The 62,348-nt window shown below is 43.5% G+C and overlaps 6 protein-coding genes and 1 pseudogene across 7 annotated transcripts in view; 4 read left to right on the top strand and 3 right to left on the bottom strand.

Annotated features, from left to right (window-relative positions):
• Window positions 1-2,620: 2,620 nt before the first annotated feature.
• Window positions 2,621-8,456, top strand: LOC306913329 (uncharacterized protein; the record flags this gene model as incomplete). The annotated part of the gene is made up of 3 exons (XM_079489916.1): window positions 2,621-3,919; window positions 5,530-5,548; window positions 7,144-8,456. 3 exons carry the CDS (start codon window positions 2,621-2,623, stop codon window positions 8,454-8,456), a joined length of 2,631 nt encoding a protein of 876 aa, XP_079346042.1.
• Window positions 8,457-14,032: 5,576 nt separating this feature from the next.
• On the top strand, window positions 14,033-15,340 carry LOC306913045 (equilibrative nucleoside transporter 1-like; the record flags this gene model as incomplete). The annotated part of the gene is made up of 1 exon (XM_079489554.1): window positions 14,033-15,340. One exon carries the CDS (start codon window positions 14,033-14,035, stop codon window positions 15,338-15,340), a length of 1,308 nt encoding a protein of 435 aa, XP_079345680.1.
• Window positions 15,341-18,850: 3,510 nt separating this feature from the next.
• On the top strand, window positions 18,851-24,243 carry LOC306913328 (uncharacterized protein; the record flags this gene model as incomplete). The annotated part of the gene is made up of 2 exons (XM_079489915.1): window positions 18,851-20,149; window positions 22,909-24,243. 2 exons carry the CDS (start codon window positions 18,851-18,853, stop codon window positions 24,241-24,243), a joined length of 2,634 nt encoding a protein of 877 aa, XP_079346041.1.
• Window positions 24,244-26,998: 2,755 nt separating this feature from the next.
• LOC306913327 lies at window positions 26,999-31,972 on the top strand (annotated as a pseudogene). Its single transcript has 2 exons — window positions 26,999-28,301; window positions 30,635-31,972. The product of its transcript is annotated as an uncharacterized misc_RNA (transcript).
• A 4,958-nt stretch (window positions 31,973-36,930) lies between these two features.
• On the bottom strand, window positions 36,931-46,016 carry LOC306913326 (chemokine XC receptor 1-like; the record flags this gene model as incomplete). Its single annotated transcript, XM_079489914.1, has 6 exons — window positions 45,932-46,016; window positions 43,201-43,384; window positions 41,418-41,559; window positions 40,033-40,282; window positions 38,559-38,841; window positions 36,931-37,129 (listed from the first exon to the last, which is right to left on the bottom strand). Exons 2-6 carry the CDS (start codon window positions 43,380-43,382, stop codon window positions 36,931-36,933), a joined length of 1,056 nt encoding a protein of 351 aa, XP_079346040.1. The 5' UTR covers window positions 43,383-43,384; window positions 45,932-46,016.
• Window positions 46,017-49,669: 3,653 nt separating this feature from the next.
• Window positions 49,670-57,386, bottom strand: LOC306913325 (CCR4-NOT transcription complex subunit 7-like; the record flags this gene model as incomplete). Its single annotated transcript, XM_079489913.1, has 2 exons — window positions 49,670-50,598; window positions 57,347-57,386. The coding sequence occupies 2 exons, from the start codon at window positions 57,384-57,386 to the stop codon at window positions 49,670-49,672; spliced, it is 969 nt and encodes a 322-aa protein (XP_079346039.1).
• Window positions 57,387-58,242: 856 nt separating this feature from the next.
• LOC306913324 (uncharacterized protein) overlaps window positions 58,243-62,348 on the bottom strand; it is a gene marked incomplete at its 3' end in the record, with an annotated part of 7,455 nt that continues 3,349 nt past the window's right edge. Inside the window, exons 4-6 of the mRNA XM_079489912.1 lie at window positions 61,476-61,670; window positions 59,960-60,037; window positions 58,243-58,439 (exon numbers count right to left, since the gene is read on the bottom strand). Coding sequence (XP_079346038.1) covers window positions 58,243-58,439; window positions 59,960-60,037; window positions 61,476-61,670 — 470 coding nt within the window. The remainder of the gene's footprint in view (window positions 58,440-59,959; window positions 60,038-61,475; window positions 61,671-62,348) is intronic.

Genomic DNA, 62,348 nt, shown 5'->3' with positions numbered 1-62,348 from the left:
TCAAACCCTGTACACTCAAGACACGCTCCATATATGGCCAGAACAGAATTCATTCCAAATGTTGATCTGACCTCGTCGCTTCTCGCCCTCAGGGTGTCTTACTGGTATGTGTACTGTTCACTTTAAAAGTGTAATTTTGTTTACCCAGACAGCGCTGGTTGGCAGATATCAATACACTTTTAGACCAACATGTTTGTGCCAGCATGGATGATTACATTTATTTATTGATTGCCTGGTCTTGATTGTTTAAACATGACGTCATGGGCCGCTATGCCCGACAGCAGGCTTGATAAGCCCAAAACGTATTGATAATGAGTACTCAATATGCTTTTTTAAGGGTTTTTTCCGGGTATCGGTTATCAAGCTCCCTCCCTACATATTGGCCATTTTTACACTTTATTAATTTTACACTCAGTGTTAGGTAACTCAGTAGCGTCTGGAAGATCCATACGCACTATTACGCAGCTACAACAGCTTGGTATGGGGAAGTATCTCTCTCAGTCACAGGCAAGACAGAACTTGTCATCATTGAAGACAATCTCAATGCAGTGAGATATCGGGATGAGATTCTGGAACCCGTGGCGATCCCATATCGATCCCATATCTTCAGAATCTGGGACCAAAGAATACAGGGTGACAACGCTCGCCCCCACCGAGCCAGGATTATCAGAGTACCTCCAGAATTTGGGAGTCCAATAATTAAATGGCAGAGGTTGGACAAAATTGGATTATTTTGTTTCTCAACTGATTCTGACAGGACATTAGGGGCTCCATTTTATTCACCGCTAAATCCCTTACCCCTAAACTTCTTTGCCTTTTTTTTTTTTACTATTTTGCAAAACATTTTTGAATAGTTCAACTAGCCAATCTACATTGCCATGTTGTGAGCTTGTAGACTGACCATTTTAAGTATTAAAAAATGCAAATATGCAAAATAGTAAAAAAAAGGCAAAGAAGTTTAGGGATAGGCTAAGGGGTTTAGCGGTGACGAAAATGGAGCCCTAGGTCTACTAGCCAGGATAAAAAATCTACCCTAATCTGCTCACTGCTAATACCCTAAATTTGCCTTAATCCAAGATGGCCCTATTGATAACCTATTATAAGGCAATATTTTCTAAATGTCATTATGCTTTAAATATCATGTGACGTGTCAAACTAGGGAGTTTTCATGATTCTGTCATTTCTGAATCCATTCCAAGCATTAGTTTTGCACAAAAATCACTCCATGGGCTAAAAACGGCCACAGCCGTCATCACAAATGTGATGAGGTCAGCACATTTTGGGGACATTTAGGTAAGTGGCTATGGCCAAATTAAGTCCAAGGAGTGTTTTTCATGCCAAATGAATGCTTGGAATGGATTCAGAATCATGAAAAACCCCTAGTTTGACACGTCACATGCTACTTAAAGCATAATGAAATTTAGAAAATATTGCCTTAGGTTATCAATGGGGCCATCTTGGATTAAGGTAAATTTAGGGTATTAGCAGTGAGCAGTTTAGGGTAGATTTTCTATCCTGGCTAGTAGACCTAATGTCCTGTCAGAATCAGTTGTGAAACAAAATAATCCAACGGATGGAATGGAATGCCGTGAGTCCAGCCCCCTCCCAATTGAACACTTGTGGATCACCTTAGGTTGAGTACATGCTAGAGTGACAAACAGAACCACATTGGCTGACTTGCAACAACACCTGGTTGAGGAATGGCATGCCATCCCACAGCAAAATGTGGCTAGGTTGGTGACCAGCATGAGGAGGAGGTGCCAAGCTGTTGCGGCTGCGTTTGGACCTGCTACTGATGAGTTAGTTCCAATAAAGTGTGAAATTAATAAAGTGTTAAAATGGCCAATAGGCTATATGTTTTTTTGTTTTTGTAAACCACTCCTACAACTGGCTTTGTTAGTCTGTCTGTCTGTCTGTCTGTGCACAAAAAATGACCACGGTTGCTATGGTCACCCAGTTCACACGGGTGTGATTTCATTACGTCAGACATTACGTCAGACCACAGCTGATCAGTCTATACAAGACCTTACACCACTCAGTTCACACAGGTGTGATTTTTACCTTATTACTGTGTGAGAGTGCAATCATCCAATCCACTAAGCAACTCAAAGCAAGGGTGAATACCAAACATTAGCCATTTTGGTAAATTATTTGGAGGCGCTACCCACACGTTAAACTGTGTTGCTCATCCCACGAATGCACAATCCTTACAAGCTATACCTTGTGGTAAAAGTCATTAAAATGATATAAAATACAATACCAATTTGCATTATTAAAGTGGAGGAAACAATGGACCAAAGTTAAGTTTCCGAAATTTTGTTGCTGAGTTTTTATAGATTGTATGCACAGTTTCTCTACCTTTTCGCTTCCCTGCTCTTGGGTAAACATTACATGTTTACCCACGTGTGTGTGTGTGTGTGTGTGTGTGTGTGTGTGTGTGTGTGTGTGTGTGTGTGTGTGTGTGTGTGTGTGTGTGTGTGTGTGTGTGTGGGTGTGTGTGTGTGTGTGTGTGTGCGTGCGTGCGTGCGTGCGTGCGTGCGTGTCAAAATAGGTTAAACAAATAAGCGTTGGAAGTGATCGAGGCTCACATAGCACTCCTTGTTAACAACTTCCAGATGTCATGACGGCCACCGACACACCATGCGATAAATATCACGCAGTCTGGATCATTTTCTTCATCTTGGGCCTGGGAACTGTTTTGCCATGGAATTTTTTCGTGACAGCAACAATGTACTTCATCAGCCGGTTGAAGTACCCGGCCGTCGATGGCATCGGTGCAGTCAATGGGACCGCAGTGAGAGGGAACAACACACAGAACGCGCTGCAGTCCATCTTCAGCAACGCCATGACACTGACTGCCATGGTGCCCATGCTCATCTTCACCTGCCTCAACTCCTTCATCCACCAGAAGATTCCCCAGAAGCTGCGAATCTCGGGCAGTCTGTCGATCATCCTGGTGGTCTTGCTGTTGACCACAGTGCTGGTGAAGGTGGAGGTGGCGCCGGTGCCCTTCTTCTGCCTCACCCTCGTCGAAATTCTCTGCACCGAGTCCTCCTCTGCCATTTTCCAGGGCAGCCTGTTCGGACTGGCAGGGCTGTTTCCTGTGTCTTACACCACGCCCATGGTGAGTGGCCAAGGGCTGGCCGGCATCGTGGCTGCCGTCTCCATGATCTGTTCCCTGGCCACTGCCTCATCTCAGCGGGACAGTGCCTTTGGCTTCTTCCTGACAGGCTGCGTTGTCACCCTACTGGCCAACCTCTCCTACCTTGCACTGCCCAGCATGGCATTTTTCCAGTTCTACACAGAGAGCAACCGACCCAGGACCACCTCTGGTCAGGAGAACAAGTCAGTTGTCGCGTTCAGTCTGACCGAAGAGGAGGACAAGCCAGTTGTTTCTGTGGTTGCCGTCGTGAAACAGATCTGGGTGATCGCAGTGTCTGAGACTTTAAACTTCACCATTACCCTTGGAGTGTTCCCAGCCGTCACGGTGGGCGTCAAGTCCACGATAGCCGAGGAAGGAGGAGCCTGGAACACCTACTTCATCCCCGTCTCATGTTTCCTGCTCTTCAACGTGATGGACACCCTTGGGAGGAGCCTGCCGGCGGTCTGTATGTGGCCGGGTGCAGACCGTATCACCTGGCTGCCCATCCTGGTGGGCATGCGGGTGGTCTTCGTGCCTCTGTTCATGCTGTGTAACGTGCAGCCTCGTCACCACCTGCCCGTGTTGTTCAGCCACGACTCCTGGTACATCCTCTTCATGATCCTCTTCGCTCTCTCCAGTGGATACATGAATAGCCTGTGCTTGTGCTTTGGACCCAGGAAGGTTGCACGGCATGAGGCAGAGACAGCAGGCGCCATTATGGTCTTCTTCCTGGCCCTGGGACTGGTGCTGGGTGCAGCGATCTCCTTCGCCTTCAGAGCCATGATCTAGAACAGTGGTCTTCAACCTTTTTCATATCATTATTTATTCAGCATTTGAGCCACGCGGACCACCATTTGATGAGCCCAAAACTAACAGATATTTTGTTATCGTTGGATAATATTTTGTCTGTCTTCTCCTTCCAACATGATGTTAAATACTCTTACTCAGAATCCTAACTGTCAACTTTTATGCTGATTGATATCTCTCAGGCCCTGCCTTGCGGTCTTCCGCACTAAAAACACATATAGGTGTTAAGCCTCCCTTGATTTCACCTTAAGATTAACTCCAGTTTATTTCCCTCCCTGCATTCCTATATCTTGATTTAAAAGATCCAAACCAACACTGTGATGGTTGTTTTTTTATTTCCCTTCCCTTGTAATCATTTAACACCTTTAACATACTTATATAATGTCATCTGAAATGCCTTCCCTTTATTATTAAAGGACCACTTCACCACTTTTCAACCTACCTTCATATAATTGGTCCTCAGTAATGTTCATGATAAAATGCCACATTTTCTTCCTACTCTGTCTGTGTCTCATGGGAGGGCTGTTGGCAGTTCAGAAACCCGTCCACCAGTGACATCATCGATGGGGAATCCAAGCTAATAGAAACTGCAAGCTTTCTATTCCTGGAAAGTTGCAACGCGATAATGGAAGCCATCGTTCTCACGATAATAAAAATCTAAATATTTTTTTCAAAGAATCTTGTTCAAAACCAAATCTGCCTAATGATGATGTCACTGGTGGATGGGTTTCTGAACTGCCCACAGCCCTCCAATGAGACACACACTAAGTAGATTTTTTTGGGGGGTGTTTTATCATGAAGGACCAATTATATGAAGAGAAAATTAAAAGTGGTGAAGTGGTCCTTTAATTTAGGCCTGAGGCCTAAAAACGCCTCTAAATCCTGACCTAAGTTTTCTGAAAAACTTCAAATATTTATATAGCAGCAACAAAAATTTTACATTTTTGAATACTGCACTGTACAGAACCCCAAAATGGGTTCCCGGCCTGAGGGGGTAAAACACCAAAAGGGGTTCCCGCCCAAAATGGGTTAAGTCGACATACACACAGATACTACTCAAACACCTACTATTTACTTAGTCAAACGGGAGGTGAAAATAAACATCCCTTTTTAACACTATAACTTGTAAACCATTATGTGAAAAAGAAAATAATTTAATACTAACATTGTATCATTTCCAGAGGTGGACAGTAACTGAGTAAATGTACTTGAGTAGCCTACTGTACTTAATTACAAATTCTGAGGATTTGTACTTTACTTGTACTTTTTTCCCAAGTTTGTTGTACAAGTTTTTTATTTGTACTTTTACGTGTAGTTAAGTACATTTGTACAAGTTTGTTTGCACTTTTACTCAAATACTGGGACCTACTGGGACCCATACTATAGTACTCTGTCCACCTTTGAATCTCAGCTTAGACAAAACTGACTTTCCAATACAAGTTGTTCTCTTAATGAAATCAATTGAAGAAAATGAAACAGTAAACTGTAACCATAGTAAAATGAAACGTCAAGCTATAATAGCAGTGTTGTTCTGGCTATGGTGTGCAGGAGGCGGGTGAAATGATATGCCTCTCCTCCAGAGAGACTTTGAAGGGCCAGGTTGAGGTAAAAATAGGCCAGCCAGACAACTTTCTAATTTACTATTACTGAAAGAAAATGTGAGTTTGTTGATTCTATTCCCCCCCCCCCCCCCCCCCGTCATAGCTTGGTTCAATTCAAAACACAGTTTCTCATAGTAAATACACAAACAATGAATGGGTTTCCCCAAAAAAAACAACATAAAGGAAATTAACACAACATTAACACATCCAACAATGTCATTATCACCACTAAACCGCAGTCTTCTCCGTTTGGCATTTTCTTATCAGCACAAGTCTCAAGCTCTAGTGTCTAGAGCTGGTGGATTTATCCCCACACCATGGTTCTCTAGTGTCTAGAGCTCGTGGATTTATCCCCACATCATCGTTCTCTAGTGTCTAGAGCTCGTGGATTTATCCCCACATCATGGTTCTCTAGTGTCTAGAGCTCGTGGATTTATCCCCACACCATGGTTCTCTAGTGTCTAGAGCTCGTGGATTTATCCCCACACCATGGTTCTCTAGTGTCTAGAGCTCGTGGATTTATCCCCACACCATGGTTCTCTAGTGTCTAGAGCTCGTGGATTTATCCCCACACCATGGTTCTCTAGTGTCTAGAGCTCGTGGATTTATCCCCACACCATGGTTCTCTAGTGTCTAGAGCTCGTGGATTTATCCCCACACCATGGTCCTCTAGTGTCTAGAGCTCGTGGATTTATCCCCACACCATGGTTCTCTAGTGTCTAGAGCTCGTGGATTTATCCCCACACCATGGTCCTCTAGTGTCTAGAGCTCGTGGATTTATCCCCACACCATGGTTCTCTAGTGTCTAGAGCTCGTGGATTTATCCCCACACCATGGTCCTCTAGTGTCTAGAGCTCGTGGATTTATCCCCACACCATGGTTGGTTCTTGGCGCTTTCTTCCTCAAAACTCCCCTTGTCTGTGGTAGTGTCTCGCAGAGGGTCCACCTTGACCCCTAGCGTGACCTCGGGCCGAATCTTCCCGCTGACATGTTGTCGTCTGGTCTGTTAAATTCCCTCCTACCAGGCTGTTGTACTGGCCGCCTTATCATGAGGTCACATTCCCTATCCCTCCCCCCACTCTCCTTCGACCCCGATGGTGCAGTGTTGATTTTGTCGACTAAAACTAAGACGAAAAATGTTCATCGACTACCTTTTTTACTACCGAAAACTAAATGGAAACTAAATACCCCCCCCCCCCCCCCCCCACAGGCACACACACACACACACACACAGAAACACCCACACCCATTGCTGTAGGCCCAAGAAACTTCACTGGGCCGGCCTGTTCACAATTTTAGATTTCACTAGGTGTGTGTGTGCGTGTGTGTGTTTTTATAGATTGTATGCACAGTTTCTCTACCTTTTTGCTTCCATGCTCTTGGGTAAACATTACATGTTTACATTACATTACATAACATTACAGTACATGTTACATGTGTGTGTGTGTGTGTGTGTGTGTGTGTGTGTGTGTGTGTGTGTGTGTGTGTGTGTGTGTGTGTGTGTGTGTGTGTGTGTGTGTGTGTGTGTGTGTGTGTTTGTGCGTTGGAAGTGATCGAGGCTCACACACACACACAGGCTCATACAACTTGCAGATGTCATGACGGCCACCGACACACCGAGCGATAAATATCATGGAGTCTGGATCATTTTCTTCATCTTGGGCCTGGGAAATACTTTGCCAGTGCATTTTTTCTTTACAGCAACAACGTACTTCACCAGTCGCTTGAAGTACCCGGCCGTCGATGGCATCGGTGCAGTCAATGGGACCGTGGTGAGAAGGAACAACACACAGAACGCGCTGCAGTCCATCTTCAGCAACGCAATGACACTGACTGTCATGGTGCCCCAGCTCATCTTCACCTGCCTCAACTCCTTCATCCACCAGAGGATTCCCCAGAAGCTGCGAATGTCGGGAAGTCTGTCGATCATCCTGGTGTCCTTGCTGTTGAACGCCGTGCTGGTGAAGGTGGAGGTGGTGCCGGTGCCCTTCTTCTGCCTCACCCTCGTCATAATCTTCTGCGCGGGTTCCGCCGTTGGCATTTTCCAGGGCAGCCTGTTCGGACTGGCAGGGCTGTTTCCTGTGTCTTACACCACGCCCATGGTGAGTGGCCAAGGGCTGGCCGGCATCATGGCTGCCGTCTCCATGATCTGTTCCCTGGCCACTGCCTCATCTCAGCGGGACAGTGCCTTTGGCTTCTTTCTCACAGGCTGCGTTGTCATCCTACTGGCCAACCTCTCTTACCTTGCGCTGCCCAGCATGGAATTTTTCCATTTCTACACAGAGAGCGACCAACCCAGGACCTCCTCTTGTCAGGACAAGAAGTCAGTTGTCGTGTTCAGTCTGACCAAAGAGGACAAGCCAGTTGTTAATGTGGTTACTGTCGTGAAACAGATCTGGGTGATCGCCATCTCTGCGACTTTAAACTACACTATTACCATTGGAATGTTCCCAGCCGTCACGGTGGGCGGCAAGTCCACGATAGCCGAGGAAGGAGGATCCTGGAACACCTACTTCATCCCCGTCTCATGTTTCCTGCTCTTCAACGTGATGGACACCGCTGGGAAGAGCCTGCCGGCGGTCTGTATGTGGCCGGGTGCAGACCGTATCACCTGGCTGCCCATCCTGGTGGGCATGCGGGTGGTCTTCGTGCCTCTGTTCATGCTGTGTAACGTGCAGCCTCGTCACCACCTGCCCGTGTTGTTCAGCCACGACTCCTGGTACATCCTCTTCATGATCCTCTTCGCTCTCTCCAGTGGATACATGGAGAGCCTTTGCTTGTGCCTTGCACCAAGGAAGGTTGCACGGTACGAGGCAGAGACAGCAGGCGCCATTATGGTCTTCTTCCTGGCCCTGGGACTGGTGCTGGGTGCAGCGATCTCCTTTGCCTTCAGAGCCATGATCTAGAACAGTGGTTGTCAACCCTTTTCATATGGTCCATTATTTATTTTCCATTTGAGCCACGGACCACTATTTGATGAGCCCAATTGTTATCGTTGGATAAGATTTTGTTCACAATTGCATGCTGTATTGATGTGGTATTTGTATTTGTATTTATTTGTATTTATTTATTCAGCACAGTATAAAAAAAAACACAGTGAACATATAAATATAAGAAGGGTAAAGTGCTAGGCTGAGGCAAAAAAGCCCAAGGGGCTTATACGAGGCCTCTACCTATGTAAATGAAACATTGTACAAGAGATATAGAATATCCAGAAAACATGATTGCAGTATATAAAACAAGAACAAAACAAAAAAAACAACAAGAACATGATTAGAATTCTTGGTTATCTTCTACATGATTAGAGAAAAGAAGAGATGATACAAAAAAATATATATATAATTAAGTGATCTGGTCAATTAAGTGGGTCCTAAACTTACGTTTGAATTTATTTAATGAAGTAGAATTTGATGAGATTGCTGTATAGGTGTTCCATAGCTGGGCCCCCATGTATCTGATGGAGAACTGACACAGACCAGTAAGGAGCTTTGGGAGATGTAAATGATTTGCCCGTCTCGTATTGAAGTGGTGCACATCACTGTTGAACTGGAAAAAGTCTTTACATGGCAAAGGAAATTAAACTGGCTGGAACAATACTTATATATATAAATAAAGTTACAGGTTTGGTATGTATTTAAATTAAAGATTGGTAAAATATTGAGGGGCAGAATGAGCAGACCAATCACTGTATGTGGCAATCCTGCAGAATCTTTGGAGTTTGTGAAGATGAGTATTATAAGTAGGGGTGATATTGATATTGCAATATATAAGATATGGATAAATTAAGCTATAATAAAGAGTTGGGAGACAGTTTTGATTAACCAGACTACGGATTTTTTTTATGTTCAGTGATAATTTGTTTAATTTAAACCATTTTGAAATATTTTCAAGATCGTGATTAGCCTTTGCCATTAGAGCTGAGAAATCAGTATGTGAAATAAATAAATTAGTATCATCTGCAAAAAGTACAGGAAATGGTCGTGGTACCATAGGAGAGATAACAGGCAAACGTTCAATTCTTCTACATTCTCTAATTGTGTGTAGACTTCTTGTAAATTAGGTAACGCAGATGTTAAACAATAATTTAACTCTTGAGAGCGTAAAACTTAAATCAAATGGACCCGTAAGTAGGGATCATTGATAACCTTATCGTAACCTTATTGCACAAGAAAGGGAGTAAATTAGACCCCGGCAACTACCGCCCTATTTCTATTCTTAGTTCCATCTCGAAAGTGATGGAAAAAATAGTCTATGAACAGGTTGAAAAGTATCTTGCCACTAATAAATTATTGTACGAGTTCCAATCTGGCTTCAGAACATCCCACTCCACTGACACATGCCTTCTCTATTTGAGCGACCACATCAAACAAGAGGTGGACGCTGGCAAATACTGCGGCATGGTCATGCTGGACCTCCAAAAGGCTTTTGACACCGTGAACCACTCCATACTGGTTAACAAGCTAAAAGCAATTGGTTTCGATAGCACATCAGTGAGCTGGATGCAATCCTACCTGGAGGGGAGAGAACAGATGGTGGAAGTGAACGGAACACTGTCCCCCCCCCTCCCAGTGAGCTGTGGCGTTCCACAAGGAAGCATACTAGGGCCTCTACTGTTCCTAATATATGTAAACGACATGACTTCAGCCTGTGACTGCAACCTGTTCATGTTCGCAGATGACTCAGCACTGCTGGTCTCGGACAGGGACAAACTGCAGGTTGAAAATGCCCTCAGCTCTGAACTCGGTAGAATCTGCACCTGGCTCGCTGATAACAAACTATCTTTACACCTGGGAAAAACTGAATCCATTCTCTTTGGCTCTATTAGTAATCTCAGCAAGGCAAATGGCTTCTTGGTTAGAGTGGGTGACAATGTTATCACACGTAAAGATGAAATTACCTACCTAGGTTCCATCCTGGAGGCTAATCTTTCCGGTGATAAAATGGCCACCAACGTAATCAAAAAAGTCAACCATAGAACAAGATTCCTCTACAGGATCTCCTCACTGGTCAACAAAAACACCTTGAAGACCTTAACAGGAGCCCTTGTACAGGGTTTCTTTGACTATGCATGCACCTCCTGGTACCACAGCACCTCAAAGGCCCTTAAAACCAGGCTCCAGACTTCCCAAAACAAACTGGTCAGGCTCCTACTTGATCTAGCCCCCGAACCCACCTCACCCCTGCCCACTTCGACAGGCTGGAATGGCTTAGGGTCGACGACAGAGTACAGCATCTTGCAATGGGTCTGGTCCACAAGATTCGATACACCACCAAGATACCCATGTACCTGTCTAGATACTTCCTTAATGTTAACGAAGTCCACACCCACAACACCTGAGGGAGTGCAACGAACCATGTACAACCCAGATTCGGCACAAACAAGGGACTAAATTATTTTCGCTCCTATGCCACCAAAATGTGGAACGCCCTACCAACTCTCATTAAGACATGCGAATCCCTTGACTCCTTCAAAACCGCTCTCAAAGGGCACCTACGGATGGCTGCAATTCGAAACTGGCCCCCGTAAAATCTGAATCCCCCCCCCCCGCCCCCCCCTTTTTTCCCCTCACTGTATATATTTCTTTTCCCTTTTTACCTCCTTTATGATGAATTCCTGTTCTGTCTATAGAAGTGTCTATTTGTACGTCTCTAAATGTTTTGATGATTTGAACATGGTGGACCCTATTGGAAACAAGTGTAATGCTTAATTGGGTCGTCCACTCACAGTTAACAGCCTTTGTATTGAGTTTGTGCTTGAAATGTACTGTAATTCTGCAAACTGTTAATAAATTCTTCAATCAATCAATCAATCAAGCTTATCGAGACGGGTTCTTATCGAGCCCACTATCAAGTATTTTCTATTATTTTGTGGAGACAATAACTTCTGAATAGGGTTGTCCTGATCGGATTGGGTGATCGGAAATCGACTCCGATCACATGATTTTCAAAATATCGGAATCGGGGAGAAACTATCGTATTTTTAATTGTCTAAATTATCTTTCTCAAAGAAAGATGTAAAGCAATGAGATTTTGTGAAAACTGTTGTGTTTATGCTAGTTGTTTTCCTTCTGGTCCCAGTCAGAGATCATCAAACAAAGACTAGTCACACTCAGAGGCGTGGAAGACACATATGATGAAAACAAAGGAAATGCAACCCCCGCTATGCATGATGGCATAGGTGTCTGTAGTACTCTCTCTGAATGAGAGAGATACTCTTTAAGAGTTTTAACTTGACTTCAGCTCTATAAGCTGTAGAACTGTATTCACTCTAATTAACCAATACATCATTCTTTTTATTCAAAAACACAATGTCATTCTAATAAAAGTATAGTCACATTTTGCCTTTCAATAATTGAAAGGCAACACAACAGACTAGACTAGAGTGAGATACATTAGGATGGCATAAGTGTTATATAAAAATCACACCCGTGTGAACTGAGTGGTGTAAGGTATTATATAGACTGATCAGCTGTGGTCTGACGTAATGTCTGACGTAATGAAATCACACCCATGTAAACTGGGTGACCATAGCAACCATGCTCATTTTTGAGTGGTGTAAACCACTCCTACGACTGGCTTTGTTAGTTTACGTGTCTGTCTGTCTGTCTGTCTGTCTGTTCGTAAAAAATGAGCATGGTTGCTACGGTCACCCAGTTCACCCGGGTGTGATTTCATTACGTCAGACATGACGTCGGATCAGAGCTGATCAGGCTATATAAGACCTTACACCACTCAGTTCATACGGGTGTGATTTTTTTTGGTACGGACAGACACGTAAACTAGCAAAGCCAGTTGTAGGAGTGGTTTACACCACTCAAAAATATAAAGATCGGATCGGGAAATATCGGTATCGGTATATGTCTCAAAATTAAATGCTCGGAATCGGATCGGGAGCAAAAAGATGTGATCGGGACATCCCTACTTGGCTACTTCTGAACAGAACCAGTATCTTCTACTAGGGCCTTCAAATACAGTAGCCTACTTTTCTAACAGACGGAAAGCAATTGACCTTTTAACCAATACAATAATATTAAAGAAACTGTTAATTGGTAAATTGCGACCGCAGGTCCCATTTACTATGAAAACCTGCATTGTCCGTCCGTCACCCACGCCTCCATATATGGTCACGCTTCATGACATCATGTCTCCATATATGGGTACGCCTCGTGACATCAAGTCTACGCCTTGTGACACGTCACGCCACCATATGGATAACGATACATGGAGAAGACTGGATCGTCACCTTAGGTCATTAAACCCTTAGATCTCCATATATGGAGCTGACCTGTTCTGACATTCCATATGTTGATCCTTCCCCACCCATCCTTCCTGTTCTGATATGTTGATCTGAGCTCATCAAACCCTGTACACTCAAGACACGCTCCATATATGGCCAGTACAGAAGTCATTCCAAATGTTCATCTGACCTCGTCGCTTCTCGCCCTCAGGGTGTCTTACTGGTATGTGTACTGTTCACTTTAAAAGTGTAATTTTGTTTACCCAGACAGCGCTGGTTGGCAGATATCAATACACTTTTAGACCAACATGTTTGTGCCAGCATGGATGATTACATTTATTTCTTGATTGCCTGGTCTTGATTGTTTAAACATGACGTCATGGGCCGCTATGCCCGACAGCAGGCTTGATAAGCCCAAAACGTATTGATAATGAGTACTCAATATGCTTTTTTAAGGGTTTTTTCCGGGTATCGGTTATCAAGCTCCCTCCCTACATATTGGCCATTTTTACACTTTATTCATTTTACACTCAGTGTTAGGTAACTCAGTAGCGTCTGGAAGATCCATACGCAGCTACAACAGCTTGGTATGGGGAAGTATCTCTCTCAGTCACAGGCAAGACAGAACTTGTCATCATTGAAGGCAATCTCAGTGCAGTGAGATGTCGGGATGAGATTCTGGAACCTGTGGCGATCCCATATCGATCCCATGTGTTAAAATGGCCAATATATGTGTTTTTGTTATTTTACCTTATTACTGTGTGAGAGTGCAATCATCCAATCCACTAAACAACTCAATGTAAAGGGTGAATACTAACCATTGGCTATTTTGGTAAATTATTTGGAGGCACTACAAACACGTTAAACTGTGTTGCTCATCCCACGAATGCACAATCCTTACAAGCTATACCTTGTGGTAAAAGTGACTAATCATTAAAATTATAAAAATACAATACCAATTGGCATTATTAAAGTGGAGGAAACAATGGACCAAAGTTAAGTTTCCAAAGTTTTGTTGCTGAGTTTTTATAGATTGTATGCACAGTTTCTCTACCTTTCCGCGTCCCTGCTCTTGGGTAAACGTTTACCCACGTGTGTGTGTGCAGGTGTGTGTGTGTGTGTGTGTGTGTGTGTGTGTGTGTGTGTGTGTGTGTGTGTGCGCGCGTGTCAAAATAGGTTAAACAAACAAGCGTTGGAAGTGATCGAGGCTCACATAGCACTCCTTGTTAACAACTTCCAGATGTCATGACGGCCACCGACACACCGAGCGATAAATATCATGGAGTCTGGATCATTTTCTTCATCTTGGGCCTGGGAAATACTTTGCCAGTGAATTTTTTCTTTACAGCAACAATGTACTTCACCAGTCGCTTGAAGTACCCGGCCGTCGATGGCATCGGTGCAGTCAATGGGACCGTGGTGAGAAGGAACAACACACAGAACGCGCTGCAGTCCATCTTCAGCAACGCAATGACACTGACTGCCATGGTGCCCCAGCTCATCTTCACCTGCCTCAACTCCTTCATCCACCAGAGGATTCCCCAGAAGCTGCGAATGTCGGGAAGTCTGTCGATCATCCTGGTGTCCTTGCTGTTGAACGCCGTGCTGGTGAAGGTGGAGGTGGTGCCGGTGCCCTTCTTCTGCCTCACCCTCGTCATAATCTTCTGCGCGGGTTCCGCCGTTGGCATTTTCCAGGGCAGCCTGTTCGGACTGGCAGGGCTGTTTCCTGTGTCTTACACCACGCCCATGGTGAGTGGCCAAGGGCTGGCCGGCATCGTGGCTGCCGTCTCCATGATCTGTTCCCTGGCCACTGCCTCATCTCAGCGGGACAGTGCCTTTGGCTTCTTTCTCACAGGCTGCGTTGTCATCCTACTGGCCAACCTCTCTTACCTTGCGCTGCCCAGCATGGAATTTTTCCATTTCTACACAGAGAGCGACCAACCCAGGACCTCCTCTTGTCAGGACAAGAAGTCAGTTGTCGTGTTCAGTCTGACCAAAGAGGACAAGCCAGTTGTTAATGTGGTTACTGTCGTGAAACAGATCTGGGTGATCGCCATCTCTGCGACTTTAAACTACACTATTACCATTGGAATGTTCCCAGCCGTCACGGTGGGCGGCAAGTCCACGATAGCCGAGGAAGGAGGATCCTGGAACACCTACTTCATCCCCGTCTCATGTTTCCTGCTCTTCAACGTGATGGACACCCTTGGGAGGAGCCTGCCGGCGGTCTGTATGTGGCCGGGTGCAGACCGTATCACCTGGCTGCCCATCCTGGTGGGCATGCGGGTGGTCTTCGTGCCTCTGTTCATGCTGTGTAACGTGCAGCCTCGTCACCACCTGCCCGTGTTGTTCAGCCACGACTCCTGGTACATCCTCTTCATGATCCTCTTCGCTCTCTCCAGTGGATACATGGAGAGCCTGTGCATGTGCCTTGCACCAAGGAAGGTTGCACGGTACGAGGCAGAGACAGCAGGCGCCATTATGGTCTTCTTCCTGGCCCTGGGACTGGTGCTGGGTGCAGCGATCTCCTTTGCCTTCAGAGCCATGATCTAGAACAGTGGTTGTCAACCCTTTTCATATGGTCCATTATTTATTTTCCATTTGAGCCACGGACCTAAACTAACATATATTCACACTCACACTCAGAGGAAGACACCTATGATGAAAACAAAGGAAATGCAACCCCCGCTATGCATGATGGCATAGGTGTCTGTAGTACTCTCTCTGAATGAAAGAGATACTCTTTAAGAGTTTTAACTTGACTTCGGTTCTATAATCTGTAGAACTGTATTCACTCTAATTAACCAATACATCATTATTTCTTTTCAAAAACACAATGTATAGTCACATTTTGCCTTTCAATAATTGAAAGGCAACACAACAGACTAGACTAGAGTGAGATACATTAGGATCATTGCTATTGTGATATGGCATAAGTGTTATATAAAAATATAAAGATCGGATCGGGAAAGATCGGTATCGGTATATGTCTCAAAATGAAATGCTCGGAATCGGATCGGGAGCAAAAAGATGTGATCGGGACATCCCTACTTGGCTACTTCTGAACAGAACCAGTATCTTCTACTAGGGCCTTCAAATACAGTAGCCTACTTTTCTAACAGACGGAAAGCAATTGACCTTTTAACCAATACAATAATTTTAAAGAAACTCTTAATTGGTAAATTGCGACCCCAGGTCCCATTTACTATGAAAACCTGCATCGTCCGTCCGTCCGTCACCCACGCCTCCATATATGGTCACGCTTCATGACATCACGTCTCCATATATGGGTACCCCTCGTGACATCAAGTCTACGCCTTGTGACACGTCACGCCACCATATGGATAACAATACATGGAGAAGACTGGATCATCACCTAGATATGCATATATGGAGCTGGTCAGCAACTCTACATCTGACCTCAAACCTTAAACCCTTAGATCTCCATATATGGAGCTGACCTGTTCTGACATTCCATATGTTGATCCTTCCCCACCCATCCTTCCTGTTCTGATATGTTGATCTGAGCTCATCAAACCCTGTACACTCAAGACACGCTCCATATATGGCCAGTACAGAAGTCATTCCAAATGTTCATCTGACCTCGTCGCTTCTCGCCCTCAGGGTGTCTTACTGGTATGTGTACTGTTCACTTTAAAAGTGTAATTTTGTTTACCCAGACAGCGCTGGTTGGCAGATATCAATACACTTTTAGACCAACATGTTTGTGCCAGCATGGATGATTACATTTATTTCTTGATTGCCTGGTCTTGATTGTTTAAACATGACGTCATGGGCCGCTATGCCCGACAGCAGGCTTGATAAGCCCAAAACGTATTGATAATGAGTACTCAATATGCTTTTTTAAGGGTTTTTTCCGGGTATCGGTTATCAAGCTCCCTCCCTACATATTGGCCATTTTTACACTTTATTCATTTTACACTCAGTGTTAGGTAACTCAGTAGCGTCTGGAAGATCCATACGCACTATTACGCAGCTACAACAGCTTGGTATGGGGAAGTATCTCTCTCAGTCACAGGCAAGACAGAACTTGTCATCATTGAAGACAATCTCAATGCAGTGAGATATCGGGATGAGATTCTGGAACCCGTGGCGATCCCATATCGATCCCATATCTTCAGAATCTGGGACCAAAGAATACAGGGTGACAACGCTCGCCCCCACCGAGCCAGGATTATCAGAGTACCTCCAGAATTTGGGAGTCCAATAATTAAATGGCAGAGGTTGGACAAAATTGGATTATTTTGTTTCTCAACTGATTCTGACAGGACATTAGGGGCTCCATTTTCGTCACCGCTAAATCCCTTACCCCTAAACTTCTTTGCCTTTTTTTTTACTATTTTGCAAAACATTTTTGAATAGTTCAACTAGCCAATCTACATTGCCATGTTGTGAGCTTGTAGACTGACCATTTTAAGTATATATTAAAAAATGCAAATATGCAAAATAGTAAAAAAAAGGCAAAGAAGTTTAGGGACAGGCTAAGGGGTTTAGCGGTGACGAAAATGGAGCCCTAGGTCTACTAGCCAGGATAAAAAATCTACCCTAATCTGCTCACTGCTAATACCCTAAATTTGCCTTAATCCAAGATGGCCCTATTGATAACCTATTATAAGGCAATATTTTCTAAATTTCATTATGCTTTAAATATCATGTGACGTGTCAAACTAGGGGGTTTTCATGATTCTGTCATTTCTGAATCCATTCCAAGCATTAGTTTTGCACAAAAATCACTCCTTGGGCTAAAAACGGCCACAGCCGTCATCACAAATGTGATGAGGTCAGCACATTTTGGGGACATTTAGGTAAGTGGCTATGGCCAAATTAAGTCCAAGGAGTGTTTTTCATGCCAAATGAATGCTTGGAATGGATTCAGAATCATGAAAAACCCCTAGTTTGACACGTCACATGCTACTTAAAGCATAATGAAATTTAGAAAATATTGCCTTAGGTTATCAATGGGGCCATCTTGGATTAAGGTAAATTTAGGGTATTAGCAGTGAGCAGCTTAGGGTAGATTTTCTATCCTGGCTAGTAGACCTAATGTCCTGTCAGAATCAGTTGAGAAACAAAATAATCCAACGGATGGAATGGAATGCCGTGAGTCCAGACCCCACCCAATTGAACACTTGTGGATCACCTTAGGGCTTAGGTTGAGTACGTGCTAGAGTGACAAACAGAACCACATTGGCTGACTTGCAACAACACCTGGTTGAGGAATGGCATGCCATCCCACAGCAAAATGTGGCTAGGTTGGTGACCAGCATGAGGAGGAGGTGCCAAGCTGTTGCGGCTGCGTTTGGACCTGCTACTGATGAGTTAGTTCCAATAAAGTGTGAAATTAATAAAGTGTTAAAATGGCCAATAGGCTATATGTTTTTTTGTTTTTGTAAACCACTCCTACAACTGGCTTTGTTAGTCTGTCTGTCTGTCTGTCTGTGCACAAAAAATTACCACGGTTGCTATGGTCACCCAGTTCACACGGGTGTGATTTCATTACGTCAGACATTACGTCAGACCACAGCTGATCAGTCTATATAAGACCTTACACCACTCAGTTCACACGGGTGTGATTTTTACCTTATTACTGTGTGAGAGTGCAATCATCCAATCCACTAAGCAACTCAAAGCAAGGGTGAATACCAAACATTAGCCATTAGCCACACGTTAAGCTGTGTTGCTCATCCCACGAATGCACAATCCTTACAAGCTATACCTTGTTGTAAAAGTCATTAAAATGATATAAAATACAATACCAATTTGCATTATTAAAGTGGAGGAAACAATGGACCAAAGTTAAGTTTCCGAAATTTTGTTGCTGAGTTTTTATAGATTGTATGCACAGTTTCTCTACCTTTTCGCTTCCCTGCTCTTGGGTAAACATTACATGTTTACCCACGTGTGTGTGTGTGTGTGTGTGTGTGTGTGTGTGTGTGTGTGTGTGCGTGCGTGCGTGCGTGCGTGTCAAAATAGGTTAAACAAATAAGCGTTGGAAGTGATCGAGGCTCACATAGCACTCCTTGTTAACAACTTCCAGATGTCATGACGGCCACCGACACACCATGCGATAAATATCACGCAGTCTGGATCATTTTCTTCATCTTGGGCCTGGGAACTGTTTTGCCATGGAATTTTTTCGTGACAGCAACAATGTACTTCATCAGCCGGTTGAAGTACCCGGCCGTCGATGGCATCGGTGCAGTCAATGGGACCGCAGTGAGAGGGAACAACACACAGAACGCGCTGCAGTCCATCTTCAGCAACGCCATGACACTGACTGCCATGGTGCCCATGCTCATCTTCACCTGCCTCAACTCCTTCATCCACCAGAAGATTCCCCAGAAGCTGCGAATCTCGGGCAGTCTGTCGATCATCCTGGTGGTCTTGCTGTTGACCACAGTGCTGGTGAAGGTGGAGGTGGCGCCGGTGCCCTTCTTCTGCCTCACCCTCGTCGAAATTCTCTGCACCGAGTCCTCCTCTGCCATTTTCCAGGGCAGCCTGTTCGGACTGGCAGGGCTGTTTCCTGTGTCTTACACCACGCCCATGGTGAGTGGCCAAGGGCTGGCCGGCATCGTGGCTGCCGTCTCCATGATCTGTTCCCTGGCCACTGCCTCATCTCAGCGGGACAGTGCCTTTGGCTTCTTCCTGACAGGCTGCGTTGTCACCCTACTGGCCAACCTCTCCTACCTTGCACTGCCCAGCATGGCATTTTTCCAGTTCTACACAGAGAGCAACCGACCCAGGACCACCTCTGGTCAGGAGAACAAGTCAGTTGTCGCGTTCAGTCTGACCGAAGAGGAGGACAAGCCAGTTGTTTCTGTGGTTGCCGTTGTGAAACAGATCTGGGTGATCGCAGTGTCTGAGACTTTAAACTTCACCATTACCCTTGGAGTGTTCCCAGCCGTCACGGTGGGCGTCAAGTCCACGATAGCCGAGGAAGGAGGAGCCTGGAACACCTACTTCATCCCCGTCTCATGTTTCCTGCTCTTCAACGTGATGGACACCCTTGGGAGGAGCCTGCCGGCGGTCTGTATGTGGCCGGGTGCAGACCGTATCACCTGGCTGCCCATCCTGGTGGGCATGCGGGTGGTCTTCGTGCCTCTGTTCATGCTGTGTAACGTGCAGCCTCGTCACCACCTGCCCGTGTTGTTCAGCCACGACTCCTGGTACATCCTCTTCATGATCCTCTTCGCTCTCTCCAGTGGATACATGAATAGCCTGTGCTTGTGCTTTGGACCCAGGAAGGTTGCACGGCATGAGGCAGAGACAGCAGGCGCCATTATGGTCTTCTTCCTGGCCCTGGGACTGGTGCTGGGTGCAGCGATCTCCTTCGCCTTCAGAGCCATGATCTAGAACAGTGGTCTTCAACCTTTTTCATATCGAGGTTCATTACTTATTCGGCATTTGAGCCACGGACCACCATTATGAGCCCAAAACTAACATATATTTTGTTATCGTTGGATAAGATTTTGTGTGTCTTCTCCTTCCAACATGCAAGCTTTCTATTCCTGGAAAGTTGAAACGCGATAATGGAAGCCATCGTTCTCACGATAATAAAAATCTTTTTTTTTTTTTCAAAGAATCTTGTTTAAAACAAAATCTGCCTAATGATGATGTCACTGGTGGATGGGTTTCTGAACTGCCCACAGCCCTCCAATGAGACACACACTAAGTAGAACATTAGTAAGGACCAATTATATGAAGAGAAAATGAAAAGTGGTGAAGTGGTCCTTTAATTTAGGCCTGAGGCCGATTCTAAAAATGCCTCTAAATCCTGACCTAAGTTTTCTGAAAAACTTCAAATATGTATATAGCAGCAGCAAAAATGTAACATTTTTCAATACTGTACAAACTGTACAGAACCCCAAAATGGGTTCCCGGCCTGAGGGGGTAAAACACCAAAAGGGGTTCCCGCCCAGAATGGGTTAAGACATACACACAGATACTACTCAAACACCTACTATTTACTTAGTCAAACGGGAGGTGAAAATAAACCTTTTTAACACTACATCTTGTAAACCATTATGTGAAAAAGAAAATAATTTAATACTAACATTGTATCATTTCCAGAGGTGGACAGTAACTGAGTAAATGTACTTGAGTAGCCTACTGTACTTAATTACTAATTCTGAGGATTTGTACTTTACTTGTACGTTTTGTTGTACAAGTTTTTTATTTGTACTTTTACGTGTAGTTAAGTCAATTTGCACAAGTTTGTTTGCACTTTTACTCAAATACTGGGACCTACTGGGACCCATACTATAGTACTCTGTCCACCTTTGAATCTCAGCTTAGACAAAACTGACTTTCCAATACAAGTTGTTCTGTTAATGAAATCAATTGAAGAAAATGAAACAGTAAACTGTAACCATAGTAAAATGAAACATCAAGCTATAATAGCAGTGTTGTTCTGGCTATGGTGTGCAGGAGGCGGGTGAAATGATATGCCTCTCCTCCAGAGAGACTTTGAAGGGCCAGGTTGAGGTAACAATAGGCCAGCCAGACAACTTTCTAATTTACTATTACTGAAAGAAAATGTGAGTTTGTTGATTCTATTTCCCCCCCCCCCCCCCCCCCCCCCCCCCCCCTCAGCACAAGTCTCAAGCTCTAGTGTCTAGAGCTCCCCACACCATGGTTCTCTAGTGTCTAGAGCTCGTGGATTTATCCCCACACCATGGTTCTCTAGTGTCTAGAGCTGGTGGATTTATCCCCACACCATGGTTCTCTAGTGTCTAGAGCTCGTGGATTTATCCCCACACCATGGTTCTCTAGTGTCTAGAGCTCGTGGATTTATCCCCACACCATGGTTCTCTAGTGTCTAGAGCTGGTGGATTTATCCCCACACCATGGTTCTCTAGTGTCTAGAGCTCGTGGATTTATCCCCACACCATGGTTCTCTAGTGTCTAGAGCTCGTGGATTTATCCCCACACCATGGTTCTCTAGTGTCTAGAGCTCGTGGATTTATCCCCACACCATGGTTCTCTAGTGTCTAGAGCTGGTGGATTTATCCCCACACCATGGTTCTCTAGTGTCTAGAGCAGGGGTTCTCAACGTTTTTGGCCGGGGACCCCCGGAAATGCTTTGGCAATGTCTCGGGACCCCCGCCCCGCCCCCTCCCGAACCCCAATATAAATTGACTGCTACAATAACCTTAAACCATTTTGGGCGGGAACCCCTTTTGGTGTTTTAAGCATTGTTATAATTTTGCTATTTAAAAATAGCAGATCTACAAGCTCATAGCCACCGAGTGGCGCGCTATGAGCTTGGTCTGCTATTTTTGAAAAATCGTGAAAAAAAAATATATATATATATATTTTTTGGAAAATAATTTGGGGACCCCCTAAAATAATTTGGCGACCCCCCGAGGGGTCGCGACCCACGGGTTGAGAACCCCTGGTCTAGAGCTCGTGGATTTATCCCCACACCATGGTTCTTGGCGCTTTCTTCCTCAAAACTCCCCTTGTCTGTGGTAGTGTCTCGCAGAGGGTCCACCTTGACCCCTAGCGTGACCTCGGGCCGAATCTTCCCGCTGACATGTTGTCGTCTGGTCTGTTAAATTCCCTCCTACCAGTCTGTTGTACACTGGCCGCCTTATCATGAGGTCACATTCCCTATCCCTCCCCCCACTCTCCTTCGACCCCTATGGTGCAGTGTTGATTTTGTCGACTAAAACTAAGACGAAAAATGTTCATCGACTACCTTTTTTACTACCGAAAACTAAATGGAAACTAAATACCCCCCCCCCCCCCCCCCCCCCACAGGCACACACACACACACACACACACACAGAAACACCCACACCCATTGCTGTAGGCCCAAGAAACTTCACTGGGCCGGCCTGTTCACAATTTTAGATTTCACTAGGTGTGTGTGTGCGTGTGTGTGTTTGTATAGATTGTATGCACAGTTTCTCTACCTTTTTGCTTCCATGCTCTTGGGTAAACATTACATGTTTACATTACATTACATAACATTACAGTACATGTTACATGTGTGTGTGTGTGTGTGTGTGTGTGTGTGTGTGTGTGTGTGTGTGTGTGTGTGTGTGTGTGTGTGTGTGTGTGTTTGTGCGTTGGAAGTGATCGAGGCTCACACACAGCACAGGCTCATACAACTTGCAGATGTCATGACGGCCACCGACACACCGAGCGATAAATATCATGGAGTCTGGATCATTTTCTTCATCTTGGGCCTGGGAAATACTTTGCCAGTGAATTTTTTCTTTACAGCAACAATGTACTTCACCAGTCGCTTGAAGTACCCGGCCGTCGATGGCATCGGTGCAGTCAATGGGACCGTGGTGAGAAGGAACAACACACAGAACGCGCTGCAGTCCATCTTCAGCAACGCAATGACACTGACTGTCATGGTGCCCCAGCTCATCTTCACCTGCCTCAACTCCTTCATCCACCAGAGGATTCCCCAGAAGCTGCGAATGTCGGGAAGTCTGTCGATCATCCTGGTGTCCTTGCTGTTGAACGCCGTGCTGGTGAAGGTGGAGGTGGTGCCGGTGCCCTTCTTCTGCCTCACCCTCGTCATAATCTTCTGCGCGGGTTCCGCCGTTGGCATTTTCCAGGGCAGCCTGTTCGGACTGGCAGGGCTGTTTCCTGTGTCTTACACCACGCCCATGGTGAGTGGCCAAGGGCTGGCCGGCATCATGGCTGCCGTCTCCATGATCTGTTCCCTGGCCACTGCCTCATCTCAGCGGGACAGTGCCTTTGGCTTCTTTCTCACAGGCTGCGTTGTCATCCTACTGGCCAACCTCTCTTACCTTGCGCTGCCCAGCATGGAATTTTTCCATTTCTACACAGAGAGCGACCAACCCAGGACCTCCTCTTGTCAGGACAAGAAGTCAGTTGTCGTGTTCAGTCTGACCAAAGAGGACAAGCCAGTTGTTAATGTGGTTACTGTCGTGAAACAGATCTGGGTGATCGCCATCTCTGCGACTTTAAACTACACTATTACCATTGGAATGTTCCCAGCCGTCACGGTGGGCGGCAAGTCCACGATAGCCAAGGAAGGAGGATCCTGGAACACCTACTTCATCCCCGTCTCATGTTTCCTGCTCTTCAACGTGATGGACACCGCTGGGAAGAGCCTGCCGGCGGTCTGTATGTGGCCGGGTGCAGACCGTATCACCTGGCTGCCCATCCTGGTGGGCATGCGGGTGGTCTTCGTGCCTCTGTTCATGCTGTGTAACGTGCAGCCTCGTCACCACCTGCCCGTGTTGTTCAGCCACGACTCCTGGTACATCCTCTTCATGATCCTCTTCGCTCTCTCCAGTGGATACATGGAGAGCCTGTGCTTGTGCCTTGCACCAAGGAAGGTTGCACGGCATGAGGCAGAGACAGCAGGCGTCATTATGGTCTTCTTCCTGGCCCTGGGACTGGTGCTGGGTGCAGCGATCTCCTTTGCCTTCAGAGCCATGATCTAGAACAGTGGTTGTCAACCCTTTTCATATGGTCCATTATTTATTTTCCATTTGAGCCACGGACCACTATTTGATGAGCCCAAAACTAAAGAATATTTTGTTATTGCTGGATAAGATTTGGTTCACAATTGCATGCTGTATTGATGTGGTACAGTGATGGTACCATAGGAGAGATAACAGGCAAACGTTCAATTCTTCTACATTCTCTAATTGTGTGTAGACTTCTTGTAAATTAGGTAACGCAGATGTTAAACAATAATTTAACTCTTGAGAGCGTAAAACTTAAATCAAATGGACCCGTAAGTAGGGATGGAGCTTGTACATTTTCATTGATAACCTTATCGTTCAGGCTTATCGAGACGGGTTCTTATCGAGCCCACTATCAAGTATTTTCTATTATTTTGTGGAGACAATAACTTCTGAATAGGGTTGTCCCGATCGGATCGGGTGATGGAAATCGACTCCGATCACATGATTTTCAAAATATCGGAATCGGGGAGCAAAGCTCGTATTTTTAATTGTCTAATGTAAATCTCAAAGAAAGATGTAAAGCAATGAGATTTTGTGAAAACTGTTGTGTGTATGCTAGTTGTTTTCCTTCTGGTCCCAGTCAGAGATCATCAAACAAAGACTCACACTCAGAGGAAGACACCTATGATGAAAACAAAGGAAATGCAACCCCCGCTATGCATGATGGCATAGGTGTCTGTAGTACTCTCTCTGAATGAAAGAGATACTCTTTAAGAGTTTTAACTTGACTTCGGTTCTATAAGCTGTAGAACTGTATTCACTCTAATTAACCAATACATCATTATTTCTTTTCAAAAACACAATGTATAGTCACATTTTGCCTTTCAATAATTGAAAGGCAACACAACAGACTAGACTAGAGTGAGATACATTAGGATCATTGCTATTGTGATATGGCATAAGTGTTATATAAAAATATAAAGATCGGATCGGGAAAGATCGGTATCGGTATATGTCTCAAAATGAAATGCATTTTAAGTATTAAAAAATGCAAATATGCAAAATAGTAAAAAAAAGGCAAAGAAGTTTAGGGATAGGCTAAGGGGTTTAGCGGTGACGAAAATGGAGCCCTAGGTCTACTAGCCAGGATAAAAAATCTACCCTAATCTGCTCACTGCTAATACCCTAAATTTGCCTTAATCCAAGATGGCCCTATTGATAACCTATTATAAGGCAATATTTTCTAAATTTCATTAAGCTTTAAATATCATGTGACGTGTCAAACTAGGGGGTTTTCATGATTCTGTCATTTCTGAATCCATTCCAAGCATTAATTTTGCACAAAAATCACTCCTTGGGCTAAAAACGGCCACAGCCGTCATCACAAATGTGACGAGGTCAGCACATTTTGGGGACATTTAGGTAAGTGGCAATGGCCAAATTAAGTCCAAGGAGTGTTTTTCATGCCAAATGAATGCTTGGAATGGATTCAGAATCATGAAAAACCCCTAGTTTGACACGTTACATGCTACTTAAAGCATAATGAAATTTAGAAAATATTGCCTTAATCATGAAGGTAAATTTAGGGTATTAGCAGTGAGCAGCTTAGGGTAGATTTTCTATCCTGGCTAGTAGACCTAATGTCCTGTCAGAATCAGTTGAGAAACAAAATAATCCAACGGATGGAATGGAATGCCGTGAGTCCAGACCCCACCCAATTGAACACTTGTGGATCACCTTAGGTTGAGTACGTGCTAGAGTGACAAACAGAACCACATTGGCTGACTTGCAACAACACCTGGTTGAGGAATGGCATGCCATCCCACAGCAAAATGTGGCTAGGTTGGTGACCAGCATGAGGAGGAGGTGCCAAGCTGTTGCGGCTGCGTTTGGATCTTCCACCCGCTACTGATGAGTTAGTTCCAAACACTGAATGTGAAATTAATAAAGTGTTAAAATGGCCAATATAATGTTGTTGTTTTTTTGAGTGGTGTAAACCACTCCTACAACTGGCTTTGTTAGTCTCTCTGTCTGTCTGTCTGTCTGTCTGTCTGTCTGTGCAAAAAAAATGAGCATGGTTGATGCTGATTAGTTGATGCTGATTTCATTACGTCAGACATTACGTCAGAACACAGCTGATCAGGCTATATAATAGCCACACGGGTGTGATTTTTTTTACCTTATTACTGTGTGAGAGTGCAATCATCCAATCCACTAAACAACTCAATGCAAAGGCTGAATACTAACCATTAGCTATTTTGGTAAATTATTTGGAGGCACTACCCACACGTTAAGCTGTGTTGCTCATCCCACGAACTTACAAGCTATACCTTGTGGTAAAAGTGACTAATCATTAAAATTATATAAAATACAATACCAATTTGGAATTGTTAAAGTGGAGGAAACAATGGACCAAAGTTAAGTTTCCGGAATTTTGTTGCTGAGTTTTTATAGATTGTATGCACAGTTTCTCTACCTTTTCGCTTCCCTGCTCTTGGGTAAACATTACATGTTAAACATTACATGTTTACCCACGTGTGTGTGTGTGTGTGTGTGTGTGTGTGTGTGTGTGTGTGTGTGTGTGTGTGTGTGTGTGTGTGTGTGTGTGTGTGTGTGTGTGTGTGTGTGTGTGTATGTGTGTGTGTGTGTGTGTGTGTGTGTGTGTGTGTGTGTGTGTGTGTGTGTGTGTGTGTGTGCGCGCACGTGCGTGCGTGTCAAAATAGGTTAAACAAACAAGCATTGGAAGTGATCGAGGCTCTCTCCTCCTTGTTAACAACTTCCAGATGTCATGACGGCCACCGACGCACCAAGCGATAAATATCACGCAGTCTGGATCATTTTCTTCATCTTGGGCCTGGGAACTGTTTTGCCATGGAATTTTTTCGTGACAGCAACAATGTACTTCATCAGCCGGTTGAAGTACCCGGCTGTCGATGGCATCGTTGCAGTCAATGGGACCGTGGTGAGAGGGAACAACACACAGAATGCGCTGCAGTCCATCTTCAGCAACGCCATGACACTGACTGCCATGGTGCCCATGCTCATCTTCACCTGCCTCAACTCCTTCATCCACCAGAAGATTCCCCAGAAGCTGCGAATCTCGGGCAGTCTGTCGATCATCCTGGTGGTCTTGCTGTTGACCACAGTGCTGGTGAAGGTGGAGGTGGCGCCGGTGCCCTTCTTCTGCCTCACCCTCGTCGAAATTCTCTGCACCGAGTCCTCCTCTGCCATTTTCCAGGGCAGCCTGTTCGGACTGGCAGGGCTGTTTCCTGTGTCTTACACCACGCCCATGGTGAGTGGCCAAGGGCTGGCCGGCATCGTGGCTGCCGTCTCCATGATCTGTTCCCTGGCCACTGCCTCATCTCAGCGGGACAGTGCCTTTGGCTTCTTCCTGACAGGCTGCGTTGTCACCCTACTGGCCAACCTCTCCTACCTTGCACTGCCCAGCATGGCATTTTTCCAGTTCTACACAGAGAGCAACCGACCCAGGACCACCTCTGGTCAGGAGAACAAGTCAGTTGTCGCGTTCAGTCTGACCGAAGAGGAGGACAAGCCAGTTGTTTCTGTGGTTGCCGTTGTGAAACAGATCTGGGTGATCGCAGTGTCTGAGACTTTAAACTTCACCATTACCCTTGGAGTGTTCCCAGCCGTCACGGTGGGCGTCAAGTCCACGATAGCCGAGGAAGGAGGAGCCTGGAACACCTACTACCTGGAACACCGTCTCATGTTTCCTGCTCTTCAACGTGATGGACACCCTTGGGAGGAGCCTGCCGGCGGTCTGTATGTGGCCGGGTGCAGACCGTATCACCTGGCTGCCCATCCTGGTGGGCATGCGGGTGGTCTTCGTGCCTCTGTTCATGCTGTGTAACGTGCAGCCTCGTCACCACCTGCCCGTGTTGTTCAGCCACGACTCCTGGTACATCCTCTTCATGATCCTCTTCGCTCTCTCCAGTGGATACATGAATAGCCTGTGCTTGTGCTTTGGACCCAGGAAGGTTGCACGGCATGAGGCAGAGACAGCAGGCGCCATTATGGTCTTCTTCCTGGCCCTGGGACTGGTGCTGGGTGCAGCGATCTCCTTCGCCTTCAGAGCCATGATCTAGAACAGTGGTCTTCAACCTTTTTCATATCGAGGTTCATTACTTTTTGGCATTTGAGCCACGGACCACCATTACTGAGCCCAAAACTAACATATATTTTGTTATCGTTGGATAAGATTTTGTGTGTCTTCTCCTTCCAACATGCAAGCTTTCTATTCCTGGAAAGTTGCAACGCGATAATGGAAGCCATCGTTCTCACGATAATAAAAATCTAAATATTTTTTTCAAAGAATCTTGTTTAAAACAAAATCTGCCTAATGATGATGTCACTGGTGGATGGGTTTCTGAACTGCCCACAGCCCTCCAATGAGACACACACTAAGTAGAACATTAGTAAGGACCAATTATATGAAGAGACAATGAAAAGTGGTGAAGTGGTCCTTTAATTTAGGCCTGAGGCCGATTCTAAAAATGCCTCTAAATCCTGACCTAAGTTTTCTGAAAAACTTCAAATATGTATATAGCAGCAGCAAAAATGTTACATTTTTCAATACTGTACAAACTGTACAGAACCCCAAAATGGGTTCCCGGCCTGAGGGGGTAAAACACCAAAAGGGGTTCCCGCCCAGAATGGGTTAAGACATACACACAGATACTACTCAAACACCTATACTATTTACTTAGTCAAACAGGAGGTGAAAATAAACATCTATTTTTTAACACTACAACTTGTAAACCATTATGTGAAAAAGATAATAATTTAATACTAACATTGTATCATTTCCAGAGGTGGACAGTAACTGAGTAAATGTACTTGAGTAGCCTACTGTACTTAATTACTAATTCTGAGGATTTGTACTTTACTTGTACGTTTTGTTGTACAAGTTTTTTATTTGTACTTTTACGTGTAGTTAAGTCAATTTGCACAAGTTTGTTTGCACTTTTACTCAAATACTGGGACCTACTGGGACCCATACTATAGTACTCTGTCCACCTTTGAATCTCAGCTTAGACAAAACTGACTTTCCAATACAAGTTGTTCTGTTAATGAAATCAATTGAAGAAAATGAAACAGTAAACTGTAACCATAGTAAAATGAAACATCAAGCTATAATAGCAGTGTTGTTCTGGCTATGGTGTGCAGGAGGCGGGTGAAATGATATGCCTCTCCTCCAGAGAGACTTTGAAGGGCCAGGTTGAGGTAACAATAGGCCAGCCAGACAACTTTCTAATTTACTATTACTGAAAGAAAATGTGAGTTTGTTGATTCTATTTCCTTCACACCATGGTTCTCTAGTGTCTAGAGCTCGTGGATTTATCCCCACACCATGGTTCTCTAGTGTCTAGAGCTCGTGGATTTATCCCCACACCATGGTTCTCTAGTGTCTAGAGCTCGTGGATTTATCCCCACACCATGGCTCTCTAGTGTCTAGAGCTCGTGGATTTATCCCCACACCATGGTTCTCTAGTGTCTAGAGCTCGTGGATTTATCCCCACACCATGGTTCTCTAGTGTCTAGAGCTCGTGGATTTATCCCCACACCATGGTCCTCTGGTGTCTAGAGCTCGTGGATTTATCCCCACACCATGGTTCTCTAGTGTCTAGAGCTTGTGGATTTATCCCCACACCATGGTTCTCTAGTGTCTAGAGCTCGTGGATTTATCCCCACACCATGGTTCTCTAGTGTCTAGAGCTCGTGGATTTATCCCCACACCATGGTTGGTTCTTGGCGCTTTCTTCCTCAAAACTCCCCTTGTCTGTGGTAGTGTCTCGCAGAGGGTCCACCTTGACCCCTAGCGTGACCTCGGGCCGAATCTTCCCCCTGACATGTTGTCGTCTGGTCTGTTAAATTCCCTCCTACCAGGCTGTTGTACTGGCCGCCTTATCATGAGGTCACATTCCCTATCCCTCCCCCCACTCTCCTTCGACCCCTATGGTCCCCCCACAGACCATATACAGATATTTTGTTATCGTTGGATAAGATTTTGTCTGTTAAATACTCTTACTCAGAATCCTAACTGTCAACTTTTATGCTGATTGATATCTCTCAGGCCCTGCCTTGCGGTCTTCCGCACTAAAAACACATAGAAATCCCTTGATTTCACATTAAGATTAACTCCAGTTTATTTTCCTCCCTGCATTCCTCTATCTTGATTTAAAAGGTCCAAACCAACACTATGATGGTTGTTCTTTTATTTCCCTTCCCTTGTACTGTAACACCTTTAACATACTTATATAATGTCATCTGAAATGAATACATCACCTGCTCTTGGGTAAACATTACATTACATTACATTACATTACATTACATTACATTACATGTTACGTGTGTGTGTGTGTGTGTGTGTGTGTGTGCGTTGGAAGTGATCGAGGCTCACACACAGCACAGGCTCATACAACTTCCAGATGTCATGACGGCCACCGACACACCGAGCGATAAATATCATGGAGTCTGCATCATTTTCTTCATCTTGGGCCTGGGAAATACTTTGCCAGGACATTTTTGCATGACAGCAACAATGTACTTCATCAGTCGCTTGAAGTACCCGGCCGTCGATGGCATCGGTGCAGTCAATGGGACCGTGGTGAGAGGGAACAACACACAGAACGCGCTGCAGTCCATCTTCAGCAATGCAATGACACTGACTGCCATGGTGCCCCTGCTCATCTTCACCTGCCTCAACTCCTTCATCCAACAGAGGATTCCCCAGAAGCTGCGAATCTCGGGAAGTCTGTCGATCATGCTGGTGGTCTTGCTGTTGAACGTCGTGCTGGTGAAGGTGGAGGTGATGCCGGTGCCCTTCTTCTGCCTCACCCTCGTCATAATCTTCTGCGGAGGTTCCGCCGTTGGCATTTTCCAGGGCAGCCTGTTCGGACTGGCAGGGCTGTTTCCTGTGTCTTACACCACGCCCATGGTGAGTGGCCAAGGGCTGGCCGGCATCGTGGCTGCCGTCTCCATGATCTGTTCCCTGGCCACTGCCTCATCTCAGCGGGACAGTGCCTTTGGCTTCTTCCTGACAGGCTGCGTTGTCACCCTACTGGCCAACCTCTCCTACCTTGCACTGCCCAGCATGGCATTTTTCCAGTTCTACACAGAGAGCAACCGACCCAGGACCTCCTCTGGTCAGGAGAACAGGTCAGTTGTCACGTTCAGTCTGACCGAAGAGGAGGACAAGCCATTTGTTTCTGTGGTTACCGTCGTGAAACAGATCTGGGTGATCGGCGTCTCTGCGACTTTAAACTGCACTATTACCCTCATTGTGTTCCCAGCCGTCACGGTGGGCGTCAAGTCCACGATAGCTGAGGAAGGAGGATCCTGGAACACCTACTTCATCCCCGTCTCATGTTTTCTGCTCTACACCGTGATGGATACCGCTGGGAAGAGCCTGCCGGCGGTCTGTATGTGGCCGGGTGCAGACCGTATCACCTGGCTGCCCATCCTGGTGGGCATGCGGGTGGTCTTCGTGCCTCTGTTCATGCTGTGTAACGTGCAGCCTCGTCACCACCTGCCCGTGTTGTTCAGCCACGACTCCTGGTACATCCTCTTCATGATCCTCTTCGCTCTCTCCAGTGGATACATGGAGAGCCTGTGCTTGTGCTTTGGACCCAGGAAGGTTGCACGGTACGAGGCAGAGACAGCAGGCGCCATTATGGTCTTCTTCCAGGCCCTGGGACTGGTGCTGGGTGCAGCGATCTCCTTCGCCTTCAGAGCCATGATCTAGAACAGTGGTCTTCAACGTTTTTCAGACCAAGGAAACCATCAGTGGTGTGAAGTAACTACTCATACTCATGTATGGTATGGTAATTGCAAAAAAAGTGATTCCAAGACTCTGGAAATCGGATGAAATACGTCACTTCAAGACCTCGTTAAATAACTGAACTTACTTGTATACTACATACTGTGTGGAGAAAGTGTGCTATGATATGATGGACAATTCAAATAAGTTCTATGTTATATGGCAGCCATTCCTAGATCACCTTGCTCAAATGCCACACTGAACCTATCAGTATTTAGTTGTATGTTCTCCACTCCTTACATAATCTAGCAGTGTAACTTATTGTAATGTAATGATGACTCATTCAGAATGAAATCATGCCCTGTTTTTATTTTCTTATTTTTTTTCTTTTCTTGTCTTGCCACTCTTTTTTCTGTCTCTTATTTTGAAAAAAACTTAATACAAATATTAAACCAAAAGATTATACATGCAGTACAGTACGAGTCACTCTGACATTTCCTCCATAAAAAACGGATAACCACATTTGCTCCCATGATTTAGTCGGTCCAGAGACGTTAAGACGAACTAAATCCAATTATGCCAGAGCCGTAAAGACGGCTTTTCTGGGGAAAAAAATAAAATATATATATATTATTTTACATTCTTTTTTTTTTTTATCCATATTTTGAAAATTCCTCTAATCTGGTGTGCAGGTGATGACATGCACATGACATGCACAATATAATTACATTTTCTTTATTTTATTTATAATGGGCTTCGGTGGCAACGAGGGCCAAAACTGGTGTCCACCAGGTGGCACTAAAATAGTTTTAAAGGACAACTTTAGTTTTTTTCATGTTTTAGGTTGTTAAGAGAAAGTAAAAGATGACTTTTGGACCGTTGTGACTTTTGTCTACCTTTGCTCCCATGATTTTGTCTTTAAAGGACAACTTTAGTTTTTTTCAACCAAGGTTCATGTTTTAGGTTGTTATTAGAGAAAGTAAAAGATGAGGGTTATTTTTTTTCCTTTCGTTATAGGGATTTTAGCAGTTTTTGACAGGGGGCGGGGGCATTCGAGCATGGGGCTAAATATATATTGTTTTACAAAATATTATGGTGATTTATTTTTTATTATTTAATAGATCCCAGGAAATTACATCTGTCCACAGAAGATCACAGGATCTACTGAATGTGATGGAGGCCTACTGGGGGGAAGCCACACTGTGTGTCATATACTGTAGGCTCAATATGTCAGTTTGAGACATTCAGTAGATCTCGTGATCTTTTGTGGCCAAATGTAATTTCCTGTGGTCTAGTAGAACTATATTAAATAATAAAAAACAAAATAGCTAGAACATTTTGTAAAAAAATTACAAATTTAGCCCCATGCTCGAATGCCCCCGCCCCCCTATCAAAAACAGCTAAAATCCCTAAAACAAAAGAAAGCAGCAAATGAAAAAAAAAAATAACCCTCATCTTTTACTTTCTCTAATAACAACGTAAAACATGAACCTTGGTTGAAAAAAAAAATAAAGTTGTCCTTTAAGGTCTTTATTGAACATTAACGGTCACTTAAGGTTTTCAAGTTTATGGAATACACATACAGTACAGTACGAGTAGTACAGTACTGTACACTCTGACAAGTTCTCTCTGCTACTTACTGTGTGTTTTCTAATGTATTGTAACTATTATTGGTGATCTTGGAGCACTTTACAATATTAATGACATACTATTTATGTGACATACTATCAGGTTCACACAACACAATGTTTTATCATTAAACATAACTGACAAACATAACATTCTTACATTATCCACTTTCTCTTATATACCCCTGCAGGAGAGTCATTTGGTGTCCCCCATAGCGTTCACATTTAACCTCAAATTCAGTTACGTTTATGCACAGTTTCTCAACCTTCCCTGTTCTTGGGTAAACATTAACTTTTGACTAATACAAGCTCACAATGTACAGGCTGTTTGAGAACTTTACATGTCCTGCCATTGGCAATACAGTAGACTAGACCTGTGCCCAAGGAAAACAACTCGCCTAAACACAACAGTTTTTACAAAATCTCATTGCTTCTACATCTTTCTTTGAGATTTACATTAGACAATTAAAAATCCGATATTTTCTCCCCTTTTCCGATCTTTTGAAAATCATGTGTTCCGATCACGACAACCCTAACATACATACATAACATACCTTTTATCCACCCGGCATTACGTCATCATCGACAGCCAGTTATAACCCAACATTGAAACATATCCTAATTACGTCACCATCGACAGCCAGTTATAACCCAACATTGAAACATATCCTAATTACGTCACCATCGACAGCCAGTTATAACCCAACATTGAAACATATCCTAATTACGTCACCATCGACAGCCAGTTATAACCCAACATTGAAACATATCCTAATTATGTCACCATCGACAGCCAGTTATAACCCAACATTGAAACATATCCTAATTACGTCACCATCGACAGCCAGTTATAACCCAACATTGAAACATATCCTAATTACGTCACCATCGACAGCCAGTTATAACCCAACATTGAAACATATCCTAATTACGTCACCATCGACAGCCAGTTATAACCCAACATTGAAACATATCCTAATTACGTCACCATCGACAGCCAGTTATAACCCAACATTGAAACATATCCTAATTAGGTCACCATTCAGCATCCAGTACTTTCAGTACTTTCAACTTACATACATGTATACATACATACGTTAGATTGTTACTCAACCAATATTGAAACGTATCGTAATTACATCACCATCGACAGCTGGTTTATTTAAAGGTTAATTTGTTGTTTGCAGTGCAGTTCTAGTTATTATTGTCTCTGGCAGGCTGAAGGCTGTGACGCCATCTGCCAACACAAACCTTATTTGACTAAATCAACTGTTGATGTAGTTGACTGAAATCATATGATATGAAGAAGACTAGACTGTACTAAAACGTAAACATTTCACATGTGTATAATCGGGCTAAAAACAAAATCAAAATGTGCTGTCAAAATGAACACTGATCGGTAAAAGAAAAAGAAAAAAAGTGAAAAAAGAAAATACGTATACGTACAAGCCCTGAGAATATTCTTACCTTCAGCACGCACAAGGTTCAGAGTATGTGTCCACAAGACGAGGAGACAGCTTTGCACTATCACATGCATTTTGTTCTTCATTGAACAGCCCATTAGATTCCAATGTTTGAACGTTCTAATGATTATAACATCCAAAAGCTAGCATGCACTGTTGACTTTACAAGGCAATGATAGCTCAATGATTTACACAAGTGTGTTCCACTCCACTGTTTCTCAACCAGTGGTCCACAGACCACCAATGGCCCATGACATAATTATATGCACGTGGTCAGGTTATCGGGTGCAGTACTTAGTTTAGACAGTATTTGGTTTAGACATTGTCATTGGTTAGACCAGTCATTAGTCCTGCAACTACAACCTATCTCAAACCCTCACCCTAAACCTAACCTCCCACGGGGCAGCACACCTAAACCTAACCCATGTCTAACCAATGACTAGTCTAAACTAAGTATGCACCCCCAGGTGATCTACACGTATCTATCTGTCTGTCTGTCTGTCTGTCTGTCTGTCTGTCTGTCTGTCTGTCTGTCTGTCTGTCTGTCTTGGACAGCATTATGGTTTAACTGCCATCTAGAATGCACCGTAAGAATGTACAGTGTAAGCCTAATATCCTGGCAATTATCTATAGCCTATACTGTATACCGTAGTTGACTTTTTGAGGGGCGCTAGCCCCTCCTATGCCCCGCTTTGACGGTTTGTATACACACAAACATTGTCTTAACTCAAACATGGAACACCATTGACAATGAATGGCCAGCTTTGAGTGTTTGTGTAAAACAAACATTGAAGACGAAGGTGAGGACGCAAATTGTGACTGGCCGGAATGAGATGATGCATGATGCATATGGTGAGAAGAGCGCCCCTCACTTCACACGGGTGTGATTTTTAATGATAGGAAAGGGTCCACAACTCAACATTTAGGGACTAAACAACAGTATTCATATAAAGGTCCGTTTTCTTTTTACATTTTGGTAATCATTGGCCATAATCAATTGAGCAAACAAAACAGTGTGTGCTCATCCAAAAAGCTACAGCACCCTTTAAGGTTCAAAGACACTTGTAACATATCATTATATTACAGACATATAGACATTGTTGTACTTCAAGCTCCTTCAACGGTGTGATGATATAGATACAAATGAAAACAAATTAATTTAAGATTGAAAGGTGAAAAAGTAGGCCTAGTATAAAAATATGATAGCGATAAGAAAGAAATGACATGAAGCAAAACAGCTATACAAATATACAACTATCAACAATCGGCCTTACTTCTTAAATACATCTATAGAATTTGGGCATTTAGCAGACGTTACACTAAACCCACATTTTCTCACACCATCAGTAAAGCCGGGTATATTGTATCCAATATAATAAATTCAATGAAAAAAATATTCATCAAAGTACAACATACAGCAATTTGAGGTACTCTTCTATAATATTTTAAACACAAAAAAGAATAAAAGAAATGTGTGTATTATTATTTAAAAAAATATTCAAAAATAATAATTTCCCTCCTCAGACATCATCATTATGAAAATCACAAAAAAATGATATTCAAAGATTCGTACACATTTTCTACACATTTCAAAAGTAGCAGATCTACAAGCTCATAACACGTCACAATGTGATATGAGCATGTTTATCTATTTATGTTTGTCAGTTATGTTTATCTAATATGTTATAGCCAAAGTATAAAATATTAGTTAAAGCGGTTAAAATCTAAAGTGACAATAATGCTTTCCTGGTGTTAATGGCTTAAGTAAGTACACGTTTAACCTTGAACCACCACGGCTCGATGAATGCAATTCATTCACGGGCAGTCCTGGAAAAAGAAAAAAGCTTCACTTCTAACTGTTTGGCGTGCTTCTGGACAGAACAGACCTGCTGTTCAGATTAACGGTCGCGCACGAGAAGCGCTTCTTCGCCAGCAGACGTCGCAGATGCCGCCTGAACTTCTTCCCCACGAACGTGTAGAACACGGGACTGACGCAGAAGTAGATGTACGCCATGTTGCGCGTGACCTGCAGCGCGTAGCCCAGCGTCCACCTGTCGAGGCATTTTGAGAAGTTTAAACATTTAATATCCCTTGTGAAAGTATATTTTAAGTATGTTTAGTCAGTTGGTTAGTTAGTTAGTTGTTGTTCGGCCTAAAGGAAGTAACCTTTGAAACTGCATCTCCAGTGAGAACTCACATGATTATTTACTAGGGGTGTAACGATACATTTTAACCCATTTTAGGCCTGACGTTGAAATAAAAAAAAAGTCTTCTGAAAGAATATATATTCAAAGATTTGTGCCGCATTTTCACGATTTTTCAAAAATAGCAGACCTACAAGCTCGTAGCGCGCCACTCGGTGGCGCGCTATGAGCTTGTAGATCTGCTATTTTTCAATAGCTAAAGTATAACATAATGCTTAGTTAAAACACCAAAAGGGGTTCCCACCCAAAATGGGTTAACAGCGATACGATACGTATCACGATACATGGTTTGACGATACGATACATGGACGACATTGGTTCATTCTGGCGATACGATACGATTCAATGATTTTAAGTTGATACGCACACAGGCCAATTCTACTTACTGTATATGGAATGGAAAAGTTATTTACATAGCAAATCGATTCGATGCAGATTATGGCAAAACGATACGATACAAAGTCAAACAATACGATACGATATTTGCTGTTTACATATCGATATACTTCAATTTATTTTATCAATCGATATTTCGATACAGTTACTATATCGTTACACCCCTATTTACTCCCTGTGTTTGTTTGCTCTGCTATGACTAGTATTGTTCTTAGACAGTAGTGACTGTTTCTTCAACTCGTTATCTGATCTAACCAATCAACAGACCTTCATGTGACATGCAACATGTTCCTAGTTGTAGCTGTGGGCATGTATACAAACAAACTGTGAATCCCTGTTGTTCAATGAGCTAGACAGGGTTTCCATTGCATTGAGACAGGTCATGTACGTTTTTTGGCTCAAGTAAAATCACTCATACTTTTGTCTTGTCTATATCGTTTGAGCATATAGTACAGCAGTAGTTCCCAAATTGACACCAATTAGCCCGCGGACCCCAATTTGAAAAGATATGCCAGGGAACCACCATAAGATTTTTACGGCTGTAGCAGTGATTCTCAACCCGTTTAATTTCAAGGACCCCCGGTTTGACATGCATTAGTCTACGGACCCCCATTTATTGGCATTTCCAACCCTGGAGGCTGGGACCCCCAATTTATATTGTAAAATCAATGTTAATTGAACTCTGAGAGTGTACAAATGCAACCAAATTGACCCGTTAGCATCCATTTGGTTCCATTTGTACACTCTCAGAGTTACAGACCCATAAGGGTCCATTTGGTTCCTAACTATCATTTAGCTGGGGACCCCCTAGAACTCCCTCAAGGACCCCCCCGGACCCCACTTTGGGAACCACTGCACTGCAGATTCTGCGTCGACACACCTGGCGATCTCCTCGCATGGCGCCTCCCCGGCGCCTGCGGCAGCGTCGTGCAGCGCCAGCACCACGTTGTACGGCGCCCAGCAGGCGAAGAACAGCAGCACGATGGCGAAGATCAGCCGCACCGTCTTGAACCTGGTGACGTTCTTGGACGCAGCCACGGTGGCGGCGATGCGGGCGTAGCAGTACACCACCACGGCCAGCGGCAGCAGGAAGAACAGGAAGAGCTGCAGGTGCTTCCCGGCCGCCCTCAGCGCCGCCACGTCGACCCCGGCGGAACCTAGGGCTGCACGAAACGGACAAAATAAATGTCATATCTCGGTGTTTATGCCAAATGTTGAGATATTGATACGACATTGCCGTTAAAATGTCATATTCGGCCTGGGCCATGGCTCAGTGGTCCAGGCACCTTGGCTGGTAATCCAGTCTGGCAGTGTGCCGCGGGTTTGACTCCCGATCCCAACGGCCTTTACTGCATGTCTTCCCCCCATCTCTCTCCCCATTTCCTGTCAGCCTACTGTCTGTCCCTCCATAAAAAAATAAAATAAAATAAAGGCGAAAGTCACAAAAAAACATACAAAAAAGAAAAAAAAGTCATATTTTAAGTGTTGCAACGTTGAAAACTAAACATTATTCCAAAATAACAAGTCAATATCATTCTTAACTTTAAGGGGTATTGTGTTCCCACACAGTCCCCTTTCATGACGATGAGCGCCCCGGAAGACAATTTCCAATACATTTTTCCTATAGACGTTTCATAAAGTATTTATTTCAAGACCTGTAAGCCTCGGTCAAAGCCAACTCGGATCGTGACAACTCATAACAACAAACAAATATTTTTGTGCCGAACACATTTTTTTCTTTCTTTATAATTAAGTTAATTCGGTTTGATAATGTCATGAGTTGTCACGATCCGAGGTTTGACCGAGACTTACAGGTCTATAAAGGAGCATTCAGTGTTTTGGGTGATTTGGAGAAAGAAAAACGGTCCGCCCCGGTAACAAGATGTGCACATGCACACGCTCTACAGTGGGGGGAAGTACAACAGACCAACAGCACGTGCACCAAGGCCTGCCCCACTTGATCATGATTGGAGGAAGGCCCCTCTCATCCTGATTGGATGAAGGCTTTGCCACCCAAAGCCCAAACCGAAACTAGGGTTTTTTGACCCCAGGGGTTCACTGGGGACAGGGAGGAACTCCTTATATGGTCAGCACACTTTATAGTAGGGAGGATTATCCAAAAAATAAGAAAAAATAAGTGATATTTGAATTAAGTGAAATCACTGAATATACCTTTAAATAAATACTTTATGAAACGTCTAAGGGAAATTAATTGGATATTGTCTTTCGGGCCGCTCGACTGCGACCCTCTATATCGACGATATATCGCAATATCGCAATAGCGTTGCCTATTTTGCGATACCGCATGTTCACAACCTCGATAACGATATCACGACATATCGTGCAGCATTTACCGGCAGCGGCATAGTCCTCCTCGCAGAACACGCTGTCGAGGTTGTCGAAGGTGGCGTAGAGCATCACGGGCTTGATGCACGCCAGGCCGCTGAGCAGCCACGCCGCAGCGCAGGACGCGGCGGCGTAGCGTCGCACGCGCAGGCGCGGCGCGGCCAGCGGGTAGACCACGGCCAGGAGGCGGTCGACGGTCAGCAGGGTCAGGAAGAGCACGGAGCTGTAGAGGCCCAGGAAGTAGGCGCTGCCGACCACCTGTTGATTTTTGACGGCAAAATTTTGATTTTGTTTTAGTCATAGTCTTTTGAATACAATGGAATTTTAGTTTTAGTCATATTTTCAGTCATCTGAAATGTTTTAGTGTTAGGGCTAGTTTTTGTCGACTAATTATCATAAGAGTGTGTTAACCCAGGTGAAAAAGTAATGTATTTTAATATATTAAAAATATACTTTTAGTACATTTATTATACTGAAGGTATACTTTTGTACTAAAAGTATATTGGTACTTTTGTCAAAGCATGCTAACAGTAAAAAAATTTCCAATACATTTTTTTACAAATATAATCAGAGTTTATTCAATATATATTTCTAGAAAGTACATTGAATGTCAACATAATTCTAATTCAATTAAATGTACTTTTCAAAAATGTATTCTGATAATGTTAAGTTTTTGTTGAACTTAAGTACATTTAATTTTAAATATATTTTAAACTATTGTATTTGAAGTTCTTATACAGTATACTCCTAGGAAAGTATCCTCAATATGCACTTATCTTAAGATATACTATAATATGCATATAACAAGTATACTTTTCACAAATACAATCAAAATATGTTCAAGTATACATTTTTGTAAGTATGTTAATGCCCAATGTATTAAAGTTTCACTTAATTATACTTCATAAAAGTACATTTTTCATCAGTGCATTTATAGTATAATGCTGACAAAGTATACAGAAAAAGCATTACACTTAAAGTTTACTTTAGTCTACTTTATTTTAAGTATACTATTCATGAATGTTCATGGATGCTATTAGAAATATATTTCTTACATTATATTTGTAATGTATTGTTATTAAGTAAATTCAAAATATATTGAATATATACACATTAAATGTCAACATAAATTAATTTGTAATTTGTTTAAGTGTACTAAACAAAAATATCAAATGTAATCTACAAGCTACAGCTTGTGGATCGGCTATTTTCAGCATGCAGCCAAGTGTAAAATGACTCGTCTTTTAGTTCTACTGGATCTCTTTATCCAGTAGAACTTATTTAGTCATCACAGCTTGGTTTTTATTTAGTTTTCGTCAGTGAAAAACGTTAGTCGACGGACATTTTTCGTCATAGTTTTACTCGACGAAATCAACGCTGCCTGCCGACCCACCTTGCACATGGCCTCGCCGAAGACCCAGCCGGCGGAGAGCTGGTGGTAGAGGCCCCAGAAGGGCAGGCTGCACGTGAAGATCAGGTCGGAGATCACCAGGTTCAGCAGGAAGATGTTGGTCACGCTGGTCGGCTTCTCAAACCTATAGTAGCAGGAGAGAGACTGTTACGGACCATTATTATTATTATTATTATTATTATTATTATTATTATTATTATTATTATTATTACTATTACTATTATTATTATTATTATTATTATTATTATTATTATTATTATTATTATTATTATTATTATTAATGGCCCGGTTTCCCAAAGGACACCTGTTACACCATGGTGTAAGACTTGTAGTGCTGAACATGTTCAGATGCTTCTCTAGGCCGCACACAGAAGCCTGTGAACATAGGCATTTCGTGCATAGATGTGCCACGCAAGTCCACGCAAGTCCTCAGGCCTGGTATGGTAGGCCTCAGGTCTACCATTCTGAAATGTAATGTAATAATATTTGGACTGCTGGTCAGCTGACAGTAGGCTCTCTTTTCTTCCTGAGAGCTAAAAAAAAATACATTGCATGGATGAACCTGGGACGTACCTTCAGTGATGTTTCCTGAGGTCAACGGGGTTTCGGGTCTTCCAACATCATACCCCTCACTCAGGCGACCCAGCCGGGGTTGATCAAAGGAGGAGCATCTGAGCATGTGTCTTACACCATATGCGTTTGGGAAACCGGGCCAATGTTTCTTCAGGTTGACTGAGGCCTATATATACTGTATGTGAACCTCAAATAAAATTCATGGCATGCAACATTGTCTTTTTCTTTTTTCTTTACATTTCTATCCTATGATTTTGCAGCCCATTTTTTTAGGGCTGAAGTGGTTACTGTATGTTTTGTAATAATAATCAAAATCTACAAAGTAACTATAGTAACTAAATTCAAATAAACATAGTGAAGTAAAAGTACAACATTTGCCTCTGAAATGTAGCGGAGTAGAAGTAAACGCACTGTAGCCTCGGTAGACGTAGTACCAAAGAGATTTAGCAAGAGTCACCATCTTTGCTTTACTTCCCGTATCTGCGTGAAGTGGGCGGACACATTATTAGGAGACGGGAAGAATGTTGGAGTCTATTCATTTCCAGTGGGAGAGTGAACGTGAACACAGCTTATGAACCATTCCTTGAACTAAATACTGGACCCACTCTCGTGAGATTTGAGCGGAGTCCGGAAGAGTCTCTCTGTCCATCTGCAGTCTGACAGACGACACATAGGGGGCTCTGGCATCTGGCCCTATATGAGATTAATATTATAACTATAATGGACATATTATAAGTGAAATAAAATGTGTGTCCCAATGCTTTATAATATCATTTTCCATAACTGTCTTAGACTCTTGGTTGATGGGGGCTGATTTGGGAAATGGGAATTGATTGATTGATTGAAATATTTATTAACAGTCTGCAGAATTACAGTACATTTCAAGCACAACTCAATACAAAGACTGTTAACTGTGAGTGGACGACCCAATAAAGCATTACACAAAAATAATAATAATGACATTGAATGGCCATATAATGCTCTCAATGCTCATACACATGACGTTGTCAGTGTTGTTGTCAGCCTGGGAGAGGAGAGGGGGAGGGTGGTGGGGAGGTCGGGGGAGAGGCAAACCACGCCTACTTTACTTATAGGCGACCATGTTGTATAGCTTTGTGTACCATTTCGCCTCTAGTGGCTCCAACCGAGATCCACCATTAAAAATCTTTGGTAGTACCCAGTGGCTACCCACCTGTAGATGATGAGCAGAACCAGGCCGTTGCCGAGGACACTGAGTACAAACATGACGTAGTAGAGGTAGGAGAGCCGTGTGCCCAGGTCGTTGTCCCCGCTCCTGTCACACAGGTGCACCTCGTTGGCGTAGTCTTTGTCTGTGTAGTTCCAATCCTCCCAGTACGACGATGTGCTGTTCATCTCTAATAAGGTCAACACACACACACACAACAAATCAGCAGTGGTGTAAAGTAATGAATTAGGCCTACTGTACTTAATTATTTTACTGCTACTGTAAGTACGAGCATATTCGTACCTAGAGACGTTATCTGCTAAGTACGAACATGTTCGTACCTAAAGCTTTACACCAAATATGATGGTTTAGCCGAAATTCACCTTTTAACATTGGCCTCCGTCACCCCCAGCACCAGGATTTTTGCACACGGCCCCCATAGACCTCCAGTCAAGGTAGGATCTCCAATGCCTCATATCTCTGAAACTACGATCGATGCTGTCCTTGGTGAACGTCATCCATCCGATGTTCGGATGTGATTTGTGATTTTCTATCGCATCGCTCCCGACATGTTAACGTTTCTGGCAAAAGGTAAACAGTGTGAGCTACTGCTAATATTAGCCGATCTTTACAATGATGGTCTCCATGCCGGTAAAGTGGAAATGAAACTACCTATACGGAAAAAGCCCTGGCAGGGTTTAACTACCTTATCCCGCCACCAGGTGGCAGACAAAGAGTTAAGTACAATTTTGAAGTATTTGTACTGGAGTATTTACAATTTCCAATACTTTTACTTCTTCTCCACCACATCGGATCCAAACATTGTAGGCTTTTACTCTACTACATTTATTTGAAAACTTTAGTTACTAGTTACTTTGTAGATTTGTATTATTATTACAAAACATACATTAACCACTTCAACCCTACTTCAAACATTTGAAGATAATAATTTGTTGGTATAGTGGATGAGTTCTCTCTCACAAGCTGCTTCCACTGGTCTCGGTTGCTCATTGCCACACCAAGTTCATTCACAGTCAGTCCTGTGTCCCTATACTCAGAACACCTGGAAATGTGAGTGCTCTTGTTCCTCTTGATGGACAGACAGGGTAGGGTAGTCTCCACAGAAGAATATCCCAAATGACCTGCTGGTCTTTTGCTCTGTGGCAGTGTCCAGCAAAGCGGAGTCTTCTTTGTGCCACAACAACTGAGATGGGAGGGATGCCTCCATAAATCTGAGCTTTAGTGGGACGGTCCCTCCATGAAATAAAGGTTCTAGACATGCATGAGGAGGAGTACAAGATCACAAGGTCAATGACCTTGTGATCCAGTGAATCAGTAGCCTATACTTCTGACACGTTCAAGATTTTCTTTTTAAAAAGTTTCACTTAATTCAAATATTGTTGTTGTTTTGTTTTTTATAATCCTCCCTATAGAGTGTGCTGACCATATAAGGAGTTCCTCCCTGTCCCCAGTTAACCCCTGGGGTAAAAAAAAACGTAGGTTTCGTTTTTGGCTAGGGTTAGCCATGCAGCCTTCATCCAATCAGGATGAGAGGGGCCTTACTCCAATCATGATCGAGTGGGGGCGGGCCTTGGTGCACATGCCGTTGGCCTGTTGCGTGTCCCCCCCCCACTGTAGAGCGTGTGCATCCGGGGCGGACCGGGGTTTTTTCCAAATCACCCAAATCACTGAATCCTCCTTTAATATCAGTTTGTGAACACAACAATGTTTCCAGTCCACTGTTCTCTTTTGGAAGTTCAGCTATTTCCACCCAGCAGCAATGAAGCAATGTTTTTGGTCGGCCATAAATTCAACTAGAGCTGTTGGGAAACGTGGGATATGTCACGTCAGTCTTTTCCCATAACAACAGCCAGTGGTGGGAAAAAAAGTACTCACATGTTTTACTTAAGTAAAAGTATAAATACTGCAATGCAGAAATACTCCGTCACAAGTAAATGGCCGTAATTAAAAATGTACTTGAGTTTAAAAAGTAAAAAAGTATTGGTATCAAAATGTACTTGAAGTGCTAAAAGTACTAATTACGCAGAATCATTTCAAGTTTCCAAGTGTATATATTTTTGAGTGGTGTAAACCACTCCTACAACTGGCTTTTGTGTGCAGAAAAAAATGAGCATGGTTGCTATGTTCAAAATAATTTCTGACGTAATTAAATCACACCCGGGTGAACTGGATGACCGTAGCAACCATGGTCATTTTCTCTGCACAGAAAAAGCCAGTTGTGAAATCACATCCGGGTGTGATTTCATTACGTCAGATCAGAGCTGATCAGGCTACATAATACCTTACCTTATTTCATTATGTTAGACATTACGTCAGACCACAGCTGATCATGCTATATAAAACCTTACACCACTCAGTTCACACGGGTGTGATTTTTTAAATTGCAGATCTACAAGCGTCACAATGTGACATTGTGAGCTTGTAGATCGGCTATTTTCAAATGGCCAAAATGTATAAAGGGCTGAAGTGGGTAATGTGATGTTTGCAATACTATAATCAAAGTAACTAGTAACTAAAGTTTTCAAATAAATGTAGTGGATATAGTTAAAGGTACAACATTTGCCTCTGAGATGTAGTGGAGCAGAAATGGACATTGGAAATTGAACATACTCAAGTGAAGTACAAACACCTCAAAGTTGTACTTAAGTACGACTTAAGTAAATGTACTTAGTTACTTTCCACCACTACATTTATAGGAATAAAGAATGTTACTCACCAAAGCTGTGTGATTCTGTCTGCTGTTCTGTAAATAACAGAAACGGAGTGAGCCCAAGTACTCAAAGATGTAAACCATCCCATCTGGAGGAAGTACTTCTTTTGGTATGCGTGTGCGTGCGTGTGTGCGTATGTGTGTGTGCGTGTGTGCGTGCGTGCATGCGTGTGTGTGTGTGCGCGTGCGTGCGTGCGTGTGCATAGCGATGAGAGGCATGTCTATGTGTAGGAGGGGACAGAGCTTGGTTGAGAGAAGAGAAGAATAATGAATCAGAAATATCTATTTACATTTACATTTAGGTTTATTACGCCAAAGTGGTTCACAAAGTGGGGTCCGTGGACCCCCCGGGGGTCCTTGAAGGGGTTCCAGGGGGTCCCCAGCAAATGAGTTACTGTAAGATACCGTAGCATCACAATTAGTTTAATTAACCACTTTAACCCTATTTTACAATCTATAGGATATTAAAAATCACACCCGTGTGAAATGACTGACGGGCGCTCTTGTCATCGTACAACAATTTATGTTGGCGGACATAAATTCACTTGGCCCTTATTGTCTTTGGTTAGCCGATTTGCTCGTTTACATATGATGTTAAGTTTTCCCTTCAATGTCAATGGCGTTTAATGTTTTGATGTTTCATTTATGTCATATTTAGGCGGAATTCTGACGTAATTTCTCCATTCATTGTCAATGGCAAATATTGAGACGGGTGGGGACTATAGATTTAGCGGACATTTGACCAGAATTCCCCTCTCACCGTCAATGGCAAGTCTTGAGACGTGTGGGGACAAAAGCTGTATATAGGAGGGGCTATAGCGCCCCTCAAAAATAACTGACCAAAAATGTGCAGAGCAGAGCTGAGACATTGTGAGAAGCTCACACATGAGCTTGTAGATCTCTAGCTTAAAAAACGTTTATTGTCCTTTATTTGTCCTTTATTTCCCCTGTGTGTGGACCGCTAGCTAGCCGGGGTGAAGCCCCAGGGGTGCCATTTAGGACCTGGTAGCTGTAGGGGTCACTGGAGCCGCTGGGGGCTGTAAGAGTTATATAATAGGTCATGTGTTCATCATGCCTCTTATGCTTTGTGCGCCGTGTCGCGTATATATACCAAACATAGCCGGTCTACAAGCTCATATTCAAGCTGAGCTTGGAGATCTGCTATTTTAGGTGAGTGAAATGTGAAATGAACATGCATGTTGGGAATAAATGGGAATAAAGGGCCACTTCACCCCTTTTGTAACCAGAGCTTATTTTAATTGATGTTTAGGTCAAAACATTCCTGGGGTTTTACGTGTAATATGTTTTATATAGTACCACAGACGAAAAACAGTCTAAGTCCAAATTTCAGACTGACCCCTCCACGAAAAGGCCTCGTTGTCCTGAACCTTTATCTATCATTTATATATTATGGATCAATAGTGTGGACTTAGACTGTTATTCGTCTGTGGTACTCATATATATATATATATATATGAGACGAAAAAGGACTCCTGCACATCCAACAAGACCCGTGGGAGGTGCAAGTCTAGTTAGCAGGCATAGACATCAAAAAGGGAAAAACCTTCCAAGGAAGGGACTGCACACTCCAGGGAACAAAGACGGACAACTTACTGCATCAACTTATTTATTAGCACGACGCGTTTCGCCGTGAGCTTCGTCAGGTGCTAGCACCTGACGAAGCTCACAGCGAAACGCGTCGTGCTAATATATATACGCGTGCAAATGTATACTATACTATACTATACTACACTATTGTGTGACTGCAGTTTCTTCCAGCAGTGAAATGTCCCTACCCATTTTGACCTGAGATCAGATTCTAAAAATGTCTTCTAAATCCTGACAGTTTTCTGAAAAAGCTATGTTTCTATGTCAGTCGTTCTTTGATTTTTCAAAAATAGCAGACCTACAAGCTCGTAGCGCGGCACTCGGTGCCGCGCTATGAGCTTGTAGATCTGCTATTTTTCAATAGCTAAAGCATAACATAATGCTAACACCAAAAGGGGTTCCCGCCCAGAATGGGTTAAGGAGGGAGGTGACCCTATATAGATCATATGACCGCACTATTATGTCGTCTGTCAGACTGCAGATGGATTTGCCTCGCTAAAAAAGGTCATTTTGATAAGAACATCTTGGAAATATTGTGTCATCTTGGAAATATTGTGTGCCTTGTGATGATTGGCTCCAATATTTAGTTCAGTGACCATGGAGCTATAAGGAATGGTTTCCGAAGCTGTGTTCACGTTCATTCTTCCATTGAAAATTAATAGAAGATCCAATCTTCAATATCAATGGTGTTTAATGTTTTGATGTTTAATTTACGTCATATTTAGTGGAATTATCAGCTCTTATCATCATACATCATCATGCATCATCTCACACTGGCCAATCAGAATACCTGTTGCCTGTGATTGGTTAGCTGATTTGCTCGTTTACATATGACATACATTTCCCTTCACTGTCAATGGTGTTTAATGTTTTGATGTTTCATTTATGTCATATTTAGTGGAATTCTGACATAATTTCTCCATTCATTGCAGATGGATTTGCCTCGCTAAAAGAACATCTTAATATTGTGTCATCTTGGAAATATTGTGTGCCTTGTGATTGTTCAGATTTATAGCTATCCACGATTTAACTTGCTAAGTTGATAGCATCATGGTCCATAGCTACGCCTACTGAAAGGCCACAACTGCACAAAAGAGTATGTCTTTACTCAAACTGTCTAAATAATATAACCCAAGTGTCTTTTATACTTTTATTGTCGTTTAACAAACATACATTTAAACACATGAACTATTTATCTAGGATTGGTTTAAGGGTTAGTTTTAACCCAGTTTAGGTTAGACGTTTAGTTAGTTTTAACTAGTTAGTTAGTTGGTTCGTTTAGTTTCGTTTAGGTAAAAAACCATTGGTCTAATGTGAGTTGTTGTTCATCATGTCCATGTGGTTACATGAGGTGTGGATTCTTCGTAGTTGGTTTGAATCTGACTGCTAGAGCCCCACGCAGGGTTTATAAAATCTCTGTTCAGTGGAGCCCGCCCTGTGGGCGGTTCCGTACCAACCTGGCATCATTGGCTGCTGGCACATTGTAACAGCCTTTCTATTGGTTGAAAGACCAGGAAGTATTACAACTGACATGTGCTTTGGCCGGCTAGTAGAACTGGTTTACAGTGGCTCTGGTTACACAACTGCTGTTTGCTGATTTCAGCTATTCACCGGCAGTTTGCCCTTATCACAACCCCCGTTGTGTGTGAGGCCTATTTGAGGAAGTTTCTCCGGCTTGCTTCATTATGGCAGTCCTTTGTCTGACTACTCCAAGTCTATACATTCAATCCATACATTACTGCTACATTACAATAATTAGACATTCAATGGATAATTACACTGAGGAGTTTTAGTAGACAAATATTGGTACATACAATAGTTACAAGCACTGACATTCTCTTAGAGGGAGACGGAGGTGTCACATTTCACACCTTCCTGTTAACTTGCTTTGCCAGCAGTAATGGTGACCTCTTGTCGGGTCAACTCTGGGATAGTACCTTCATTATTGAACAATACCAATATCATGGATATTTCCACAGTGATGATTGGCTCCAATATTTAGTTCAGTGACCATGGAGCTATAAGGAATGGTTTCCGAAGCTGTGTTCACGTTCATTCTTCCATTGAAAATTAATAGAAGATCCAATCTTCTTCCCGTCTCCTATAAAAAAGGTGTGCGGAAGCCGCACACACACGTCACACGGATACGGGAAGTAAGCCAGATATCGTGCGTCTTGCTACTTCCGTCTCAGGCTGCTCGTCGGCCTCTTCCTCGTAGGCGTTTCCCGTTCCATTGCGGGCGTAGTAAGCCGTCGTGGAGCCCAAGCCGTACAGCTGGCCGCAGTACTTGGCGTCGTCGATGTGATCCTCGAAGAACATCTCCCTCATCCTGAAGAAAGCCATGGCCGTGAGCAGAGAGTCCGATCCGGCCTGGTGCGGCCGGGTTCCGAGCTGCTCCACTTCCAGCTGCTTCGCCACTTTCTGCAAGCCGCCCTTGAGGTGCTTACAGCTCTGCATCAGGTACTTGACGTCGTAGGCGACGGGGAATAGCGAGCGGAGGATTCCGAAGAAACCCGCCTCCTCCTCGGGTAGTTTGGCGCCGTTGGACAGGATCTTGACCAGGTACCCGAAATCGTAGCCGCCGTGGAAGGACAGCCACGTGACGCCCTCGCCGAGGACCGCCGCGTCACCCGATGCCGTCAGCAGCAGCTCGGCGAAGCGGAGCGTCTCGATGCCTTCGTCCGCGTGCCTCTCGAACTGGACGCCCGACGCCGTCAGCAGCTCGATGGCGTCCTCGGCGTACCTGTCCTCCGCCAGGCTGAACTTGAAGTTGAACTGCCAGGTGCAGGTGTCGCCGGGCGGGTACTCGCCCCGCTCGTTGGCGAAGGTCAGGCCCAGCTGGATGGGCTTCAGCAGGTCGACGTTGCGTCGCAGCAGCTGGTAGCGGTAGTCTGCGTCGGAGCGGAACTCTCCTCCTCCGGCGGCGGCGGTCACCACCACGCCCGGAAACTCCGTGTCCATGACCACGTAGTTGTGTTCGCAGGCGACGCGTCGCATCCTCTTCAGCTCGTCGTCCAAGTTGTCGGCCCAAACCTCGCATATCCTCCGGCCGTGATCCATGGTGGCTGCGGTGGGAATAACAGACACGCCTTCGATCGTCCTTGTTTTTTTTCCCCGTTTACGCCTATTACGGGTGTTAAATCGATACACGTGCTCTACTCTCTCGGGGTTGGGGGGAGGGGTTTTAACAAACTTTTGTTAAGAGTTTTATATTGAGTTTTATTATCTCGACATCAACCTACAGCAGCCATCACAGCTGAGGCCCGGACTAGTTGACTAAGTATAACACAGGCTTAGCAGAGAGCAACAGCACCGAGCCCTTGGGATGGATTGTTCTGTTAGGGACAGCGGAGGTCGGAGGTTTCAGAATAAACTACCCCCTGGGGAGTGGGGTTCTGAGGCAGAGGTCTCTTGAAGAAAGGACTTCGACAAAGGTTTAAGATAACCAGAGTTATAAAGATTAGAGTTACCAAACGTTCAGGAGTACCAACTGCTTAATTAATATGAAAGAGTTTAATTTCTACTACAAATGAATAATCCAACACAGGTGAGTTCACACCTGCAGGGGTTAATATAGACAAAGAGATGACGTAATGACGTAGTGATTACGTAATCGTTAAATCACCCTTACACTTCAGGGTCGGTGCATACATCACATGTGTGGGTAGACTGAATCAGAATCACTGTTCACAACCATCATACAGTCTTACGACATACATTTCGTTTTTCATGGTTTCATCGAAAATCATGGAAAACGACACAATATAGTATGTTGTTTTTGAGTGGTGTAAACCACTCCTACAACTGGCTTTGTTAGTCTGTCTGTGCTCAAAAAATGAGCACGGTTGCTATGGTCACCCAGTTCACACGGGTGTGATTTCATTACGTCAGACATTACGTCAGACCACAGCTGATCAGTCTATATAAGACCTTACACCACTCAGTTCACACGGGTGTGATTTTTCTTTTTTTGAGTGGTGCAAACCACTCCAACCACTGGCTTTGTACCCGTGTTTGTTCGTACCAAAAAAACGAGCATGGTTGCTATGGTTAGCAACCAAAAAAACGAGCATGGTTGCTATGGTTAGTATGTGACGTCACTGACATCACAGATATCACGTCAGATTGAATCAATCTCTATATAATCAATCTTTATAGTTATTCCTCAACAGATGTTAGGCATAGTGTCTATAACAGTAACTATAACAATACATTTGGGCATGTACAACTTCCTGGTCTCAACTGCGCATCTTTCCTTCCATGGAGCACCATGGAGCAACATAGAGCAACATGGTGTCGCCAGCGCAGTCTTCGCGTCTCGTACTCTTTAGACAGTCCTTGACCAAAACCAGGAAGTAAGTGTTTAGGTGCTTGAGCAGTTAGCTCTGTTAAATCAATAAATCTATGTTCAAGCAAACTATTGTCTTTCATTTGTAATGTGAAATTAATTTAAATTTCTATCTATTTAATCAAGATGTGCACACAAACTCTCTGAATACCAACTAACTAGCATTGTAGCATTCAAAATGTTTGGTTATGACCATGTGGCTTCTCAAAAAGGTAATGATGATTATATTGCAACAGGAAATACTGGGGCTAAAAACATACGTGGGAAAGGCAGTCTCTGTATTTACTAGGGGCGGTTGGACTAATCATCATCATCATTTTTCGACCGCGGTCGAGATCATGGATTTCACAATGCCACACCAGACTTTCCGGTCCTTCACTGCCATCCCCAGTTCCTGCTTACTGATCGATGCATGTGTCCCGACTCCCTAGCGATGACATCAGGGAACGACAGTTTTCTACCTCTGGTCTGCTTTGAGGCAGGATTCCAGAGAAGAAGGGAAGATATCTAACCTCATTGTCAGTCAGCTCTGTAGCAGTGGCCGGCAAACTGTGTTCTGCTGCGACACACTTGCCCTGTTTCTATTTATTATTGTTGTTGATTATGTTCTTCGTATGTCAGTTGATGCTATCAATGATAAGGGCTACCAACTAAACCCTCCCAGCAAGCCAAATGACATCATGATGATGTTATGATGACGTCCTCCGATGACTCCAGTGACGTTCAGGACTAGGCCAGATCACAGCCCATATGGGGATGATCTTTACGTCATTTCCAGGACGTCTTCACGAGTTGAAATAATATAGCTTATTCTGGGCCAGATCTGACTAGTTATGTTATGACTTAAGTTAATTTGGCCACGATCTGACTCTTTGATTCATCCAGGGACATTCGTCTTAGTGAGCAGAATTGATGTTGGTTGAAATCAGGTGATATTCTGCATGGGCCAGATCTGACTACTCGTGGTTTGACTTGATTTGGCCCCAATCGAGACATCACTAATTCGTCCAGGTCCTGACCGTGCTGCTGGGCTAGGAGAAGCTCTTGTCATCCTGCTAAATACCTAAGCGACACTGACTTTGCTCGCACTTATCAGTCAATCATTGGAGTACGCTCAGGCTCTCCTCCAGTCTCTTGAGCAGGCCTCCAACTGTGTTTGTCTTTATTTCAACGAGATGAAAACTGAATACGTAAATATGTGCAAATCCAACAATAACCACATTATAAAAACACTTAACAACACTCCTCTGAAACAGGTTGATGACTACAAGTATCTGGGTTCATATACTGTATATCTTCCCAAAAGGACTTTTAAACTAGGAAGGGTATGGCCTGGTCAGCCTGCAATGACATGCATAAGATCTGGACTAATGGGAAGCCCCCCCCCCCCCCCTAACACACACACACACACACACACACACACACACACACACACACACACACACACACACACACACACACACACACACACACACACACTACAAGAAGTCTTCTACACAAATAGAGAATGTAAAATATCTCCTAATGGTACCAACATCAATACAGCATGGATTTTTTATCCAACGATAACACACACACACTAGTTCTTAAGTAAACTGGCTCTATCTAGAATAAGTAATAACATATTTATTGTTTTTATCATAGTTTATTTCAATGTCACACTCCAAAGATTAAGACTGACAACAAACGTTAAATGATAAACTCTTTATAAGATGACACTGTGCCATAAATCTACCAAGATAAAAAAGAGCCACATATACACATTATACTGTGCTGTTTTGTATACATCAAGGTTAATGAAAGAGTATGATATCGTACATCTAGGGAATCGGGATATATTACAAGTTACTTGACATAAAATAATCAATACAGAACTAGACTAAACAAAAGATGTCAAAACATGTAGTATTTGAGAGCATGTATTTCAACAAGGCAGTACAGTAATCACAAGGAAGAACAATAGAGTCAACAAATATTTTAACAACATATCCTCAAAAGATTTCAGAAATCACGATATTACACAACAAAGACATCAATATGTAATCTCTCAATAGGTGTATCAGACCTAGAAATGTTTGGGGATCTTCAAACAGACATTTTGATATTTTCTTACTTTCGTATTGGGATCCCTTTCTGAAATGTAACTTTCACGGTGAAATGCCTTTTCACATAAAATGCTTAATTCAGTGTAATCTATGTGAGCAGGACAATCGGGGAAAGCATCTGTCATTTTAGATATGTAGGTGTATAGGCTAGAGCACATTGGCTGGCTATTCAAAAAAAAATAGCAGATATACAAGCTTGTGTAGATCTGCTTTTTATTTCATTTCTTTTTTATGTTTTACTGCAAATCTTTGAATATTAATGCAGACATTTTTAACTCAAATCTTTGCTTCATGGGGGTCTCTGGAACAGTTTTTTTCTTTTTTTGTAGGCAGTCGGCAGCCAAATACATATCATTTTGGGTGTTCCTTGACATGAAAAAGTTTGAGAACTGCTGTGCTGATATAACAACATACGTTTATTTAGTATTTTTTTCTTTCTTTCAGAAAATACATTTGTAGAATCGTCCTCAGGTGGGTTAAATGTTGTTCTGTTGCTCGTTTTACACCAAGTTTGAATGAAATGAATGAATCTGAGCAAGAAAGTACTGCCGAAGCAGACAACCCGCAGGTTAGAATAAAGTCCTTACGGTGCAAGGCTCGAATATACGTTAAGTTGAAATGAAGAAAACGCCAGCACTCATTGTATGTCCTTTTCATATGAATCTGTTTATCTCTGACGTTGATAATGAACGCGTTTCGGCCTGTGTGGCCTTCGTCATAACGCTGACGAAGGCCACACAGGCCGAAACGCGTTCGTTATCAACGTCAGAGGTAAATTCGTCATAACTCTGACGAAGGCCACACAGGCCGAAACGCGTTCGTTATCAACGTCAGCGGTAAATACATTTATATGAAAAGGACATACAATGACTGCTGGCGTTTTCTTCATTTCCACATGAAATTAATGCATAAAATGTAATCCCCCATCCCTGTCCTGTCCACTAATATCATCATTTGCATTAGCTCTGGAATCAATGTGTACACACTGACTGTACACTACTTTTAACACGTTTGACAAAGATTAGTTGTATTCATATATAATTACATTGTTTGCATATGGGTGGCATCTTTGCCAGTTCTGACAGTTTTCTGAAAAAGCTATGTTTCTATGTCAGTGGTTCTTCGATTTTTCAAAAATAGCAGACCTACAAGTTCGTAGCGCGCCACCGAGTGTCTATGAGCTTGTAGATCTGCTATTTTTCAATAGCTAAAGCATAACATAATGCTAACACCAAAAGGGGTTCCCGCCCAGAATGGGTTAAAAATAGGTCTTGTGTCCTTGTAAGCTACAGTATGAGTTATAGTTATTATGACACAGAGAACTAATTTGGTATGTTAATAAGAGCACAACATGGAGACGGAGCTATGTGTTCTCATGCCACTCCTTGGCCTTTTAAGGTCATGGTGCTGCAGTGCCCTGCAGTAGGCCCGCGGCCAGCAGACACACATGGAAATGGCTCCTGGGAAAAGTCAGAGTCAGTCAAGTCAGTATTTTTAAACTAAACAAAACGAGGGGTTTCCCACTCAGCTCCCATGCAGCATGTCAGCTTTCACTCACCTCTGGTTTCCTTCCTGCATTTCTATAACCAGTGGTGGAAAAAATACTCACGTTCTTTACTGAAGTAAAAGCATCAATACTCACTGCAATGTAGAAATACTCTGTTTAATGTTACAATTTAAGTAAAAGTCCGGATTTCAAACTTGACTTGAGTAAAAGTACAACAGTATTGTACTGTACGTAAAAGTACCAAAACTAAAAGTACTCATTATGCAGAATGAATGTCCCATTTCAAGTTTTCAATCAAATGAATAAAACCTCTTTTGAAAATAGCAGATCGACAGGCTCAAAATGTGTCGCATTCGCGACGCATTGTGAGCTTGTAGATCGTGCACAAACAAGAAGCGTGCACAAACAAGAAGCGTGCACAAACAAGAAGCGTGCACAAACAAGAATGTTTAGCTTAAAGCTACAATTCAGTTTGATGTCTGTCTCCAGTGGTGGAACAAGTAGCCTACTCAGATTAGATTAGTACTCAGTATTTTTAAGTAAAGGTAGCAATACCACAATATATAAAATACTCTGTTACAAGTAAAAGTATTCAAAATTGAGTAAAAGCACAAACGTATTGTCATAAAAAAAAAATTACTTGGAGAAACAAAGCAAAAGTACTTTTTCAAAAATGGCATATCTACATTAATGCATCACATGCTACGTGTTGCGAGCTTGTAATATAAAACGGGGCGTATTGTCCAATGTTTTGCAATAATTAAAAGTACCATATTTGCCTCTGAAATGTACTAGAGTAGAAGTATAAAAAAACGGAAATAAAGTACCTCAAAATAGATTTTTGCTTTGGCTATTTAAAAAAAATAGCAGATCTACAAGGTCACTGCACACCACGTTGTGTATCTGCTATTTGTAAACATTTGAGAAAAAAATTGAAAAAATAACCACTGATTTGGAAGGCTTAATTTGTAGAACCGGCCTCAGGTCGGTTAAGTACAGAAATAAAATGTACTTTGTTTACTTTCCCCACTGGCTGTATCTCCCTCTCCTATTGGAGAGATAATCCCAACGATGTCACTCAGAACTACAACAAAGGGGAGGTACCCTCACACAAAACATGCAGTAATCCTGCTCTCTGTACTGCCTCCCCCTGGCCAGCCGGGGAGCCTGATGGAGGGGAAAGGAACTGGTTGGAATAACGTACGTACGTGTTCCTTCCACATGCTACGTCCGGCCAGGGAAACTCCCCCTTGTCAGGTGAAAAGAACCGGCTTGGACTCAGTCCGTGCTCTCCCCAGGTTGGCAGAGGGAGTGTAGAGCCCAGGATTACATTAGATAATTGACACTCTGTGAAAAAATGGGGGATTAAAAAAAAAAGAAGAAAGATGGCAGCACTATAGTGTCCAGTCCGATGTCAGAACTACAACAAACGTGGCAGCACAGTGAGTACACTATAGTGTCCAGTCCGGTACGCCATCTGTTTCAGCCTACTGGTTGTTGACATGACCAGCAGGTGTAATACTCGATACCACCACCAGGCGGCACATCTCTCAATGGAAAGAAGAGCAGGGGGACCACCTCCAACCACTATAGTTCTATTGAATGAACATACTCTGTCTATACCGCATACAGATTGGTTAAAATAACGTTTTATTCATATAGAAAATAAATCCTGGATTCTCTTCCATTGATTTCTCTTTGTTGCTATCCTGGTTGCACTTTTTGTGTGGATTTCTGCCTGCGTTGCTTTCGTTCCTATTATGAACGGTGCATTTATTCTGCAACACGACCCATAACAACGTTCGCTGGAACACGTGTGTGTGTGCGGTCGGTCAGTGCAGGCCGACATTTACAGGAGCAGTTCATCCCCATGGGATTTGACGACGGGGTCATCGGTCAATGGGAGCCTCGGCAGGAGACTCTCTAGCCAAATTCCAATAACCCTCATAACTCACACTTGGTCACTCCAGCATGGTGGAGTTCGTGTGAAATTGGTGACCTGCTGAAATATGTAACAATCGTGTAGACAATCTCATAATGTCAGTGTCCGAATGTAAATCGTTGCAGTCGTTTCATTAGTCGTGTTCAACCTAGCGGTATTTAAGCCACGTATTTAAAGACCTCCATGTTAAGTTGACGTGAAGTCCACAAGATGGTAACATATTTCAGCAGGTCACCAATTTCACTGTGAGCGAGTGTGAGTGAGCGAGTGGTCGAGATTGTGGGTATTGGAATTTGGCTTAGAGTCTCGACAAAACAATGCGACTACATCTCCGTGAATTCAAAGCTTCATGGGGTGTGGAAATGATAGAAAAACTAGTATGAAGTATTTTGTTTTGTTTTTTTAGGGTGGAGGTCAGGCCATTTAGGCCTGACCTCGAAATTAAAAAAAAATCTTCTAAATCCTCCAGTTTTCTGAAATAAATATTTTCACGATTTAAAAAAAATAGCAGACCTACAAGCTCGTAGCGCGCCACTCGGTGGCGCGCTATGAGCTTGTAGATCTGCTATTTTTCAATAGCTAAATTATAACAATGTTTGAAACACCAAAAGGGGTTCCCGCCCAAAATGGGTTAAGGTTTTAACTGAACCGATCAGAGCCGAAGAGCATCGAATCGGGATCCAGTTTTGAGCACACGCGCGCAGGCGCACGCATACAGCAGAACATTCTGTCGCGGAACGACAGTCTTTTTAGTTTTTACAGGATCTCACTGCCATACGCCGATCGATCGATCGATCGTTGCTGCCATCAGAAGTTCTGCGGTCCTTTGCTGAAGCGGTCCTCTCGGAGGCTGTTGTAGGCCTGGTAGCACGTGGACATGTCGCACGCCCCCGCCGGCCCCGAGGAGCCCCGTTTCCCCGACGCGCCGGGGGGCCCGGACTTGCCGTGTGTCCCCGGAGTGCCCGGATGCCCGTTCCCGTCGGAGCCTCGAGGCCCCTGAACTCCTGCGACAATAAAGGGGTCAGAGCAAAGGTGTCGTCGTCATCGCCATGTTGGCTTGTGGTGGACACAGTGGTGGAAAAAGTACTCAATTGTTTTACTTAAGTAAAAGTACCAATACTGCAATTTAGAAGTACTTCGTTACAAGTAAAAGTACGGAATTGAAAATGTACTTGAGTAAATGTATAAAAGTATTCAAAAATTAGTCAAAATGTGTACAAAATCTATTGAAAATAGCCGATCTACAAGCTTTGTGAGCTTGTAGATCGGCTATTTTCAAATGGTCGAAATGTATAGGGTTGAAGTGGTTAATGTATGTTTTCTAATCAGAATAAAAATCGCCAAAGTACTGGAAATTGGAAATACTCAAGTAAAGTACAAATACCTCAAAATTGTACAATTGTAAGTAAAAGTACTTAGTTACTTTCCACCACAGGGTGGACATTTATGTCAAAATTATGCCACGGACATACAAAATGAGTGGACGAGCACAAAGAGCTAGCCCTAAATTTACCGGGATCCGCACGTCACTTCCGACGGAGCATTAGTCCGACATGCGGGAACCGCTCGAACATGCGCTGCTCCCGTGCTTGCAGTTATGGTTAGGTTAGGGTTTGACGTAGGTTGACGTTTGTTGGACCAATGACTAGTCTGAACTAAGTACCATTACAGGTCTGTAACTCCGAGTGTGTTTGTACACTCTCTTACAAAAATAAACATTGCTTCATGAATTTAAAGCTTATTCAAGGTTTTTTTCCCCCCAGTAATTTCATGAACAAACAAAAGGTAATTCTAAGAAATTCCATAACTTTGAAAACAAATGTTTAAGACGTAGTGAAAATAGCCGATCTACAAGCTCACAATGCGGCGCGTTGTGTTGCGTGCTGTAGATCTGCACATTTTCAGTAGTTTAGGTCCCGGGGAAATGTATCTTTTGGGTCACGGGCTAAAAAGTTTGGGAACTGCCAAACTGTAGCTCGCCATTGACCCACTAGGAACCAGTGTTGTTTATGACTGCAAATTTTGATTTTAGTTTTAGTCATAGTCTCTTGAATTGTTTTCATTTATAGTCACATTTTAGTCACCTGGAATGTTATAGTGTTAGTCTAGTTTCAGTCGAGTAAATATCATACGATTTTAGTCGACTAAATGTACAGTTGATTTAGTTGACTAAAATGTATTGTGGCGGGCCTTGATGCCTAATTATACACTTGCTGAAAATAGCCGATCTACAAGCTCACAACGCTGTGACGTGTTGTGAGCTTGTAGATCTGCTATTTCCAACATGCAACCAAGTGTAAAATGACTTGTCTTTTACTTAAACTGGATCTCTTGTCCACTAGTCCCTTCCTAACATTTTAGTCTAGTTTTTATTTGTTGACTAAATTGTCAATATATTTAATTTAGTCTTAGTTTTAGTCATCATAGCTTACTTTCCATTTAGTTTTCGTCAGTGAAAAAAGGTAGTATTAGTCGACGATATCCACACTGCTGTGAACCACAGGCTGAGCAGCAGATTGCCTACCTGGCTGTCCATGGGGTCCTGGAGGTCCTGGCCGACTTTCCCCCTTGCTCCCCTTCAATCCTCTGGATCCCACATCACCTGAAAACATTGGATTATGTTGTAATTACGATGATTATCTTGTACGTGATTACAAACAAACCCATCTCTTTTACACAAGACACTTTGGTCGAGGTTTGGGTTGTGTAGTTACAGTGCCGTGCCATATGGTTTAACTCAAAATATTATGGCGAGATATCTTCAATAGTTGAAATCAATAATCCACAGATATTCTCCCCACTGAATATTTTGGGTTTTGTAATGTTATACACCTGGCGGAATCTTCCTTTATGCACTTGCTTATGTGCTAAAATATTCACAGGTTTGCAGGACCACATTGGAACCAATTAAGCCATAAACCACGGGAGGTCTCAGGTTATCGGGTATTTTACAATGGCTGGGAGTTGTAGGCAGACCCGACGCGCAGCCATTGTAAAATACCTGGTAAACTGGGGCCTCGAGTGGCTTATTGCTCTTCTAAAACGGTTACAAACATATAGCAATATTAACCTAATAAAACTATTAAATTCACAAAAGTAGCTACGCTTTGCGCCACCAGAGCGAGCCACATCACTTCCTTGTTTTGCTCGGCAAGTAGACTATGTGACGGGAGAATAGCGCTTGATGTTTTTACGGGGCTGCCTGGAGCCACACGTTCACAGTCATATGAGCCGGGCGGTGCTTAGACACCCACACGGCATGGGTTCGTAAGGCAATCAAGCGCTCCCCTTCCCCAGTACAGCTACAGAGATGCGGAATCAGCTGTGAATGATATAAAGTGATTTAAGGTGTGAGTTATCGGTGCAATTTACAACGGTCACGTGACGGTAACCAGCCAATCAGAATCAAGTATTGGGACTAACCGTTTTAGAAGGAGTGTTTTATCACACTTTTATTATATCCTGGGTTTCAAATTGTGTCGAAGTGTCCTTGAGCATGGTTTCCTCCTGCATCGGTGTGTGAATGGGTGAATGTAATGTACAATATATGTAAAGCGCTTTGGATAAAAGCGCTATATCAGGGTTCCCCAATTAATTTTCCTCAAGGGCCATATTTTGACTAGGGTACCAGGCTGGGGGCCGAGTCCGCACGCACACGGTCGAGGTCTTGCCCTGAAAATTCATTTTCAGGGCAAGACCCCATTTGAAAAGGATGCCCAGTTTGACATGCATAGGCTACTGACCCCCATTTAATGTCATTTATATCTCGGACCTCCTAAAAACAAAACAAAAAAACACATTTTTTTTAAAATTCTTCCAGGGGCCACAAGGGGGCTCTCCGCGGGCCACAAATGGCCCGCGGGCCGCCTATTGGGGAACCCTGCGCTATATAAATGCACTATTTACCAATATATTCTGCCCCTGACCTGCCTTCCAGACAGACAGACAAAAAGTAATTCACGAAGTGCATTCAGGTCTGATCTCGTGCAGAGTCTCTTCATGTGCCTCTCATTGGAAAATAACAACAACCGTCTCATCACCTTTGAGTCCCGGAGTTCCCTGCTCTCCGGGGGGTCCCTGGTAACCCTGAGAGCCTGTTGCTCCGGGGTAGCCCGGGGTCCCGGTGCTTCCTTTGACGCCCGGGGTTCCGTGCTGACCCGGGGGTCCCTTCATGGTCTGACAGCTCTCACAGCTGGCTGGAGGAGCCAGGGCCTGGAGCAATGCTGGGAGTTGGTCTGGTTGACACAGAACACACACACAGGATGTTTTTTAACACAATATTTGCCACACGCGTAAAATCTCTGGATTCGTGCTCGCAACCGCCAGCCAGCCCGAGAAATCTCGGGTTTAGTTAATCCAGAATTAATAGTATTTTATTTACCGTCTGTTAGCTGTTTTTTAGCATCCCATGGTGTGACGTCATCGGATATCCAAAATCTCCACGTGCACGCACACACACGCAATCTAAAGCATTTTTTTTTTTTATATAATTTTTACCCCACGATTTTGTAACCCATTTTTCACCCCTGTGTCAATTATCTAATGTGATCCTGGGCTCTACACACCCTCCGCCAACCTAGTCCCCATATATGGGGGACATGGGGAGAGCAACGGACTTGAACTCATGCTTCCTTCATGCCTGAGTGTCCAAGTTGCTCCTTTACACCTGACAGGGGGGAGTTTCCCTGGTTGGACGTAGCGCGTGGAAGGAACACGTTATTCCAACCAGTTCCTTTCCCCTCCATCAGGCGCCCCGGCTGGCCAGGGGGAGGCAGTTTAGAGACCAGGATTACTGCATGTTTTTCGTGAGGGTACCTACCCTAGGGGACACGGGGAGAACATGCAAACTATAATATATATATATATCTTTGTGGCATTCCTGAGCAAATCATTTAAATAGGGGACTCAATGGA

The sequence above is a fragment of the Electrona antarctica genome, assembly GCF_951216825.1.
Source record: "Electrona antarctica genome assembly, chromosome: 20".
NCBI classification, from domain to species: domain Eukaryota; kingdom Metazoa; phylum Chordata; class Actinopteri; order Myctophiformes; family Myctophidae; genus Electrona; species Electrona antarctica.
Note: the sequence above shows the minus strand (reverse complement) of the source record. Positions and strands in the feature narration are given on the sequence as shown.